This window comes from Gallinula chloropus (assembly GCF_964237585.1).
Source record: "Gallinula chloropus genome assembly, chromosome: 19".
Taxonomy (NCBI): Eukaryota; Metazoa; Chordata; class Aves; order Gruiformes; family Rallidae; genus Gallinula; species Gallinula chloropus.
In genome coordinates this window covers 9,519,620-9,586,934 of record NC_140104.1, presented here as the reverse complement: position 1 = coordinate 9,586,934, position 67,315 = coordinate 9,519,620, and the positions used below count along the sequence as shown (strand labels likewise).

Below are 67,315 nucleotides of genomic sequence, written 5' to 3'. Positions count from 1 at the left end.
TGATTTCTACCACTTTGCTCAGGGCAGAAACAAAATTTGTGATGCTGGAACTCCTTAGAGGGGTGACTGAGCCTTCCAGGAACAGGCTCCCTGTGCCATCTCCGTTCCATTGGGCAGTGACAGCCCTCAGCCCACTGTCAGCAGCTCTGAAACGTGCTGCTGGAGTTTGCTGAGGGCTCTGGGTGATGTCTGCTGGTCCTGGAGGTCTGGAGGCATCAGATGGGTGAGACCTGTGACTTCTTTGCACTGACTCCTCAATCCTAATTCCTGCCCCCAACCCCGCAGGGGTTCAGAGGTGGAACCCTCCCTGCACCACCCTTCCCGTGGTGCAGCAGCAGCGGTGGCACAGCAGGGTCCCCGGAGCCAGCACCATGGTGTATGTGTGCTGAGCTCTGCCATCGGCATCCCTGGTGCACCAGAACCCACAGATGCTCTGGCAGGCTTTTCACTGCTGCTTTAAGGCTTTGATACCAGCTTTTGTCTTCCTCAGACTGCTGGGTACGTGATTTTTGACCTGCCTCCTGTGGTTTCACACTCCATCTGCTGAAATTCATAAAACTTGCTTTTTCCTTGTTCTCTGAGGTGATTTAAACCTCCTGCACAGCATCCAACAGTCTCCTCCACTCTTTTTGGTGTCCTTGCTGGCTCTTTTGACCCTCTCAGTATCCAGCTGTGGTTAAGCTGATCACATTTATTCCAGACCCTCTCCACAGTGCCTGTAAATGCCCTCCCTACATTTTAACCTTCTGTCTACTCCTTTTAACGTCCTTTCAACAAGCTCTTAGGGGATGTTTACCGCTTTTCTACCCATACAGTGTCTCTGGTGTCCCTGAACTTGACATGTCCAGGCCCCCAGTGGTGCTGCTTGGTTGATAACAAAGCTGTGAGGAAGCCTTTCTCCTGGTAGCGATTTCTCCTGCAGTTCTAGGTTGTTGGGGTTTTTTAAGATTTTGTGTTTTTAGGATGCTTCAAAGGTCCATCCCCTTTTTGAGGGCCTTTGCTGTGAGCTGTATGCTCCTCTGCATCTCTTGAACACCTTCCCAGCTCTGAGTCCAACCCATTTCCATCCATCACCACTGTGACTGTGTGCCAGTGTCCCGGTTCTGTCTGGGTCAGATGCAGAACTCTGCTTGTGCAGGTCCCACCAGCTCCCAGCTTCTTTAGATACTAATAAATCCACCCTCTTTGTCCCAACACTGCTCCCCTCCCAGACACCGAGGCTGTTTGTCCCTGCCTCTGAGCATGGCACTGGGGTAATTTTGGAAGAGTGCTCTGGGAACTCTGCCCTCCACCCTCCCATGTGACAGCGCACACTTTGGGACACTTCTGGGACATCGCTCTTGCAGTGTGCTGAGGACCACAGCTCCCTCCCACACTCTCTCCGCGACTGTTGCAGCTGTTGTGCTGTGGCTGTACCTGGCATCTCACACTTCAGGATCCAAACAGCCAGTTACAAAGCCCCTCAGCGCTGCAGCCGGCCTGTTTCTGTGGGGTTCCCTGTGTGGGACCACTCTCTGCTGGGGAAGGTTCCTCCGCAGGAGCTGTCGGGTTGCCCTTCACCCAGGAGATTTCCTTCCTCTGCAACACAAGTGCTTCTGGAGGGGGACAAGGGAGTTGTAATGCACCTAAAAGCCTAAGTGAGGTATTTCTTGGCTTCCCTCAGATACACATTGTCCCAGAGGACTATGGTCTGCCTGCAGCCGGTGAACAGATGGCAAATGATCCTGGGCAAAAACCTGTGAAGTGAGCGCTCCCAGAATGCCTGCAAACACCTCATGTCTTTGTTTCTCCTCTGGCTTGCCCAGTTCTTAGTTTCCTGGGACACCCACATGCCCCTTACCGCTTTGAAACGTCCCCACGCGGCCCTTTTAAAATTACCTCCTGTCAGCATCTTCACAGGCAGCTGGGGACAGGCTGACAGAGTTGTGATGGATCGTGGAGGGGTATGAGACCCCTACAGAGCAAATGCAAATCCAGATGAAAAACCTCCAAATGTTTCCTAAGGGAGGTTTGCACCGATCCATGCCAAACTACCCAAGGCAGCCACTCGTGCATATTCTTACCCCGGCTCTGAAGAGCGCCCAGGACAGCTGCTCCCTCCTCAGGGGCACCAGCAGGACTGCCCTGCGTGGTACAGAGCATGCAAGAAGGATTAAACCTTGGGTGCCTGCAGCCATCTATGTTAGCTTTATCTCCTCATCCCACGTCCTCATCAGAGGTGCCCAAAAGCTGTGCCTGGGCACTCTCCAGGTGCATGCACTAGTAATGGGTTGTGAACTTGGGGAAGAAGCTGCCCAAAAACAGACAGAAAAAAGTTATTTAAGCTTGAGATTATATCCACTTGGACCTGAGGTGGCTCTGGCCAGTGAGGAGATGCTTGTGACTCAGGTCTGGCTGGCATGGCACATGCAAAGCCCTGGCAAGAGCTCTCATCCCACCAAGATGAGCTGGTGCAGAGCAGGGGAGGGGGCTGGCACAGGGAGCCATGCCTGCCTGCAGCTCTCAGGGCAATTCAGAGTTGGAGGTTACCCACCCTAAGGTCTGCACAACAACAGCAAGGTGTGTGAATGCCACGGAACCCGAGCTTGCCATCATCCTCTCCTGCATGCGACGTCTCTCTGGATGGCTCAGAAGCCTCGGAGCCAGCTTTTTCCTGGGTTGTTTCTCCACCTGGCACCCAGCTCAGAGCCTCAGCACGCTTTCTGCTGAGCTGGGTGCCCGTTGCTATAATTTTACCTGTTTGTGTCCCTTAATCTGTATTTGTTCCCTTGGAAGTGCGGGGAGACACATGAGGGCAGAGGCACTAGGTAAATACCGCTCGCTGCTCTCCCAGCAGCCATTAACCCGGGTAAACAGAGCCGACTGCCAGCGACCGCGGCCACTGGCGAGGCAGTGACAGGGACCCGCAGCCATTCCTCCCCGCGCTCCTGGGGGAAGAAAGCCCAGGGAGCTGGAGGAGCAGGACGGCAGCACAGGCCCGGAGCTGCCACGGCAGGTGGCGGGTGACGGGTGGCACGGTGGTGCCGTAGTCCCGGCCCTGCTGACGGTGTGCCATGGGCGGGATCAGTCACCGCCACTATAAATAGGGCTGGCGGCAAGCTGCCCCAGCAAACCGAAAGCTGAACCCCGGAGCGAGGAGAAGACGGCGTGGCCCGGGGTGGAGCAAGCAGTGCCGAGGAGGAGGTGTGGTGTGGGTGGCCTGTGCTGGAGAGCCCAGCAGCATGTGCTTGAAGCTAAAGCAGCACCTGTAGGGCTCCAGCGTAACTGGGACGTGGGCCACGGTGCTGGATCGGGCCAATAAGTGCTCCTGAGTCGGCGCTGGACGATGGCCGGAGCTCAGGTGGGGCTCCCGGGACCTTTCCCGGAGCCCCGGGTTGGGCCATGCCCTGTCTCAGACTCGGACTCGGACTTTGAGGATGCAGCCACGAGCAGCGCAGGACCCGGTGCTGGGGCGCAGAACCCTTCCCAGGTCATCCACAGCGGCCACTTCATGGTGTCGTCCCCGCACAGTGACTCGCTGCCACGCCGGCGTCACCACCACACTGAGCCCAAGCCGGCTGATCCCCGGAGCATCGACCCGACCCTCACCCGACTCTTTGAGTGCATGAGCCTGGAGTACAGGTGAGTCCCAGATCCCTCTTGCTGGCACGCGTCTCATGGGGCCCCGCAGCTCTTTGAAGGCATGAGGCCTGTTGAGGCATGCTGTCCCTGCGGGACACTGCTGCTAATGGCCAAAATGACGTCATCTTCTTGTCTGTTGGGTTGTGATGTACAACGTGCTCAGAAAATGCTACCCTGTGAGGTTTCGGGGAGAACCAGCTAGGTGTGAGTTACTGGCCTTGGAGCTGGACTGACGCTCTTCCTCTCTTCATATGTAGCGTGACGTCCTCCACCTCCCCATGAGCTCTGGAGTCACTGCCCAGGCCCTGCACACTGCAGAGCAGCACCAACCCCATGGGCAGCCAGCACTCAGGCCTTGGCAATCCATCCCAGAGCAGGAGTCCTGCCTTCCCGGCCTTGATTCTGTCTGCATGTCCATAGGTTATTCCAGGACATGGAGCAGCACTCAGGGCTGGATAGCTGCACGGGGCTTTGTCCAGGGCCTCCCGAAAGCTTCTCCCCTTCCCTCCTGCAAAATCAGGTGGGTGACTGTGCTGTTCCCTAACCACACAGAGCACCCATGCCCTGGATGCCAGGGCCCTGCTGTCCCACACCCCCTTGGTGCCCACAAGACAGCCTGCACTGTGTCTCTCAGCGCCCCAGTCCACATTCTCAGTGGCAGGTCCTCTCTTTTGCCAAGGCCCCAAGGCTTTGAGGTCTCTCAGTGGGGTGCCTTCCTCTACTGGCATTGGTGCAGATCTGCTCGCATAGTTTTCCCAAAAGGTGAAAACCTGGAATGGCGATGTCCTACTGATGCTGCATAAGCCCCAAACCTCAGCAGAACACCCTTGAAGAGCTGCCCATTGCCTGGTTCCACGCGGGGTCTCATTCAGCTGCTGACCTCTCAGGTGCACCTCAAGGGCTCAACATGATGGAACATGTGGTTGCTGCCGGAGCAGCCCCAGTGACACCCAGCACTGGGACAGCTCCCCAAGGGTACAGTGTCCACACAGCTGCTGCACATCTGGCCCATGGCCACATCCCACATTGCAAGATTTGCAGAGTGTGGCACAGCTCTCCTCTGAGATGCTGGTGGCACCAGCATCCTGTGGGACCACGGTGAGCTTCAGTGGGGAGTGATCAGCTGAGGGTGATGCTTCCTGATCAAGGCAAGTCATCCCTGAGTGCCAGGCATGGGGAACACTGAGGCACTGGTGGCCTTGCTCTCCTTTGCTCTCCCAGCCACATGCTTGCCTTGCTCTGAGCCTTGCAACTTGGGGCTGGAGCAGCAGACCTTGTTCCACCCTCCGTGTGCCCCCAAATTCTGATACTGCCCAGGCTGAGGGGAAAGGGGCAGTATGCAAGTGTGATGGAGCATCCCACAGCAGCTGCATGCCGTCAGCACAGGCCATCATGCTGCAGACAGAGCTCTATCTCTTCAGTGCCTTTAGCTCCTGGACCCTTTCAGTGCCTTTCTTCCCTCCTGCACTGAGCACACACCAGCTGCAAGCCTGACACCATGGCACACCATAAATGCAGCTGGCAGTAGCCCTCAGTGAGGAGGATCCACTTCAAGATCCACATCCAAAGCATCACAGCCACCACTGATGGCCACCCTAGAGTCCAGAACACTAGAGATGTCTCCTGGCTACCTTGGTGCAAGATTAGGTCTTGCTCAGCACCTGTGGGAGCAGTTCTTGGTCTTCTGTGGAGCCAGGGTAGCTGCAGGCCACCGGACCAACCAAAGGAAATGCTGACATTGGCTGTACTGCAAACTCCACGACTAATTCTTCTTTCTTAGAGTTCCTTCCATCCTTAGACACTGTCTACCTCTCTGCTGTCATGCTCTGCAGCTTGTCAACACCCTCAAAACAGGATGACAGGCACTGATCAGAGATCAGGTTGAGGTGAAGCTAGACATGCGACGCAGTGCTGGATGTGCCTCTCCATAGGTGGGACTGGATGCTGGCTGTAGAGCTGACCGTTCTGCTGGCAGGCTGCTGGTCAGGCACTTCTCCTTTTGGAAACCCATGGCAGCTTTTTCTAATACATCTTTAACAGACTTGTGAACAGTGGCTGGAGAAAGGTATCAGAGGAGGAAAAGGGAATTTAAAGACCCCTGATGCACCCCCACTTTTCATTTCACCTGATTTGATGCTTCTCTGCATCCTCTGCGTTTCACACCTTCCCTCCCAGTGGTGCTGGTACAGCACAGCTCCAGGTGGAGTGGCCAGTCAAATGTCCTCCAGTCCTGAGTCCTCCACACTTGGGCTGTTTGCTAACTCCCTAACAAAGAAACCATGGAAAAGTGGCAGCTGGGAGGCACCTCTGGAGTCCTCAGTCCAGCCCTGGGCAGGGCAGGGCTAACTCCAGACTGATCAGGTTGCTCAGGGTCATCGCTGATGGACAAAGACCAAAGATGGTGAGCCCACCCCCTCTCCCCCCTGTTCCAGGGTTGCACCACTGTCACAGGGAAGGATGCTGTTCATGGCTCTATTTGGAGTTCCCCTTGTTCCATAGCTCTAAGCAGTACAATTTTTCAATGGCTGTAGTTGAGCAGCCGTTTGGGTAGCTGCAGTCCCTCCCCTTTCAGCACCATGGGGTGCATCTCCCCTTAACAATTCTCCTCCCTGCAGCACGCTTGACTGTGCCACATCCCCCAAAAAGCTGGGCATGTGGACCTGAACTCCTCGGGGAACATTCACACATTGGCCTCAGCACAGCCTCCTCAGCTGAGCAAGTTCTTCGTCGCTGCTGCAGCATCCCTCCCTGGTGTCCTGCCCAGCAGAGCTGCTCTCCCAGGCTCACACCTCCCTGTGACCTACTGCAGGGAAGGATGGGGGGACTGACCCCGGGAGCCACTCTCCTGAAAGGAGATGAACTGGGTGCTGATGTGGGCTGCAGGCTGCATCGCGGGCTTATCTTGCACATGCATTCCCGCTCTCCTGTAGCTGTGTCTAGAGTCTTCTGCCCTGCAGGTAGTCAGGGGGAGACTCAGCTGGGGGGACACCAGGCTGGTAAGGACATGGAGTGTTAGCTCAGCCCCTCTTGTGACGTACAGTAAGTCCAGCTTTGATTACACCGCTGCATGCCGACTCCCTCCGAACACATCCCCTCCACCAGCTGGCAGCAGGCTCCGAGGCCTTCCTGGAAGAAGGGGGATCACTGCTATAGCTTTGCCACGCTCCTTAATTGATTCTGTAATTCACAGCACCTTAAACACCCGCACACAGGGGCATAAAGCACCCAGGCAGTGACCGATGCAGACGCTGGGCTGCCCTCCCCCCGTTTCCTTCTCTGGGGACCAGGCCGCGCTGCGCTTTGCCCTCTTTGGAGAATTGCTCAGCACGGGTCGTCGTCACTGCCCGCAGCCCCACACTCGCTCAGGCCAGCCAGAAAGGCCTTGCAGTGATGTGTGGCCACATCCTGCTGCTGCCCAGTCCTCCCCCACCGCCTGATGAGGCTTTGGGCTCATCCAGACCTGAGACCAGCTGGAAGCGGGCAGGGAAGTGGAACAGACGCAACCTTGGCTCGGCAGATCCCTTTTGGATGTTGCGGTGGGTCAGGCAGCTTCTGCTGTGAATTACCCGCTCAATGGGCAGGTCTGGTGAGGGGGGAAGGCTGGTGCTGGGCTGAACCCACCCACGCTGCGGTGTGGTTGTGCTGTTGGGAGCGGCAGGGAGCTGGTGTGCCTCTTCTGTCACTACCCGAGTGTCTGGGTCTGACCCTGTCCAGGCTGGGTGCAGAACAGCTGGGCTGGTGTCCCCGTGCTGATGCATATGGTGTCATACCTCCAGGGATCACCAAAATAACTGGCTCACAGCTCTCCAGCTTCCCAGACAGCTTTGCAAGAGGATTTAAATGATTTCCCTTCCCATCTGGGGCACCTCGTGCTCATGTTGCACGGAGGTAAATGGAGGCAGAGGCAGTCCTGCTGGGAGCACGCAGAGCAGGGCGCTATCTAATCCTATTAACACCTTTTCACAACACTGTCCTGGAATCACCCCAGACGCACCCAGTGTGGCCACAGCACCGATGGGCAGAGCTCCCTGCCCCCAAGGCAGCCACGGAGCTGGAGCAGTGACCTTTCCATCCGCACGACCAACCGAAGGAGAAAGCAGCAGAGATGTGCGGTCGGTTTGAATGGGGTTGGGTTTGCTTGGAGTCCTTTACAAGAAACATTTAACATCCTTTCCCAGCCTCTGGATTTTAAAACATAAAAATTCAAGGGAAAAAACCACTTTGGCAACAGTTTGTTGCAGAAATCAAGGCCCCGGGTCGGAAAGGAGACTCTGACATGCTCCTGGGAAAGCCAGGCAGGCTGGTCCCTGATGGAGGACCCTCAGCTCAGCCGTTCCCATCCTGCGGCTGCCTGCTCTTCGAGCAGCCCTGCATGCCAACAGCTGCTCCTCCTCTCCTGCTCTCCCTGCCGATGGAGAACACAACGCACATGTTTGCCATGACAGCCAGGGATGCAACCCTGTAAGCTTCTGGACAGGGTAAATCAATCGTGGAGCAAACCAGGTGCCACAGGGCAGAATGTAGTGGGCACTGAGCTGCACCAGGCGCGGTCCCAGGCTGAGCCCTGCTCCCCTCACTCCACCCACAAAGGCCCCTCTGCCAATCATGAGATCGGTGGGGCTCCCCTGGCAGCGGGGCAGCTGCAGGACCCCCGGCCTGTTTGGGGCATCCCAAACCTTTCTCACCACTCAGCGTGGGGTTTGCATCCATCTCCCTGGAGAGATAATTTCAGGAAAGGGTGGGGCCGTTTTCAAGGCAAACCAGGGAGCAAAGATCATCCTGATAAGCCCCAAAACTGAAAAGATCGTTAATGGAGAAAAGAGGCAGTTAGTGGCAAAGCCCGAAGGCACCTCCCTTCTGCCTCCCAGTCCCACGGCAGCGCCGTGGCCCTGGCTCCGCCAGCCCAGTGCCTGTCTAAGTCGCCTGGCTGCAGCCGTGGGGCTGTGGTCCACAGGCTCGGGCTGCTCCTTTAAGCTGGCTTTCGGGGCGGGTGGCACCAGAGAGGAGCACGGCTGGGTAGCCTTGACCGGCGCCATCTGGCCATGTGCCCAGGAAAGCCGTCCCTTCCATTGGCTCCTCTGCTTGGCACCACCGCGCTGTTTGCTTTGTGCCAGTGGGGAAAGTTCAAACTCCTGGTGATAGTGGAGTGGCCAGTGCACAGCCCGGTCCTTAACTCTCTGGGGGCTGGAGTCCCAGGACACAGGTCCCACCCTACCCCTGGGCTGGGGCTCCCTGGGACTGTCCCCAGAAACATCCCTGTATCCGGCTCTGGTGCCAGAGAGGTCCCAGGTCCCTGTTCCCCATGCTGAAACAGGACGGCAGCACCCTCTGCCCAGGCACACTCTCTCCAGCTCAGAGCTGTGCGGCACCAGCACAAGGGTGGTGGTGACTGTTTGGGCTGCCTGGCTGTAACACAGGGGAAAGCACCCTGGACCTGCTGCTGCTCTGCACCCGGCTCTGAGCTGAGCCCCTCGCCTAGCCTGCACAGTTGCTGGCAGAGGGAGGCCCACTTGCCATACTGTGCCATGCCATGCCATGCTATGCTGTGCCAAGCCATGCCGTGCCGTGCCATGCCATGCCATGCCATGCCATGCTGTGCCAAGCCGTGCTGAGCCATGCCGTGCTGTGCCATGCCGTGCCATGCCATGCTGTGCCGTGCAGGGGAGGCAGATTTCAAAGCAGGTGAATGCAGAATCAGCCAGTCTTTGAGGGTGCTCAAAAGCTTCAGAAGCTATGAAGGAGTGTGTGGCTTCTCAAAGCACAGGCCAGGTACTGCTCTCATGCTCAGCATCTCCCTGGGGACAGGGCTTGGTGGCACCTTGGGATGTGCCTGAGGAGATGCTGGCAGTGGGGGCGGGACGGACACACACACAGACACACACACACACACACACATACACACACACACCAGCGCTCCTACACCCAGCCCAGGCTTAACTTTTCCTCCTCCCTGCACGTGCTGAGGATAAGTGGGACCTAAAGTAGTACCAACATCTTTAAGGAACAAACCCCTGGCTGGTGAGGGATTTGTGCTTCCCAGGGAGGAGAAATGAGGCCACCTGTGCTGCACTGGGGACATCACTGTCCCTGTTGGGAGCATCACTGCCATCATGACAAGCTGCAGAGCACAGCTGCCTCCTGGAGCCAGGAAATGGGAAGGAGTGAGCCCAACTTGGATGGGGGTCCAGCGTGGTGGGCACAGGTTTTCAGGGACGGGTGTGGAGAAAAGCCCAGTGCAACACTAGGCTGAGGTCAGGGCTGGTTCTGCTCTCTGCCCATCTTGGGGCACAGGTAAGCATCCCTTAATGTCCTTACCATTCCCACATTGCTGTCCTGCCTTCCCAGACCCATGCAGATGGCTGCCCCTGCCTGCCCTGCTGCCTGCCCCCAGTGAAGGACACCCTTCCAAGCCTCGCCTGGTGCTAAAAGGAGAGTCAGAGATATCTGCCCAAACACTGTGACGATGCAATAGCTACAGCAACACACATCCCCTGGCATCTTGCCTGGACAGGAGACTTCCTTTCCCATCTCCTGGGGCTGGGATGCATCAGCCCTGGTCAGAGCAGCAGGGTCCCTCCTGGAAGCCAAGGTTCAAGCCCTGATGAATCAGTTCCTCTACATCCTGCACTTTAGTCCCAGGGGCTCAAAAAGGCTCTAGCAGGTCTGTGAAGGTCACAGTTTAGGTCTGTGCTGCTCAGATTGAACAGGAGCTTGGGGTGCTTCAGCAGGTGCTCCCATGGGTGATCCCACAGGTCCCTGGCCAGCAGCCTGCAGGCTGCACCTGCCTCAGGCTTGGCACCCGTCCGGTGGCCCCAGGCTTCTCTTGGGCGCAAGAGCTGGGAGGGCTCTGGGATGCTGCCCCTCAGCCTCTCCTTTGCTTGGTGTTCCAGCGGGAAGTTGGTGTCTCCAAAGTGGAAGAATTTCAAGGGGCTGCGGCTGCTCTGCCGGGAGAAAATTCGTCTCAACAATGCGATTTGGAGAGCGTGGTACATCCAGTGTGAGTACAGGGCCAGGGCCTGCTCTGCCCGCCCCGTGCTGGGTGGGATGGAGCTGGCACTGCGGCACCGATGCACAAGAGCATCCAGGGACAGAGGCACCGGTAAATCCAGCTGTGTTTACCCCTGTGCAGATGTGGAGCGGAGGAAGAACCCTGTGTGCGGCTTCATCACCCCGCTGGAAGGGTCGGAGGCTGATGAGCACCGAAAACCAGAGGTGGGGCATGGTCCCTCAGGCCCAGGCAGCACAGGGGAGCTGGGGACACACAGGGGCAGAGCTTGTTTGATTTCAGAGAGTTGCTGGCAAAGGGGTTCCTGAGCTGGCACAGGGGGTGCGGGGCTGGGCTGTGACACCCTGTCCTGCCCCCCCAGGCTGTTGTGCTGGAGGGCAACTACTGGAAACGCCGCATCGAGGTAGTGATGAGGGAGTACCACAAGTGGAGGATCTACTACAAGAAGCGGGTGAGTGGCTCTGTCTGTGCTGCTCCTTGTCCCCTGGCACAGCCAGCGGTGACACGGGCACGTCAGCGCACCCAGCATGGAGCCATGGCTGACCAGGCTGGTGGGCTCTTGCCAGCATGGGAGGGATGCTAGCTGCTCCAGCGGTGCTGGGGGAAGGGAGGTCAGGGGAACCCCGTCCCCAGCTGCTCCCAGCGCTGGGCTCCGGCACACTGCCCTGCCTGGAGCGCAATCTGGCGCCGAGTTTGGCAGCGCACCCGTGGCATGCGTGCTGGGCTGGGTCAAACAGGTACATGGCTCACCCACAGCGCTCTGGCGGGGCTGGGGTTTGCTGGCATGCCGCTGGCAGCCTCCTCTCACCCCAGCAGCACGTGCTGCCAAGCTCTGCATCACTCGGGGTGCCCACACTCAGGCACGCTGGCACCACGACCTTGGCCGCCTGCCACACGGGGTGGAGCGTGGCCCAGCCTCCTCCCCACAGCTCACCCGGAGCGATAAAGACCGGGGCTGCGGTGGGCAAGCAAGGTGCTGGCAGCCTCACACTGCCACACACTGCTGGTCCCACTGTGGCGGCAGCTGCCCAGCCCAGAGCCTGTAGAGTAAAGGCAGATGAATTGTGGTGGCCACGCTGAGCTCCCCTGGGAACACCGTCCTGAGCATTGCCCTCCTCTGCCCTGCCCCTGGCTCTGCCCCACACCGTGCCCATCCTGGCTGGGGAGTGATACGAGCTGTCTTCTCCTTCCAGCTCCGAAAGTCCACACGTGAGGGAGAGCTCTCCAGCCCAAAGCAGGTGAGTCCGCTGGGGAAAGGTGGGGAGGGGGGCGGGAAATACGGGTGCAATGCAGCCCCCTGCACTGGGCAGCTTGGGAGAAGGGTGGATGAAAGCCCCAGGGAGCCCAATAGGATGGCATGCCAAGCGTTTGGGATGCCAGATTCACCCTTCTGGAGGCACCATCGTGTCAGGTGTGACAAACACTGCGGGGAACATGGGACTTGCCAGGGCGAGGGGCCAGAGAGCAATGCATGGACTCAACCCAAGAGAGGCACCTACCTGGCTCCTTTACTCCATCTCATGCAGGATGAGGATGTCTGGAGGCCAACAGAGAAATGGTGCAACCAGCTCTTCTGCAATGTGGTGCCCATGCTGCTTGGGGATGAGGAAGAGGAGCCGGGCAGTAGGCAGCACTTCGACTTGGACACCTTCCTCTCAGACATCTCTGACACGCTCTTCACCATGACACAGACCCCCAGCACCCCCCAGGAGCTCCCCGAGGATGGTAGGTGACCCAGACCATGCTCTCACTGGCTGTGAGGAGGAGGTCCAGGCGGGCAGCGTGCCCTGTAGCACCTGAGAGCTGCCACCTATGTTCTCTGGGCACACAGGATCCTCTGGCACCCTCCCGCCCTGCCCAAAGACAGCAAGGAGCCATTGGAGGAAGGGATGCTCCCACCTGCCCAAACAGCGTGACAGTTCTGTTCAGGGAGGGCAGGAGCATCCTCACCTCTGGCGGCTCCCGACGGACCAGCTGCCCCAGGTGGGATGTGCCGAGCTGCCCAGTGAAGGATCTTGCAGCAGGCCCCAGGGCAGGGCTGCCAGCCCTGGGTAAGCAGTAGGCAGGTCCTGTCTCCCATGGCCACTCTTTGGTGTCCCTGCCTGGCCAGGTCGCTGGAGTTCCTGCAGCACCAGGCTGGCCCTGCACCATGGATCAGCCTTTTCCTGGGATTCTTGGGCACTGGATCAGGTCCCAGAGGTGCTGCTGGGCAGGGCACTGGGGACAGGACAACCCTGGGTCTCTATGGGTTGGGTGCCCATGTCTTGCCCATCACTGCTGCGGCACAGGGTGCAGCGATGTGGGGTGACGCTGGGGTGCCATGGAGGGGTGGCAGCCAGGCAGGTGTGAGGACAGCAGGGGGAGCAGCCCTGAGGGAAGGTCTCGGGGGTGCAGTGTTGACTGCTCTGCCCTCTTCCAGCCTATGTTGGGAATGCTGACATGATACACCCGGACTTGGCCCCGCTGCAGCCCAGCCTGGATGATATGGAGATCTCAGGTAGGAGCCAGCCTGGATCCATGGTTCACCTCCATGTGTGCATGTGGGAGGGTTTGAGAGGGTGGCAGGGAGCAGCAGGAGCTGCTGGAGCAGACAGAAAGCACCAGATGTCCACTGGCATGGAAAGAGCAGCATGCATGGGTCAGGGTGCTGCAGTAAGCTGCAGGGCAGGGGCATGGCATCCCTCCCCACTCATCAGGCAGAGCCATGATGGCTGGTCAGGAGGGGCCTGTCCAGGAGCTGTGGGAGGGGATTTCCACAGAGAATCTTTCCAGAGATCCCAAACCAGCTAGTTTTGGCTGTGTAGAAAGGAAGGACAATTGTCCCCCCACAGGAAAGAGGAAACCTCCAGGGAGCAGGGGCTGTGCTGGTGCGTGTCCCTTCTCACTCCACACACCCAGGTCAGCCCCAGGACTGGCCCAGAGCAGGGACCCCATGCTGGATTGGGCTGTGTCTTCTGGGACTGGTTACCATTCTGGCCAAGCCAGCCCAGAGACCAACCTGGCACTGGTGTCAGAGGGGGAAGGAGGCTGCAGCAGGGGACACTGGGAAGCAGCTGTGGCAGCTTCCTCCCACGGGGGGACCATGAGGCCATGGAGGGAGCTGGGTCCTGCCCTGCCACCAGCCGTGCTGTGCAGTGTCCTCATGTACCAGGGCAAGGCACCACGGGGACATGCCAGAGCTGGTGGCCTGGGCACACTGTGCAGGGTGGGAGCTGAGGTGGGCTGGTAGCCAAAGCCCTCCCAGCTACCACTGGTGGTCTCAGGCAGCAGCATCATCTCAAGACCCCTCTGTGGATCTGTGAGCAGCCTGTGGGCTCCACGGCTGGGCTCCACTTCCTCCGGTGGGAGGAAAGGAGGATACTTGCACCATACAGCCGTGGGGTGATGCAAGACCAGATGCTAGTGGGGAGCAGGCAGTCTGCCAGGGCAGATGCTGGGATGCCCAGGGAAAGAATGGGCTGGGAGGGTTCCTGCCAGCTTCCCCTGGGCTCATTCCCTCCAGAGGTCCCATCAGGGCTAGCTGTGCTGGGAAGAAGGTCCGTTCCTGCTGCTGGCCCTTTGCCTGCTGTCCCCAGGTGCCTCATGCACATCAGTCCCTGGGTGGTAGGACAGCCCCAAGAGGGACACACTGACACTTGACAAGGATCCCTCATCCCTAGAGCTCCTGCGTGGTGCTGGAAAGATGCACCAACCCCCTTCCAGCAGCATTTGCAGCAGCCCCTCTCCGTGGGCCCAGCTGATGTTGCGGCGCTGGCACGGCACAGCCATGTGCTCAGCGGGGACAGCAAGGGAATGGCAGCGCCCACCTGAACTGCTGTGTCCCCCTGAGCAGCAAAGGCTGCTGTTTTCCTGGGGAAAAGGCCTGTGTTTGCTGCCTGGGAATGGGATGGGTCTCAGCACCCTGTCCTGCTCTGCCTGTGCCCAGCAGCTCTGCCTGGGGGCACTTCTGGGGCTGCGGGGGGTCCCAAACCCAGCCGGGGCCAGGGGTGGGATCCCAGGTGTGCTGAGATTGGCCCGTGTGTCCTGGGGCAGGGCAGCTCCTTGGGGTGCTCCTAGGCTTGCAGGCAGGGCTTCCATCCCCGACGTGGCATTTCCCAGGACTCTGCCGCTCACCCCAGCGCTGAGCCCGGTGGGAGCATCGTGTGCTGGTGTGACGGGGTGCACGTTGGGCTGTGGGGGGGGGGGGCACAGCGGGGCGGGGGGGGGCAGCAAGGGGTGTGCTCGCCATGCAATGGGCAGTGCCAGGGCTATGGGGATGGGAGATGGGGGGGTGAGTGCTGGCTGATGGGTGCCAGAACTGGAGATGCCAGCTGACCCAGTCATGTCCTGAAGGGTGTGTGACCAGGGAGTGGGGATCCTGGGCAGCCCTGTGCAGAGCACCACAGCACAAACAGGCACCAGGATGGCTGGCACGGGGCTCCGGCAGGGTCACATGGCTGTCACCATGTCTGGTGGCCGTGGCCAAGCTCAGCGCCTGTCACTCAGCACATATAAGCCAATCCTGAAATGAGGAAGCACCTTGTGTCTGCAGCGGGTGTGGGAGTGTGGTGTGGGGCAGATGATAAAGTCCCGATGGCAGAGGCGAGGGGGCAGCCTGGCTCTGTGCCCTGCTGGCACCATGCTCCAGGTAGGACCCGCACCGGGCACTGGGGCGCTGGGGTCTGGGATGGCCATCGTGTGGGCTGGCGTCTCCCCGCAGCACTGCAGGGCTCTCCCAGAGCCCAGGGCCAGTGCTGGTTTGGGAACGGGATCTGGAGCCCCAACTCCTTCAGACAGCAGCCCAGGTTTGAATAGGATGCCCAAGGCGTGGTGTGCCACCCACATGGGCTCTTCTCCCCCAAGCCCTGGACAGGCTGCTCAGCCTGGGAGCACATCGGGGAGATGCAACAGTGGTGAGGAGAATGGGCAAGAGCTGTGGGGCGGGAAGGGGGAGGGAGGAAGGACAGGCAGAGTGCCTGGGGGCTGCCAGCTGCTGTATGGGGCAGCATCCACCATTCACCCCTGAAGCACAGCAAGAAGCGCAACAGGAATTGAATCTGCAGAGCTGGGCATCAGAAATGCCTATAAATACCCACAGAGCTGCAGTGCTGGTGGCCAGGAACAGCCTGGTGTGGGACTGGGGAGTGGTGGGCAGCGTGGAGCTTGGTGCCGTGCGCTGGGGAGGCTGAGGGCCTGCCTGGCAGCACTGTGCCATGCCAGGTGCTGGGCCATGGAGGCACGGGGCTGGCTCTGCCATCCTCCTGGCAGGGTAAGGTAAGGGCAGACTGCAGGCTGAGCGGGCAGCTCGGCGCTGGCACTTCCCCATATCACGCTGGCGTTACCCTCAGCTCAGCACATGGCACTGCTGGAATTGTCTCTGCGCTCTGCCCCAGGGCTGGCACCACAGCTCCTCTGAGGCAGGTTCCAAAGGGCCTCGGACCTTTGTGGGTCCCAGCCTAGGCACACCGGGCAGTGGGGCCTGTGCCACAGCCTGGACGGGGAGCCGAGTCCATGCAGCCCAGTATGGGCACAGAGGCTGGACAGGCCAAGCCAGCCACTGAGCTCAGCCAGGCCCTGTGGCAGCAGCATGTGCCAGAAGGCAAAGATGCTCATGCCAGTCGGGTTGGGAGAACAAGCATATCCAGAGGGGTTTCGAGCGCCTGCGTTCTGGGGCTGCTCCCCAGCACAGAGCCTGTGCCAGGGGCTGTTGGGCAGCTGCCTGCAAGCCTGACTGGCTCCACGCTCCGGGAGACATCCAGCAGCCCCAGCTCCACCACACAGCCATCATCTCCAGGGACAGGCCTCCCAGGAGCAGTGCCAGAGCTGGCACTGGTACAGGCAGTGGCAGCACTAGCAGCAAGCTGGGCATGAGCAGGGCTGATGTGCCCAGGAAGCAGGAAAACACCTGCCCAAAGTGTCAGGCCAGCGCTTTGCACCACGGCGTCTGGGGCTGTGGGAGGAGGAGGGTTGTGGAAAGGGGAGAGGAAGGGAGAGGGAGTCACGGCTGGGTCATGGGGCTCGGCTTCGGGAAGGCTATGGGATGTGGTTAGCCACAGGCTGCACGCATGGCGGTACCGGGTCAGAGAGATAAGCACTCACCATAACCCATGGGGACCGTCCCCTGTGGCTTGGGGATGCTGTGACACACTCCCCTGAGCCTTCCTGACATGGCTGTCCTGCAGTCCGGGTGTTGTGGTCCCTGCCATAGCCCAGGGCTGGTTCAGAAGGAGTGGAATGGCCATGCAACACCTCCCCAAAGTGAGCAGTCCTGGCACCGGAGCATGTGGCGCCCAGCTGGGTGTCGGGTACAGGGTCCCCACCCTTGGGTGGCACCCCAGACGGGTCTTCCTGTCCCCATAAGTGTGGCAAGGCTGGCCCGGGGCGCGTGAGCTGCCTCTTCCCTCCACACTCCAGCATTTCACAACTCAGGCGCCAATCCCACCAGCTGACCCCGGGGGCTGCACCGGCCCAGCAAGGTGACAGCAGGACCGCCAGCGTGACCCAGCGCTGCCACCCCTCACCTCTGCCACTCTGTCCCCACTTGGCCCTGCAGATATCCTCAGCAGCCACCGGCCGCCACCAGCACAGACACAGCCAGGCTACCAGGAGCCACCCTGCTTGGCGCCCATGGCTGAGCCCCTCTTCAGTGGCGGGGGGTCCCTGGTGGGCATGCGGGGGCTGCCCGCCAGCCCTGAGGCCCCGGTCCCACCCGGTACCCTCCTCCAGGTGAGTGGGACCCCGACCCGCGGCCCACGGCTGCCGGTGCCCCAGCCGTTCCCCCTGACGCTCCTGTGTCTCCCACAGCCCAGCGGTGCCTGCCAGCTCAGCCTCCACGGGGCCTTCCTGCCCCCCGAGCCCTCGGCCGCAGCCCCCAGCAGCCTCAGCCCCCAGCTCCGACACAAGCCCCCGCTGCAGTACAGCCTCCCCAGCAAGTGCCTTGGCCTGGAGCCACCAGGATCCCCCTATGCCTCCCCCGGCCCGTCCCCCGGGGCACCGCTGCTGAGCCCAGATCCCCGCTTCTCCCCTGCCTCAGCCCCCCGCTCCAAGTTCCCCTACACTGGCTCGGCTGACGCCTCGCTCCTCGCCCACCCCACCTCACCCCTCTCAGTGCCCTGCTTCACCCCTCACGTGCCAGGGCTGGGCTACGCCGTGGGCATGGTGCCACCGGGGTACCCCGGCCCCGCTGCCCCCCAGCTACTGCCACCCGCCCTCCTGGGAGACCCCAGGTTTGCCCTTGCCAAGGGGCCACCCCAGGGTGGGGGTGGGCAGCCCAAGGTGAAGCCCAGCAGCACCAAGGTGAAGAGCTTGCCTGGACCCCCCGTGCCGCCCCACCTGGCTGTGCCCAACCCCTGCCTGAGCCAGCTGCTGACCACAGGTAACAGGGCCGGGGGCTGTGGAAGACGTGGGGGTGGGCAGTGGCAGAGGGAGATGCTGTGGGGAGGATTAGGGGAGGCCCCATGTTCTCCCTGGGTTAGGACACTAGATGCTGGGCAAAGCCCCACAGCCGGGCAGAGACAGACCCAGGGTGAAGCTGTGCCTGAGGGGACTCCCCGGCTTTGGCAGCCCCCGGAGACAGACACAGCGCTCGGCCAGGGCTTGGCCACCAACAAAGTGCCCCGTCCCCAGCCTGGGCTCCATGGGATGGGCTGGAAGGGGACCAGTGTCCTGCTGCCCGTGGGTGCGACTGGACAGGTCCCAGCAGGGCTGTCATGTCCAGCCTGGTGTCCCAAGGACATCCCTGCTGCCAGGGCTCCCTCACCCTTCTCTGGGGCGGATGGGCAGGGAAGGGGCTGCAGCAACGATGGTGAGGGGGTTGGTGGTCCTATGGGGCAGGAAAGACCACCCCAGCCCCAACACCCTCTCACAGCAGTTCCCTTCTGCTCCCTGCCTTCTCGTAGCCAAGCAGGAGCCGGCCCTGGATGCCCCACATCTGATGGGCACAGGACTCATGCCTGCGGCCCCTCTGTCCCCGGTAAGCACTTCCCCCCGTGCTGGGAGCTGTCGTCCCCCCCGGGCTGTGCCCCTTCCTGCTTTCCGGGGCAGGGGTACGGCCACCTTTCAGCAGGTGGGGAGACTTTGGGGCTTTGTGGGGTCTACTGCTGCAGTGTGGGGCAGGACGGGCACAGGGGCCTCAGGGTGTCACCTCAGTGCTTCCTCCTGCAGCAGCAGCAGCAGCAGGGCAGGGTGGGGAATTCCCTGCGGGCCCCTTTCCTGGCAGTGCTGGGACGGGGGCTGGGACTGCCCCTGCAGCCGGTGCCATGCCGTGTGGACAGGGCCACACGGTCCCCTCACCATCCCCTCGCCAGTGTTCAGCTGTCACTGCCCAGGCACCCACCGAGCAAAGCGCAAGGCTCCCCGGTGCGCGGGGGGCACTGGCCTCTCCACTACCCTCTGCCTTCTCCCAGCAGCGGAGCGCTGTGTCCGACGTCCCTGCTGCCTTCCTCTCCAGAGTGGCCCAGCTGAGCCCAGGGCTGGCTCCTGGCTCCAGCCCTTCCCAAGCAGTGCCGGTGCCACATGCAGGCACCCATCCGGGTCCACTGCTGGTCCCCAAGGCAGAGCGGCTGTCCCCCACCTCGGCTTGCGGTGAGTCTCTCCAAGGAGCTCCACGGGACATCCCCATTCCTGCAGGGACCAAACACTGTGGGAACAATTCATTTCCACCCCAGTCCCAGCTGGGCTGGAGTAAATCTACACTCACCCAGCTGAGCATGGACGATTTCTTTCCGTGGGATAGGGCGCAGCTCCTTCACCTGCCTCCTGCTCCTGGGGCAAAAGCAGGAAAAGGCAAAAAAAAAAGGGCAGAAGGTCAGACTGGGGTTTTGCAAAGCTGGAGCTCGGTTTCTGAGGAGGAACCTTCCACCTGTGGGAACCAGAGCAGTGGCTGGAAACCAGGCTCTGGTGCCGTTCCCAGCTTCAGTTGGGTGCTGCACACCGTGGCCTTGCTGTGCTCAGGGCTGGTGGCTTCAGCCTTAAGAAATGCTGGGAATTTAAAATGTCACATCCCAAATGTGGGGATGTGGGATAAGAAATGTAGCTGAACATCCATGTTTGCTGAGCCCCAGGGTGGCTGCCCTGGGGGTGGCTCTGCGGGCTGCTCCACTCTGCCTGCCTCCAGCACAGGACCTCAGTGTCAGCCTGTCACACGGGAGTGCGGCTGCCCTGTGCCCAGAGCATCCCCTTCCCTTCTCCAGGCAGCGACTGGCCTAAACCTGGCCAGGCTTCCCCAGGACCCACAGGAGGGCCAGGCACTGGCGTCTCCCTGCACCACCCTGCATCCCGACGGAGCAGACCTGAATCCAGCAAGGTACAGCAGGAGCGAGCGCTGCCTTCACTGTGGGGACACCATCTCCCCCCAGACTGCCCCCGTGCAGCATGGTTTGGGCCACCCCATCCCCAGTGGGGCAGGCAGCCCAGAGCCATCCCCAGTGCCAGGAGCTTCCTGACAGCACTCACCCACAGATGGAGAGTCGCCGCATCACGCACATCTCTGCCGAGCAGAAGAGACGCTTCAACATCAAGCTGGGCTTTGACACACTGCACAGCCTCGTGAGCACGCTGAGCGCCCAGCCCAGCATCAAGGTGAGCTCCTGGGGTGGCAGGGACCCTCCCTGGGCACATGGGGACACACTGTGTCACTGGGGATGTGCTTGCCCTGTGCGTGGGGCTTCTTCCCTGCACCCCAGCTCGTGGGACAGGAGGCTGCAAGCCCACAGCATGTGGAGACACATGAAGAGCAGCCGTGCCGGGGTGGGCTGGGCTCTGGAGCCCATGGCAGGAGCTGCCAAGGCTCAGCAGCGGGGAACACCTCACCCTGTGCTGCCACCCCGCTGGGTGAAGTGCTGGGTGCTCTGTGCCCTGCCCGCCCCAGGGCCTCCCTTTGCCATCTCTCCCTGTGCCCCTGCGCAGGTCAGCAAGGCCACCACCTTGCAGAAGACGGCCGAGTACATCTGCAAGCTGCAGCAGGAGCGGGCAGCGCTGCAGGATGAGGCACAGCGGCTGCGGGAGCAGATCGAGGAGCTAAACGGCTCCATCAAGTAAGAGGGGTGTGGTGAGGGGGGCAGGAGAGAGCCTCTGCCTGCAGCACAGTGGCCAAGCAGGGCAAGTGGCAGTGTCGGCATGGCCACAGGACTCAGCAGGTCTCCTGAGTACCACCCAGGACCTGGGGTTGACGCTGTCTCACTTCAAACCCTGTTCCTGGGGGTAGGGGATGCTCAAGACACAGCGCTGTGCGGGACCAGAGCGTGGGGCTGGGCCACACAGCCGCTCGGGGAGAAGGACACATCCTGCCCACCCCTGCTGAGAGCTGAGGTCCTGCCAGAGCCACTCTGCACCGGGCAGGCCTGGGGGCTCCCAGGCTCCTGAGCACAGACCTGCGTGTTGCTTGTGCCCCACAGCATGTGCCAGGAGCAGCTGCCAGCCACGGGTGTGCCCATCACACACCAGCGCTTCGACCAGATGCGCAGCATGTTCAACGAGTACGTCCGCTCCTCCACGCTGCAGAACTGGAAGTTCTGGATCGTATCCTTTGGGGGCTGCTGCTTGCTCTGAGCCTTCCACCAAACATGGGATCCTCTGCTTAACCCACTCCTTCCAGGTCTGTGGGGTGCCCCTAACTCAAAAAGCTTGGGGGGCCACGGGGAGATGTTTCCAGCCAAAGGCACATGGTGGGAACATGCTGAGATGCTGTGGTTAGGAGGAAGCTTCTGTTACAAGGATGCAGTAAAGGCCAGTACTTGCAGGGAAGGGAAGTTGTCATCAGAGCTGCACTGGTGCAGAAGAGCTCCTGGTGACATGGGACTGGCTCTGAGCTGCAGCAGTCGCCAACTAGGGATTAGGCACAAGGCTGGGGACATGATGGCTTGGTCTTGGGAGCCCACACCCTGGACACAAGTCTGGGCTCCAAACAGTATGGAGCATGGAGGAGACCAAGGGCCAGGGAACAGGTGGTCAGAGGACTAGACCTCCTTCTCCGTAGGCAGGGCTGAGATGGGATGGGACCATTAAGCCAGCAGAGACTGTGAGTGAGGTCTGCAAAACCCCAGAGGGACAGGCAGGCCTTGCTGCTCACCACCCAGCCCGGCGCCCACAGTCCAGGCAAGGCAGAGGTTGGCTCCTGCCATGGAGTTTGGAAGTGCTGTGGAGCTCCTTCCACAGGACACTGGGGAGGCTAAAGCAGATGTGGGCTCCAGGATATAGTCACGGTGGAGGTGTCTGCAGCAGATTGTGACATGCACAAAATCACCAGTTCCCAGGGTGGTCCCTGCATGCTGGAAGCACGGGGAGAGCACACCGGACACACTGCTGCTGTGTCCTGCTCGTGGGCTCTCCAGCAGATACTGTGTCAGCTGGCTCCTTGGTCTGCTCCAAAGGGTTGATTTGTGTCTAACCAACCATCTCTGGCAGCCCTGGTCGTGCCAGGGGTTCTGGAGCTCTCCCACTACCTGCCCTGGGTGACACTCAGGTCCCCATCACCCCAGCAGCACAGGCCAGTGCTGAGGGAAGGCACCATCTGCCCCATGGCCAGGCAGGGAGCTTGTCCTGCTGCTTGTAGGAGGGTGCTGCCCACACTGCACTGCGTGGGTGGGGGACTGCGGCCTGGGCAAAGCTGGTCCTTAACTCCTCTGCTCCCAACAGTTCAGCATCATCATCCGGCCGCTCTTCGAGTCTTTCAATGGCATGGTCTCCACGGCCAGCATGGAAAGCCTCACCCAGACGTCTCTTGCCTGGCTGGACCAACACTGCTCCCTCCCAGCGCTTCGGCCGAGTAGGTGGCCCTGCTCCTGTCCATGGCACCCTGAGCAAGCCGGGTTGTCTCCCCAGCACAGATGAGGGGGAAAAAGCAGGGGTGTCCTTGGGGGTAGTGAGGCTACACCACCCTTCTGTGGGAGGGAAGGACCCACAGGATGCCCCGGGCTGCGTGTGCAGTGCTGGGTCCCCCTCCTCTCACACCCACACGGCCCCAGGGCTGGCAAGTGCCCTTAGGCAAGAGCCCCCCACCCCTCCCCAGAGCCCCCAGGGGTGGGTTTCCCTTTGCTTCCTGCTGGGAATGCAGCCGGGGGAGGGGCTGCTGTGCTAGTCCAGGGGCTGGAGGGGGCCCGGGTGACCCATTCCGGGGAAGACGACTCTTCCTGTGCCCCCGGAATGGGTCACCCGGGCCCCCTCCAGCACCCGAGGCTTGGTGGGAGGGTGGCAGCTGACACGTCCCCATCTCCCCGCAGCCGTCCTGAGCTCCCTCCGGCAGCTGAGCATTTCCACCTCCATCCTGAGCGACCCGGCCTGCGTCCCGGAGCAGGCGACGCGGGCGGTGGCGGGGGCGGCGGGGCGGGGCCGCGGCGGCTGCTCTTAACTGCCCCCCTCCCCCACCCCCGCTCCGGGGGCTGCCCCAGCCCCGCAACGGCCCCACGCAGGGAAGGAGCCTCCGGCGGGGACACCGCGGACAGGCGCCGCCCGGTCCCTCTCCCGCGGGAACGGGCTGGGGGGTGGCACTGCGGGCCCCGGGAGCCCGAGCAGGCGGCAACGCGCGGGGCCCAGCGAGCGCCCCGATAAAGGACCCGCTCTGCCCACCCGCACAGCCTGGTTCTTCCGGCCCGCCTGGCGGGGGCGGGCGGGGCAGTGCGGGCAGGGGGGGCGGGAGGTGCGGGCAGTGCAGGGCAGTGCGGGCAGGGGGTGCGGGGCGGGGTAGTGCGGGCAGGGGTGCGGGCAGGGGATGCGGGAGGTGCGGGCACTGTGGGCAGTGCGGGCAGGGGGTGCGGGGCGGGGTAGTGCGGGCAGGGGTGCGGGCAGGGGATGCGGGAGGTGCGGGCACTGTGGGCAGTCCGGGCAGGGGGTGCGGGAGGTGCGGGCAGTGTGGGGCAGTGCGGGCAGGGGGTGCGGGAAGGGGGTGCGGGCATGGGGGGCAGGCTGTGCGGATCGTGTGGGCGGGGCAGCCCGTCCGTCCCGCCGTCGGGCAGGCAGGCAGGCAGGCAGCCCGTCTGTCCGTAAGCCGTCCGTCGGTCAGTCCGTCGGTCAGTCCGCCCGCCCCGCGGCAGGGCGACCTCCCGGCCGCCAGGAGCCGCCCCGCGCGAAGCCTGCGGAGCGGAGAGGCGTAGAGCCGTGCGCAGTCCCTAGGCAACGCCCCGCCCGCCGCGGCGCGGCGCATGCGCACTGCCCCGCCCGCCGGTGGCGCCGCGCTGGCGCCGGGGAACATGGCGGCGGTTGAGGCGCTGGGCGGGTGGGCGCTGCCGGGTGCCTTGGGGCTGCTGCTGGGGCTGCTCCTGCTGCTGGCGGCCGCGCTGCGCCGCGCCCCGCCGCGGGGACCGCCCTGCGCCCCGCCGGACGGTGAGTACCGCGGTACGGCGGGGGAGCGCCGCTGCCCGCTGCCCCCCGCCCGGCTCGACCCCCGACCCTCCCCTCCCCGCAGGCCCCGCGGCCAACGGCTCCGCCGGCACCGAGGAGCGCAGGAAGGCGAAGCAGCCGGCGCGGACGCGGAGGAACAGGCCGCAGCAGCACAACTTCACCCACCGGCTGTTGGCCGCCTCCCTCAAGGTACCGTGAGCGTCCCGGTACCGGTGCTCGCCGGTCCCCCCTCCGCGCTGTGACCCCCCTCCCCGCTCTCTCCGTAGGGCCACGGCAGCTCCGTCTCCTGCCTGGACTTCAGCAGCAACGGCAAGTACCTGGCGTCCTGCGGCAGCGACCGCACGGTCCGGCTGTGGAGCGCCCGGGACTTGGCGGCGCGGGAGCACCGCTGTCTGCGCGCCAACGTGGGGCTGGACCACGCCGAGCTGGTCCGCCTCAGCCCCGACTCACGGTAGGGCCAGGCTGCCCCGCGCCTCGCCCGGGGTCATCCCCCGGCCCGGGGATCGCTCGGGGTGCCCGGGAGGTGCCGGGCCGCACGGCCCCGCGTCCCTCGAGGGCTCTGGGGACCGGTCCCAGCCTCCGGCTTGCTGCCTGTGTGGAAGGTGCTCTTTACAGCCCTCACCCCTGGGCCCTGCTGCGGGGCTGAGGGAGAGCTCTGGCTGGGAGGGAAGGCATGGCGTGGCGCTTTGTGGAGTGGCCCCTTTCAGAGAGGGGGGTGGAATGTAACTTCCAGATGTGGGATAATAAAGTCCACTCCTTCCCATTCAGTGCAGCAGCTGAGCTAACACAAGGAGGGGACCTGGTGGCCTCCAGTAAAGGGCTGGTTACTTTACCTGCTGCAGCTTCTTAATGGTTGTGTCTGTCCTTCCACAGGGCATTCATTGTCTGGCTGGCAAATGGCGAGACTGTTCGTGTCTATAAAATGACTAAGAAGGATGATGGCAACTTCACCTTCACTGCGACTTCTGGGGACTTCCCAAAGAAGCACAAGGCTCCCATCATTAACATTGGAATTGCAGAGACAGGTAGCAAAACGAGCTCATTTTGGAGCTCATGGACCCAGCTTGGCTTTAATTTCTTTGTAAAGCAAGAGGTGCTGGGCCAAAAGTTGTGGTTTGACCCTGGCTGGAGGCCAGGCACCCACAAAAAGCCACTCTGACACTCCCCTTTTCAGCTGGACAGGGGAGAAAAGAGATCTTGAGAGGCTCAGGAGTCGGGATAAGGGCAGGGAGAGATCATTCCACAATCAGTGTCATAGGCAGAACAGACTCAACGCAGAATAAAGGACAGAAAACTCTGATTTATGACACTGCCCTGCACCCCCAGTGACACCAGAGTCGGGGGATGAGAAGTGTGACCAGATCTTAAAGCAGCTCCCCCCACCCCTCCCTTCTCAGCAGACTGCACTTCAGCCAGGGTTTCGCTCCTTTTCCCCCCCCACCCCCATTGTGGCACAGGGAGGGACAGTGACTGGGGGAATGGGGGTTTGGGTCAGTTCATCACGAGATGTTCTCCCCCTTAGTTGGGGAGTGTTCATTGCTCACCCCCTTCCCCAGCTGTCCCAGTGTGGGTCACTGCTACGGGGTGCAGTTACAAATCACAGAATGTCTCAGTCTCTCAGGCCCAGCCTGCTCCAGCCTGGTCCTGAAGGAGTCAGAAGTACCCCCAGGAAACCTGCTCTGTCGTGGGTCTCTCTCTCTCTCCTTCCCTCTCTTTCTCTTTCCCCACAGGCTGCAGGTCCTGCCAGGAGCTTGCTCCAACGTGGGTCACAGCATCTTCCATATGTCTCCTCCCGCTCTGGCGTGGGGCTGCTCCATGGGAGTCTCTCTCTCTGGTCCCTGCAGTGCCTCCTCCCCTCCTTCCCTGGCCTTGGTGTCTGCAGAGTTTCTTACGTCCTCTCACTCCCCTCTTTGGGGGCAAAAAGCAGCTGCTTGCGTTTTTTCTCTCCTCAGTGTGATTCCAGAGGTGCTGTGACCGTCGCTGATGGGCTCGGCCTTGGTCAGCAGCGACTCTGGCCTGGAGCCGGCTGGTGTTTGCTCTGGGGGGGCCTGCAGAGAGCTTCTGGCTGCTTCCTGCAGCAGCCCCCCTGCAGCTCCCCAGATCCTTGCTACATAAAATCACAAATTGGGAGTTTCTGGCAGCCTCCAGGCCAGTTTTTGCAGCAGTATGTGATTCTTTGGCCTTGCAGGCGCTGCTGTTGAGCCGCAGTTTGCTACCGAGTGAACTGACAGGTGCTGCCCTTTGCTGTGCTGCTGTTAGGTGGGATCAGCTCCCCAGGGTGCACAGGCTCCATGGACATCTGCAGGGGTGCTGATGGGAAGAGGTCTGGTCTCAGTATCGAGAGGATCACGGTTCTCTGGCCTACTGAGAGCTCTTTAACCAGCCAAAATCTCTCTCCTTCGAGTTCATATGGTTTGTCTGAGACCTCTGGGATATTCCAGAGGGGAGAGCTTATGTGTTGGTGCTGAGGGCTGGACGCAGTACTGCTTCAGATACATGACCCTGAGCAGTTGGCTGTGGGTGGATGCGAGTTCACCTCTAGCAGGAGCACAGAGAAAATGTTAAAGTGAAACCTTTGTTCAGCTGTGAAAGTGGAAACTTGAACCTGCAGCAGGAGCTGAAGGGTAAATGGGCTGCTGTGGAAACGGGCAAAGCATTCCAGCTGGGAACAGGCAGGACTCCCAAGAGCTGACATGGGCAAGAGAGTGGTTTGTCATCAGCCACTGCGACTTGAAAGCTACAGACACCTCGTGCTGTGTTTCAGCTCTCTGGGGAAGATGGAGTCTGCTGCAGCCGTGCTGCATGTGGGACGGTGCCAAGCTGAGGGATCCAAGGGGTGCTGGCAGGAGACGCCCGTGCAGCCTCGGTGCCCGCTGCTGCTCAGGGGTGCACAGTGGCAGTGCCAGGAGCTGAGTCTTCTGTCCTGGGGGAGCAATGCTCCTCAGCTCTTGGTGCTGCTTTTGGTCTGAACTGCCAAGGTGCAGGGAGCTGCCACCTTGCTGAGGGACTGTCCCAGCCCACTGAGCATTCTGTGGCGCTGGGTCGGGGAGCTGTCCTGATCTTTACCTGTTTCCCCCAGGAAAGTTTATAATGACAGCGTCCAGCGACACCACCATCCTGATCTGGAGCACAAAGGGTGAAGTCCTGGCCAGCATTAACAGTAACCAGATGAACAATGCCTACGCCACGGTGTCTCCCTGTGGAAGGTGAGGGCTGGGAGGGGATCCTGGCTGCCCCTGCTGTGGAGCGGGAGGTTGCTGTGGAGCGACCAGGAACCACACTCCTTCCCAGAGGACGCCCTCTGTTCACACCACTGGATGTTAGCTGTTACTTGGATGCCATTTTCTGAGGGTTTAACATTTTAAAAAGGGATTCTTCCCCTGGGAGCAGCCCCTCCAGGAGTGCTGACCCCCCCCCGCGTGGTCTTCAGCAGTCAGTGGGCTGCTGCTGTACCTCAGTGCTGCTGTTCTGTTACCCATCTGCTGAAGAGCTGCAGAGCAGTGGCCTCCACAGCGGTGGGACAAAGCAAACGGCACCTCAAACTTAGTTATAACCTTAGAAAGGTTAATTATAAAATTACTGGGAGGTTTGTTTATCAGGAAAATCCTGTTCTCTGCTCTGACATGCTGCTGCAGGGAGACTTGCTGTGCTCCAAGCTCAGTGAGTCCGGATGTCAGAAAGCATTTAGGTTTTCTCCTTTGCCTATGGTTTCCCACTCCAAAGCTACCCTGGTGCTTTCCATAGCACCCCTTTGCCAGCCTGGTTTCACTGAAAGCTTTGGCTGACCAGAACAAAGACCTGAACATAGGAGTCCAGATAGGTTTGTCCTCGCAGAGCCCTGTCTTACACACCCCTCCCCGCAGGAGTACTGCCCCTGGCCCTGCTCAGGAGGCTGGAGGAGAGCTCTGTAGGGCTTGGCCCCTTGGCCCAGTGTCCTGTCCCTGGCCAGGTCAGAGCTCCCCTCCCCAGGCAGTCAGCACAGGGGGGCTGAGTCAGTCCAGGCTGTTCGCACACTCCCTGACATCAGTCCCCCATCAAAGGGGCTGGCAGGGGAGGGTCTCTCCTACTCAGCTCAGCGAGTTTGAGTACTCAGTGAGTGCAGCTGGCCAGCTGCATGTCATGCCCAGCTCCAGGGGGCTCTGCCTGTTTCTCTTCTGGGAGTGAGCGAGCGGTGCCAAAGACTCACCCCTGGCCAGACTGGGTGCCCTGTAACAGACACCCTGTGTCTCTCTGCCTGTTTGTTCACCCAGGTTTGTGGCGTCCTGTGGCTTTACCCCTGATGTGAAGGTGTGGGAGGTGTGTTTTGGCAAGAACGGAGATTTCCGGGAGGTGGCCAGGGCTTTCGAGCTGAAAGGCCACACTGCTGGCATCTACTCCTTCTCCTTCTCCAACGACTCACGGAGGTAAGTGTGTCTGACTGTCAGGACGGGAGCTCACCCCTCTGGTGTGAAGGAATACTGCCCTGGGTGCTCTCCTGGGAGTCCAGGGCAGCAAAACCCTCACTGGCTCACGCCACCCCCACACATCTGGGGCTGCCTGTTCTCCCTGCTCTGGAAAGAGAACGAGGCACAGACTTGCACTTCCCAAAAGAGCTCTCTGGCCACAGAGGAGTGGCAGGGGAAGAGCTGCCATCCCATCTCCTCAGGCTCATCCATGCTCTGTCCCCCGGCTGTAGGATGGCGACTCTTTCCAAGGATGGGACATGGAGGTTCTGGGACACGGATGTGGAGTATAAGAAGCAACAGGACCCGTACCTGCTTCTGACGGTGAAGTGCGAGGTGGTGGAGCCCTGTCGCATCGCCCTGTCCCCTGATGCTCGCGTCGTCGCCATCTCCAGCGGCACAGACATTGTCCTGTACAACACGAGGAGAGGAGAGGAGGAGGAGCGGCTCCGGGGCGTGCACACACAGTGCGTAACAGACTTGGCTTTCGACACCAGCGGCCGGTACCTGGCGTCGGCCGGGGACCAGGCCATCCGCATCTTCCACAACGCCGCCGGGCACCGGGCAGTGGTGGAGGAGATGGAGGCCGCGCTGCGGAAAGCGACGAGCCGGGCCACGCGCGAGCGGCTGGAGCAGCAGATCAGCAGCGCCCGCAAGGCGCTGGCGGCCCTGGGCGGCAAGAGGCGCTGAGGCCCCGGGCTGCCCGCCGGGGCCCCTCTGCGCGCCGGCTCCAATAAAACGAGCGCGGGATGGATGGATGGATGGACCCGCGGCCTTGTGTCCCGCTGCGGCTCTGCGCGGGGGCGGGCCCGGGCCTGACGCTGAGCGGGGGGCGGGACGCGCAGGCCGGGGGCGGGGTGAGTTCGGGGGGGCGGGCGCTGGGCCCGGGCCGTGCAGGCGGCGGGCGGGCGTGAGGCGAGAGCGCGCAGGGCGGTGCTTCCCGCCTCGGCGCGGGCGGGGCGCTCCGCGCAGGCGCAGTGCGGGCGGCTGCACCGCCCCCTCCCCGTTCCCTTCCTCCGGGCGTGACGCGGCGCCGTGACGCGGCGCGCTGAAGGCGTAGGCGGGGCGGGCGCATGCGCGGGGAGAGGCGGCGGGTGCTGCGGAGCCGGGGCTGCCGGGGCTGCGGGCGCCATGTCGGGCCGCTCGGTGCGCGCCGAGACCCGCAGCCGCGCCAAGGATGACATCAAAAAAGTGATGGCGGCCATCGAGCGAGTCCGCAGATGGTGAGAGGCGGGGCCGCGGGGGGGAGGGGCGGGACCTGCCCGGCGCGTAGCCAATCGCCGCACCACACGGGTGCCGGCGGCGGCGCTCCGGCGACGGGCATCCAATCGGCGCGCCGCGTGGGGCAGCGGGCAGGGACAGCGAGGCGGCAGCCAATGAGCTCGTCCCCTCTACCCCGGAGCGCGGGGGGGGGGGAGGGCCGGAAGCGCCCGTGATCGGCGGGCGGCGCGACCAATCGCGGCGAGAGACGCGGGGCGGGGGGGCGGGGCCGCGGTGGTGCTGTGGATTGGCGTTGCCGCTGTCCAATCGGCGCGCGGGTCTCGTTGCCGGCGCCGTCACCGTCCGTCCGCGCAGGGAGAAGAAGTGGGTGACGGTGGGCGACACGTCCCTGCGCATCTTCAAGTGGGTGCCCGTGGCCGACAGCAAGGAGGTGGGTACCGCGCGGGCGGGTCTCCCCAGCAGCCCCATCCCGGGCCGTGTCACCGCGCCCCTTCCCCCCGGCCCGGCCCCGCCCCGCCCCAGCCGGCGTCCTGCCCCAGAGGGGCCGGGCTGCGGCGGGCATCCCCCCGGCGCAGGGGGGGAAGGGAGCCGCCCCCGTCCCCCCGTCCCCCCCCCCGCTGACCCCCCGCTCCCGTCTCTCTCTCCTTCCTCAAGAAAGAGAAATCCAAGTCGAGCGGCAGCGCGGCCCGAGAGCCCAACGGCTTCCCAGCCGACACCTCCGCCAACTCCTCGCTCCTCCTAGAGTTCCAGGGTGAGTCTGGCCGGGCCCTCCCGCCGGGGAAAGGCTCTGGGAAGGCGCTGCCCGTGGGTGTTCTGGGAAGAGCAGCCTGTGGCTCCGGTGCGGGGCTGTGCTGGGGCTGTTATATTTTGGCGTCGGCAAGAACTGTAACTGCCTCTGGGGTCTTCTTGTGGGGAGCTTCCCAGCCAGCTGGAGGAGTGGGGGTTCCTGCTCCCAGTCTGCAGTCCCAGCTGGGAAGAGGCCGGTAGCTGCCCACAGCAGACCCCCCGCCCCCGTTTCAGCAGTGCCTTAGGATGAAAGAGCAGAGGTTCTGCTTAACATTGCTCATGATCCCAGAGAAACAGCCAGGAGCAGGATGGGCTTTGTGGTAGAGCCCAGCAAGGCTCAGGCAGTGTATGGACTTGCCACTGGAGTAGAGCACGTGCCTGTTCCTCACTTCTCTGCTTGGCTTTCAGTGTGGCCAAGGAACACTGGGGAACGTGCTGGCATTTCCAGTAGATGCAGTGAGAGGGTTAGCGTGGGTCTGCAGTTTGGGACCGCCTTACCTGGGAAAGGCACGCACCAGGGTTGCATCCCCATCCCAGAGGCCTGTGCTGCGTGTTGCTCTGCGGTCAGATCACTGCCTGTGAACAGAAGAGGTACAAAACCCTGGTACGCAGGCAGGTCTCCGGCCCTCGAATGCCCACCCACCCACCTGGGGTCCTCACAAGCTGTGGCAAGGAGGTTTGGCAGCACAGAGCTTCGTGTGGCCCAGGCACCTTCTGCTCAGCCTTTCTGAAAAGCCAGGGTGGCTCTCGACCTGCTCAGGATCAGTCCCCAGGCGGAAGCATGGCCTCCCCCCTGGGTCAGCTGTGTCCCAGCAGGGAGTCCGGTGCCCAGCAGCACTTAGGGTGATTGCTGACGGTGAATCCTCTGTACTCAACCTTCTCTGTGCTCTTCCTTTTCCCTAAGGCCCTGGCTCTTGCTGCCGCCCTTGGCTGCTGGTGCCCCTGGGTCAAGGTGCTCTTCTTCACTAGGTGCTGTTTCTGCAGATGAGAACAGCAACCAGAGCTCCCTGTCGGATGTCTACCAGCTCAAGGTGGACAGCAGCCCCAACTCCAGCCCCAGTCCCCAGCAGAGCGAGTCCATGAGTCCTGCCCACACATCTGACTTCCGCACGGATGACTCGCAGCCACCCACGCTGGGGCAGGAGACACTGGAAGGTGGGCGCTGGGGTGCTGGGCTGGGAGAGGGAGGGGTTGGATGGACAGGCCTGGGGAAGGCTCTGCCAGAGCTGTTGTTCATCTGGTGAGGGACTGAGGCACTGCTGGTTATGGATGGGGCAGCAGGGACCTGTGTCTTCTGCTGAAGTTGTCCTCTCTTGGCTCAGCACTGAGCTGGGTACTGCTGTGCTCCGGGGTCATCAGATTCATTAACCTTGGTGTTCTCCTCAGAGCCTTCCCTGCCTTCCTCGGAAGTTGCAGACGAGCCTCCCACTCTCACAAAGGAAGAGCCGGTCCCCCTTGAGACTCAGGTAAGGGAAGAGGGATAGAAACCATATCTAAACACGTGTGGTCCCAGCTTGGCCCTTTCACCCTCGTTGCTGCCTCCTGTAGCAGGAACTCTCAATAGAGGGACTTGCTCTGCAGGTCCAGAGTGCCCTCCAGGAGATCCCCAACCTTCTGGCTTCCCAAAACTGTCCCCTCGTTTAGTTTGGGTGTTGAAGTGTCTAGAAAGGGTGTGGAAGTGGAGTAAACCCATGATTTTAGCTGACTCCAGGACCCAAGTGGGTTTCTGCTCCTGCTGCCCCGAGGCTTCCTCACAGAGGGAAGGCTGGGGGTGTCCCCACAACGGGTCTAGGTCTGTGTGGCTTGGTGGCCGTGCCGAGTTCCTGTCACTGCCTGTGACTTCTGCTTCTGGCTTTTGCAGGTAACTGAAGAGGAGGAGGATTCCAGTGCGCCGCCTCTGAAGAGATTTTGTGCCGATCAGAACTCTGTGTGCCACACGGCCTCGGAGAGCTAGCCTGCCCGTCCCGGGGAGCGCGCCTTCGCCAGCCCCTCGCAGAGCCGCCCACCCGCCCCTGGGGCCGGGCGCTTCCCTCCAGCCTGCCCCTTCCCCAGGGGACCGGCGCTCCCTCCGCGCTCCCTCCGCTCGCGATCCAGCCTGCCCTGCCCTGCCCTGGGGCAGGAGCCTCCCGCTCACCCCGGCGGAGGCAGCCTGCGTTCCCTGCCTTCCCGGGCGGCCGGGGCTGCCGCCAGTACCTGCAACTTCGCCTCTATTTATTGGCTCCCTCTCCCTGCCCCCGGAGCGCGGGGGCCTCCTGCATGTGCGGGGGCCGCTCTCCGCGGGGCTCCCCGCGGCCCCGGGCGCTGGCAGATGCTGTCTGCCTGCTTGTGGCTCCCCAGCCCCGGGCGCCGGGTCCCGGAGAGCCGCCTTCCCGCCGCCCGGAGCGTTGCGGGCCCTGTCGGGGGGGGCCGAGGCGCTGTGCAATACGCTGCTTGTTGAAGCCATGACTGTCGGGACGGGCGGAGGGCAGGTGCCGACCGGCCTCTGCTCTGCGCCGGGTGCTGGCGCAGCCCCCCCCCCCCCGGGGCAGGTTCCCCTCGACCCCTCTCCGCGGCTGCCCACCCCACCCCACCCCCTTTCTCCCCCAGCTCCCTCCCCCGACAGCCGGCGGGGTCCCTTCCCCGGTCTGCGAACCCGCGTTCCCGGGGCGGGAAGGACGCGCAGCAGGGCGCCGGGAAGCCCGCCCTCCCCGGCCTCTGCCCCCCGCCGCGCACCCTGCCCGCCCCCGCCGCCCCTGCATGTCCCGCCGCCCCTGTGATCGAGCCTGGCGAAGCCGAAGGCGCGGCCGCGCGTGAAGTGGAAAGTTATTTTAGCACTGAATAGAATATTTTTAAAATTAAACTATTTGAAATACAGCGCTGGGTGTGTGCGGGGCGGGGCCGCGCCGGCGGCGGGAGCTGCGCGGCGGAGGGAGCGCCGGGGCCAGCCCGGTGCCCGCACGGCAGCAGGTAAGGCCGGGTCCCCGCCAGCATTGCGCGCGTTCCGAGCCAGCTCGGAGCCCTCCGGCCGCCACCTCGGCCGGTGCCCGGGAGCGCGGAAGGAGGCGGGAATGGGCGGGAGGCGGGTGGAGACGAAGCGCGGGAGCGGGAGGAGGCGGAGTGCGGCGGCCGCCCTGAGCCGGGCATCCCCGAGCCGGATTTCCTTGATCCCGGCCGCCCCGTCCCGCTCCGCTGCCCGCTCCCGGCTCGGCGGCGAGCAGAAGGTGCCCGCGGTTCCCGGGGCGGCGGCGGGAGGGTTCTGCGAGCGGCCGGCCCCTGCCGTGGACTAATAAGGAACCCGCCGCGGCGGGTCTCTGCTGCGCTTCCCGCCGCCGGTACCGGCGTTTCGGTGCCGGTTCGTTAACTCCCGCGTGTAAGCCCGAGCCGGCGGCGTGCGGGGGTTGATGGTTTTCTCGTTCCAGGGCCGGGATGGCCGGGCGCGATCCGCAGCTGGTGCTGAGCCCGGACACGGACTATCCCGACATGGTGATAGATATCGGGAGGATGGCTTTGGGAGCCAGGTCCAGGAAGAAGAGCTCCAGCGACAAGAAGAAGCAGCGGGCGAAGCTTTCCGCAGCGGTCTGCGCCTTGCTGAATTCGGGCGGGGGGGTGGTGAGGATGGAGAGCGAGGACAGGGGCTACAGCTTCCAGGAGCACGGCATCGGCCTGGACGTGGAGCAGAGCTTGCGGGAGTGCGTGAACGGCACCGAGACGGGGGAACACTTCACCTGGGTGCAGCAGCAGAGCCACCTGCTGCTCTTCGTTAAGACGTGGAGCTGCGGGGCCGCCGCGCAGGAGAGCGCGGCCCCCAAGCCACGCGTGTGCAGCCTGAGCACCGGCCTGGCCTGCCGCTCTCTGACCTCCGTCATCTCCATGAGCCCCAGCGAAGCCGCCACGTTCCTGAGGAGGCGGGAAAGCCGTGCCAGGTGCCCCGAGGAGAGCGGGCCGAGGGCTAAGAAAGCCCTGCTGACTTCCCACGGGGCAGCGGGCCCGCGGAACACCGAGGAGCACAGCATCCAAGGCGCCGCTGCCAGGCTTTTAACGAGAGACGAGCTGCTGGCCGGGGAGGTTCTGGATTTCACAGAGACCACACATATTGAATTCAAGAACTTCTCCACAGAGAACGTCTTGGAATACATCAGAAGAATCCTTCCAAGTTACGCCTCTGCCTTCGCAAACACCGAGGGGGGTTATTTGTTCTTTGGTGTGGATGATAACAGCCGGGTTGTTGGAAGCCACAAGACAGTGCAGAGAGAAGCTTTAGAGAAAACAGTAGAGGATACCATGGGATCGATGCAGGTCCATCACTTCTGCACCTCTCAGGCTGGTGTGCAGTTTAAGACTCACATCCTGAGTGTTTACGACAGCACCGGCGGCTTTCAGGGCTACGTGTGCGCCGTGCGAGTGGAGCCGTTCTGCTGCGCTGTTTTCCATGACAACCCCCAATCGTGGATGGTGATGGACAACAGGATCCAGAGGCTGAGTGTCGAGAGATGGATGGAGCTCATGACAGCTGCAGACCCAGGTATAATCTGCATTCACAGCGGGCCTGACTTCCCTTCAGCCTTGGCTGGTAACGACCTGGCGGCTTCCGTTCCGTTGTCTCACTGAGGCGCCTTGGCCCACGGCCCTGGGGGTGACAGTACCTTATCCAGCCTCTGCAGCAAACCATTCTGTGGGGCATGACCTGGCTCAGCTGGACTCTCTGAAGCACTCCCAGTGGGAATAAACCTTCCCAGGGATTCCACATGCCTCTAAATGAAGTGGAAGGATTCAAAGTCTCCCAGGAGCGGAAGCTTAATGGGAGATTACTCTTAATGAGAATTGCAGAAAGCTTTCGAAGCTGTCTTTGGTCAGATGCTTAGGAGGGAGTGATGTCCTGGGGGAAATCTGACCCCTTTAGGTGCCTGAAAGGGGGTGATTTAGAAAAATAGGAAAGTCCTCACTGCTGCTGATCCCCATGGAGTGACATCCCCAGAGCCTGATGCTCTTGCCCCAGAGAACGGGTTAATCTCCATGACTGATCTTTGTAGGTCCAGCATCTTGGCACAAGTTGCGTGCCAGTGCTAAAGTAAAATAATCATTTCGGCTGTAATGGTGGTGTCCCACTGACCAGCCATCTTTCCTCTCCTCCTTACCTAGTCCTAATCATACCTGTAACGAAGTCAGCGAGACAACAGTAGCTACTGGGACCTGCTCACTTGTCTCGCCAGAGATCAGCCTGAGGTTGAGGAAAGTCCTTCCAGGTCTGCAGCTCCGCAGATCTCCTGCCCCAGGGGAGGCCTGGCCTCATGTCACGTCTCTCCCATGGCCTGTGTGTGGAGCTGGCAGGTCTGGTCCCCTCAGACAGGGTGGTCACACAAAGGAGAGGGGACTGTCAAGAGGAGCAGAGCAAAGCAGTGAGGTCTTCTGGAGAGGTGCCAAAGAGACCCATGCCACACAGAGGTGGTTCCGGTAGGATGCTGGGGCGCCCAATGGGCACATCAGGCATCGCCCCCATGTGCTGGGGTCTCTACACACCCACCCCACGTGGGGTCTGGATCCTGCCTTTGTGCTTTAAGCCAGGCATGCTCCAGCCCTGCCTTCTCTGCAGCAGATGAAGGTCCCGTTGGTCTGACAGGATGGTTAATCACATAGGCAGGGGGTTGAAATTAATCATGTTAGTTACCCTTTAGTGCTGGGGCTTAGAATTTCATATGGAAGAATTTAGATTAATATAATGTGTCTTTTCTCCCTCTAAGACCTTTCCAATCTGGCTGATAAATTTACGAACGAGCTCAGTTTGCTGAGTGGTCCCCCTCTCGTCAGGCCGGTGTATTCACAGGCTGGTCTTCAGTGTGCAGCTCAGCTCCAGCAGTGCCTCTACCCCGGTAAGCTGTTCATTCTGGGTGTTTTCAGTTTCTTCTTTAATTTAGAAGACAGAACTTCTAGGAATGTAACATGATAGGAGACAACCCCTTTTCCTGTTTTCCTGTGGGTGATGCAAGTGGTTGCTTTATACTGCTCCAGGACCTGCTTGGGGTCACTTGCTGTAGGTTTGCTAATGTGGCTTTTACACCTTGTTCTTTATTCACTGTTGTGGGGGTTTGGCCCTGTTAGGTATCTAGAAGATGCAGCTACTCCAAGAAAGTTCAGTTCCCTGACTTTTCAGGTGCTTTGATCTCCTCACCCATTTTTGCCACTAAGTGTAATCCCTGCTGCAGGCAATTGCTGAGCCTCCTGCCCCAGGGGTTTCACCTCCCTCTGCTGCATACCTCCCACCTTGGGGGGTTTCACCTCTCTTGTCCCCGTTATGCTCAAAATTGTTTTTCTGGACAAAAAAAGAGAATAATTCATACCTAGTGTAACTGGTATCTGAGTAACCTAATAACAAATATTAGTGGTCCAGGTCTCATAATTGCAGGTAAAGAAAGAAAAAGACAATACATTAATACCACTGTGAAAAAAGTGGTGTTAGTAATAGTAATAGGAGTAGTAGTAAGCTGCACATTTCCTGGTGCTCAGCCCTGTTCCCTGTGTCACTCAGCCTTTCGCTGCCACTCTGGGTTCTGTCTGCTGGGGCAAGTTCTCAGCACTCCCTTTTCCTGTTTTCCCGGGGGTGATGCAAGTGGTTTCTTTATACTGCTCCAGGAAATGCTTGGGGTCACTTGCTGTAGGTTTGCTAATGTGGCTTTCACACCTTGTTCTTTATTCACTGTTGTGGGGGTTTGGCCCTGGCTGGAGGCCCAGACGCTCACAGAAGCTGCTGTGTCACTCCCCTTCTTAGACAGGGGAGAAAATGGATATTGAGAGCGGAGACAAGGGCAGGGAGAGATCATTCCGCAATCAGTGTTACTGCAGAACAGACTCAGCTAGGAAAGAATTAGTCTAGAAAGCAAGAGCAAATTTCCAAACAGGTCAACGAATACTGAAATGAAATGACCATATGAGCCCCTGGCCCGAGGCCTTGCACACTTGGGACGCTCCCCAGGGCTGGCTGCAGCGATGTGGTGTGGTGTGGCTGGTCTGCAGGGCTCAGCACCAGGGATCTGGGTTCATTTGATTTAGGGGAAGACTTGGATTATTTCAGAAATGCTCCAGCCGTAGAAGCAGCAATGGCTGCTGAGCAACAAACAGCTCCTCATCCCAAGCCCTGAGAAACACGGGGAAAGGAGTGGCCAGAGGTACTATAAATCCTATGACGTTCCTGCAGAGCAGGGCTGTGGCCTGGCTCAGGCTCTGACACAATTCCAGGCCCTCATCCAGCATCACAGCCGCTCTGGCCAGCGGATACCTGCTCCCTAGTGCAGCCCATGGAGTCTTTCTTCCAGATTCTCCCCTAGGGGTGTATGTTACTTGCTAATTTTCATAATTCCCTGTGTCGTTGTGCTCTCGTTTCACGCCTGCCTTCAGGAGACAGGGTGTGCAGCCGGTGAGTGTCGCGGTTCCAGCGCGCGGTCGCTGGCTGTGGCGGCAGCCTGCGTGGCGTGGAGCAGAGGGATCTGCCCGTGTGTTCGGACCCTGCGCAGTTGGAATTCTGCCCTGTGCATTTAAGATGGGGTTTGTGTTAGTATTTTTGAAGCTTATTTGGTATTTTGGAGGAGCTCTGAGTTCAGTGCTGCGATGAGGTACCACTGTGTTTGACAGGAACACGTGTCTGCACGTGCTGCTGCTGCTGCTGAGGTTTTGCTTGCCCTGCACATTGCAGTTTAGCTCTTGGCATGTAGGAGATGCCATATGTGGGATCTTCCATCTGCTTTGGCCACCAGTCTCTCTGTGGCAGCGATGCATCCTTCAGAGAAACACCTAAATCATGAGAAGGCAGGCAGAGAGGAAGCAGGTCCCTTCAAAGAGACTTCTTAGGCCACTTAGAAGTTGGGCATGCCTGAAGCACGCAGTTGCACCTCCTTAATGTATAGAAATTCATGGAGTTACACCTCAGTGCATAGAAAAAACCCTTACAGATCTGCCACCGAGAATCGTGGGAATGCTGGGTGTTTTACTCACACTAAATCAGTTACTTTGACAACCTCCTGGTAGAATATATTCATTCAGTAACTGGTGTGTTGAGTAAATTATTTGCTGTATTTTGTTGTTCTAATGGTTGATTATTTTTTTTCCTAGTGGGTTCCAATGAAATCAAACTGGAGCCAAAAGCCATCCGCTCCGACTTGTACTCTGAGTATCCTGGATTAGAGGATTTAATGAAAAAACAAATCCAGCACCTTGAGAAGGGCATACTGATCTTTTCAAGGAGTTGGGCTGTTGATATTGGGTTGCCAAAAAAAGGGGATGCTGTGTGTGATGTTCTCCTGGTAGCCGAAAACACGTACCCAGTGCTGTACACTGTCACCACGGGGGCCTCTTCCGACGAGGCTGAAAACTGCCGCGCAACGGCTTACGCGCTGAAGCAGAAACTGGTCAATGATGGGGGATACACTAACAGAGTGTGCGTGATTCCCCGAGTACTGCACCTGGATGGCACAAAGGGCCAGAGGGATTCTGCAGGGGATGACGTTCCCCAGCAGCTACCCCAGGAAAACCCAAGTGATTACTCCCGCTTGTACCCAGAGAATTACATCCTCACCCCCAAGGCCATCCCCGCCTTCCTGCGAGCGCTTGTGATTGTTGTGCTGCGCTTTAAGTCGTACCTCAGTGACCACCTTGGCTGTGAGATTTTCAACCTCCTCACTTCCCAGCAGTACACTATCCTCTCCCAAAACCTGCACAAAACCAAAGAGCAGTTTGTCCTTGGGCTTCCTGGCACAGGGAAAACAATCATGGCTGTGAAGATCATCGAGAGAATACGGAATGATTTTCACTGCTCTGTGGAAGAGGTTCTCTACATTTGTGAAAACCAGCCCTTGAAGAAATTTGTGGAGTAAGCAGTCACATGCTTTTCCTCTTTTGTCTGTCTGTCTTTCCCTGCTTTGTGCATACAGCACAAACCCTGCTGAGCTGGCATCTCTTTCCCAAATATAGACCTTTCCCTGGGGCAGGCACACAACAGCCGTCTCAAGAACGGCATTCCTTCTGAAAGCGCTGCTGAGCTGAGCACTGGCCCAGGTCCCATGTTCGCTGCCTGCGCAGCATCCCACTCTCAGTGCTTGCTGGATGGTGTTGGACCTCCAGACAGCAATGGTCTCAGCTGGATGGTGCTGGTGCAGCTGTGCTGAGAACCGGGCCTTGGACCTGGGCCATCGAGATAGGGAGAATGGGAAGGAATGCCCCTTTGGTAGCAGATTGCAGGCAGAGCAGTGCCCCCATCCTGTTCTCACTGTGTTTTCATGGTTGTGGTGAGGTCATCAGGCCACCTCGGTGGTCCTTGCACCAGGGGTGGCAGCCTGGCCCAAGCAGCAGGGCCCCTGGCAGACAGCCTGGCAGAAGCACTGCCCATCCCTGCTCACCCTGGGCAGAAAAGAGAGCGCTGGCAGGGAGGCACCCTGCAGAGCCTTGCCATGGAGGAAGGGTGGGCCTGTGCCCCCTCTGAGGCTAGATCCAGAGTCGGTGGGGGCTGGGAGTGACGTTTCCATGGGGGAATGATGCAACACACCACAACTGAGATGGGAAGCGTTGCAGCTTTAGGCAGTAAGCAGCAGCAGCCCTCCGAGGAGGAACCTGCTGGGAAATGGAGGCAGTGAGTTGGGATTCGTCTGCTCACATCTTGATTTAGTCACAATACTTCTGGCAGTAACTTGTGGTTTGGATTTTGTTTGGTTTTGTTTTCAGAAATAAGATCTGCCGGTCTGTGACACGTGTGGCCTTCTTGAGCAAGAGCTTCCCAGAAGTGAAACACATCGTGGTTGATGAAGCTCAGAATTTTCGTCCTGAGGAAAACTGGTTCCTCTCTGCACGGGAGCTAGTCAAGAGGAACAACGGCGTCCTCTGGGTCTTCCTGGATTTCTTCCAGTCCACTCACCCGTACGGCTGTGGCCTTAAGTTTTCAGACCTGTATCCTCAGGAGCGGTTAACTAAGGTGGTCCGTAACGCCAAGGAAATATGCAACGTCATGTTTGAGCTAATGGAGGGCATCCTCCAAGAACGTAAAACCTATCTGCCCAATAAGGTGCTGGAAGAGTTGTTTAAAACCGCTGGATGTGCCCATTCACTGTCAGGTGACTTTGTAAAGAAAATAAACATGGAAACACGTGAAATGGTAGAGTACGTGACCAGGCAGTGCAGCAGCTACATCCAGCAAGGCTATCCCCCCAGAGATATCGCCATCCTGTGCAGCACGCAGCACGCAGCCCAGGAGTTTGGTGGCAGACTGGAACCTGAGCTAGAAAGACAATTAAGGAAACGTGGGGTGAGGGTGGTCTTTGGGACAGCGGAGAATGTTTTAGACAATGTCATTGTTGTTGACAGCATCCGACGCTTCTCAGGCCTAGAAAGGAGGATTGTGTTTGGCATCCACCCTGTCCCCGCACAAGAGGAGGTGTCTCTCAGTCTTTTGCTGTGCTTGGCATCCAGAGCCAACACCAAACTCCACCTGCTGTATCACAGAGACACTGTGTCGTTAGGTGGCCCCCATTTTTTTGAATCAGATTAAATCATAGAACCATAGAAGGGTTTGGGTTGGAAGGAATCTCAGAATTCCCGCCTCAGTGCCCCCCCTGCCATGGGCAGGGACACCCCACCAGCCCAGAGTGGTCAAAGCCCCATCCAACCTGGCCTTGAATCCTGCCAGGAATCCAGGGGCAGCTCCAGCTTCTCTGGGCACCCTGTGCCAGGGCCTCCCCCTTCCCTGGGAAGGATTTCTGCCTTCCAGCCGCTCTCAGAATCACAAGGTTGGAAAAGACCTTTAAGTCCATCAAGTCCAACCGTTCCTGGTCTCCTCTCAGCCTCCTCTTCTCCAGGCTGAACACCCCTCAGCTGCTTCTCAGAGGATTTGCCCTCCAGCCCCTTCCCCAGCCTGGTTGCCCTTCTCTAGACTTGCTCCAGGACCTCAATGTCCTTCTGATGGTGAGGAGCCCAGAACTGGACCCAGCACTCGAGGTGCAGCCTCACCAGTGCCCAGTACAGGGGCACAATCCCCTCCCCAGACCTACTGGTCACACTATTTTTGATACAGGATGCCATTGCCCTTTCTGTCCATCTGGGCACACTGCTGGCTCATGGTCAGTTGCAGTCACCCAACACTCCCAGGTCCCTCTCTGCCTGACAGCTCTCCAGCCAGTCTCCACCAGGTCCTTGTTAGAATGGAGAAATCTTGGTGACCCATTGGCAGCAGTGAGGTCAACAAGCTGTTGCCATGTATGTGCCCAGCCCATTTCTTACTGTCATGCCAAGTTTGCTGGGAGCAGTCTGGTTCCGCAAATGCTGATGGTGCAAAAACCTGTTGATAATCTACCATGTAATTCTATCTCCTCTTTCTGCTGCAGATGCCAGCTCTTGCCAGAGCTTTGCTTTGTTCTCTAGTAACACAGCTACTGTCACGGCTTACGCTTGGGTGTTAAAAAGCTGAATAGTGATGTGATTATATATTACACCAAGACTCTTGTGAAACGGTCTCAGGTTTCTACTTCTCTGTAATAAATGTCTTTTTCTGACTTTGGGATCTTTCTATTTGTGGTGGCCAGACTTGAAAATGTGAGCGCCGTGCAGTACCTGCACTTGCCCCTGTGGAATTCCATTTCCACCCAACTCTCCAGCCTGTCTGGACCTTGTGGAACAGCAGCACAGCCTTCTGTGTGCCAGCCAGTCCTCCCAGTTTGGTATCGACAGCAACCTTGCTGAGAATAGACTCTGTCTCCTCATCAAGATCACTGCTGAATGTGTTGAGCGCAGCCCCAGCACTGACCCTCGGGCACACCACTGGCTCCAACTGGACTCTACACCGCTTACCACAACCCACAGGGCCCTGCCATTCAGCCAGTTAACTCACCTCACTGCCCCCTCACCCAACCCACACTGCCCAAGCCCGCTTAGGCAGAGGTTATGAGATACCCTGTCAAAAGTCTTGCTTAAGTCAAGGTAGCCAACATCCACAGCTCTCCATCCACCCAGACAGTCACGCCATCATACAAGGCTATCAGATTGGCCAGGCTTGCTTCCCCTGGGCAAATCCATGTTGACCGCTCCCGATAACCTTCTCCACAGGCTTATTGCCATGTTGTTGTGGGATGGAGTCCTGTTCCAGGGATGGCTCCGGGGAAGGAGGCAGGGTAGCCAGGATGCCCGAGGAAGAAGGGCACAGGGAGCAGAGGATGTGTCATACGGTGTTTGTGGATCTCTGGAATGTTTTTATGAGACCCTCACTGGAGGAGGCGTGGGAGGAAGGGGACAGGGCAGGCAGCAGAACTGGTGGCACCCAGCAGCTGGCAGCCCCTGAGCTGGCAGGGTCGGGGTGAGGGGGGACAGGGCTGCACTCTGCCTGCCCCTGGGTGCACAGACCCCTCTCCAGTCACCAGCAGGGCCTGGCTCGAGGGAGGCAGTGATCTCCATGACGCCCTTTTCTTTGCAGCACAACAGCCAGATGCCAGGAACGGCCAGGGAAGGAGCATGGGACAAACCAGGCCCCGGGGAAGGGCAGGGCTGGGCGCAGGGTGCGGGGGAGCACCGCAGCGCGTCTGCCCCTCAGGGCTGTTGGGACGGGGGCGACCTTGCCCTGGGGGCTTCGCGCGTGGAGGCGGGGTCGGCCCTGCCACGGGAGCCGTGCGGACCCTCCCGCCGAGGCCGGGGGATCCTCCCGTGGATGGGGGGGGGGGGCCTTGAGAGAGCTGCTCAGGCGGAAGACGCCGGGGCGCGGAGCTTGTGCGCGGCCGGCAAAGCGCCGGGCCGGGCCCCGCCCCGGCTGGGAGGCGGCCCCGCTGTGCATCCCGCGTCCCGTCTCCGCGGTGAGGGTGGCGGGACGCGGCCATGGCCGAGCCGCTGCGCAGCGCTGGCGGCGCCGTCTACCGCTCCCGCGACCCCGTGCGCAACCTGCGCCTCCGGTGAGCGGACGCCCCAGGCCCCCGGCCCGGCCCCGGCCCCCGGCCCGCCGTGACGCTCCCTCCCTCCTTCCCTCCGTGCAGGGTCCGCATCCGGCGGGTCGCCTCGGGCGGGCCCCTCCTGCCGCAGGCCCCGCCGCCGCTGGCCGGCCCGCGCGGCCCCGAGCTCCTGGGCCTGGCCGACCGCACCGCGACCGGTACGTGGGGGCGGCCGTGGTGGGGAGCGGGGCCGGGGCCGGCGGCGCCGGAGGTGACCGGGGCCTCTCCCGTAGGTGTCGCGGAGGAAGAGGAGGAGGAGGAGGAGGTGGAGGTGGCGTGGCAGGAGAAGCTGTTCAGCCAGGTGGAGGGGCAGGGGCAGGCCGGGAGGAGACGGGGGCGGGGGGCAGCGCGTTCCCGCGGGGTCTCCGGCCGCGGGACAGTCTGAGCCCCGGGCAGGGCACTGGAGGTGCTGGGGCAGCTGGTGGGGTTCCCGAGGCACCGTTTCTCTCCCCGTGGTGGCTTTGGAAGCCCGCTGAGAGGTCGGGGCGGGGCGGTGAAAGGCTTTGCACTTCACGTGTGTGCCCAGTCTGAGGCCGACCTGTACCGGAGCGAGTCGGGCTGCCAGACGGCCCTGGACCGGCAGTACCACCAGGAGATCCTCAGGCTGGACAAGGCCGGTGGCCGCAAGAACCGTCGCATCTTCACCTACGTTGATCATGACCGATTCACCAACCTGGAGGAGGTACTGGCTCTGAGTTACACTGAGGCCTGGAGTGTGTCTGGAGATGGGCAACTGGGCTGGGGAAGGGGCTGGAAGGCAAATCCTGTGAGGAGCAGCTGAGGGAGCTGGGGGTGTTCAGCCTGGAGAAGAGGAGGCTGAGGGGAGACCTTCTCACCACCTCCCCTGCCCTGCCAAGAGGGTGCAGAGAGGTGGGTGATGGTGTCTTCAGCCAGGGGACAGGAGATGGGACAAGGGGCAATGGGCTCAAGCTGTGCCAGGGCAGGGTCAGAGCAGATGTGAGGGAAAAGTTCTTCCCTGAAAGAGTTGTGGGGATGTGGAACAGGCTGCCCAGGGAGGGGGCTGAGTCCCTGCCCATGCGTGTGTTTCACAGACAGGTAGATGAGGTGCTCAGGGATATGGTTGAGCATAGGATGGGAACAGTTGGACTCAATGATCTTAAAGGTCATTTCCAACCCAGTGATTCTGTGATACTCACAGTCTGTACAGCAGAGTGGCAGAACCATTGGCCTACTGGCGAGGGGGGAACATCTGTCAATTCTCGGCCGTGCAGAAGCAAGACACGTACCCTGTATGCAGGAGAGCGAGATGCTTCTGCAGAGCAGCTTCCTCTGGTGCCTCAGAACCAGGATGAGATGTCTCTGTTTCAGAATGTCCATCAGGGGCAACCTGGAGGGACTTTGCAGCGTTGCTCTGTAGCTAATGCTGGGTAGTGTTTAATTGTACTTTGCCACAAGAACAGTGAATGAAATCTACAGCTTTTTAGCTGCTTGTCGTGGCCCCTGTGTGTGTACATACCTGTTCTGTCCTCCAAAACTGGAGCTGTGTTTGGGAGAGGTGTCCTGTCCCTTTCTTGTGTTTGGGAAAGATGTCCTGTTATTATGTCCTTATAAAATTAAACTAGTTCCCACCTGTTTCTCTTGCAGCACTGCCAGAAGGTAACGGACTCAGACCATGAGGTGCCATCATATCTGTCAGAGAGGATGGCCAATGTGAGGAGGAGAAGACAAGACCGTAGGCCAATGTGAGTGCAGCCTGGGACTGGGAGCTTGGTGATGCTCATTTCCTGGTCCCTGTGCCCCAGCCACGCAGCAGCCTGGCCTGTGGAAGTTGGTGGATTGAGCTGTGTCACACTTGGGATCTGGCAGTTTGAGTCCTCATCTTCAGGGCTCGGTGCTGCCTGGGCTGGACTGCTTGGGGTGAGCTGTGGTGCTGCTCTGTTGTTGGCAGAGAAACAAGTTCACTGAAGTCAAAAATCATCACCTGGGAACCCTCAGAAGAGTTTATAAAGAACAACCATGTGATTAACACTCCTGTCCAGACCATGTACATCATGGGGGACCTGGGACCTTACGGGAAGTAAGTAAAATTAAGTGACCTTAGCTTCTCAGAAGGAAACCCACCTTCCCTCCTTACTCAAATCTCCTGTTTCATTCGTTAGTTAAGGAGAGAGAATTCTAATTGCTCAGTAACTTGAGCCGCTTTCTTGCTCCTTCCCTCAGTTGGGAGGTAACCAAGTCTGTTCCTCCAAAAGGCTCTTAAGCTAATGTGGGGAAGTAGGGGTGGGTTTGTTCCCTTTTGTACCCCCATGTGCCTTTACCAGCTCTGCTGCTCCAGAGCAACACAGTGTCCGGGTTCCCTGTACAGACTGTGCTTCTTCTGAGGCCCCAGCTGGAGTCCTGTGTCCAGAGCTGGGGCCCACAATACAAGAAAGATGTAGAACCATTGGAGAGGGTTCAGAGGAGCCACAAAGATGCTCAGAGGGCTGGAGCAGCTCCCCTACGAAGAGAGGCTGAGGGGGCTGGGCTGGTTCAGCCTGGAGAAGAGAAGGCTGCGGGGGGACCTCATTGCAGCCTTCCAGTCCCTGAAGGGAGCAGAGAAACAGGAGGGGAATCAGCTTGTTCAAAGGGTAGAGACTGGCAGGACAAGGGGGATGGAGTGAAGCTGAAGGAAGGAAGGATGAAATTGGATATTAGTGGGAAGTTCTTTCCAGAGAGAGTGGTGAGGGGCTGGAACAGGCTGCCCAGAGAGGGGGTGGATGCCCTGTCCCTGGGGGTGTTCAAGGCCAGGTTGGCTGGGGCCCTGAACAACCTTGTGTAGCTCCAGGCCTGGAGGTTGGTGGCCCTGCCTGTGGCAGGGGGTTGGAACCCTCTGATCCTTGGGGTCCCTTCCAACCCAGACCAGTCTGTGATTCTATGATTCTCAATGTCTTCCCTTAGGCTTGGTCTCAGGGAGTACGAGCATGTTCTTTGCACAGTCAAGGTAGACGGCAATGGGGTGATCACAGTGAAGCCCGACTTCACAGGCAGCGGCGGCGCCTACCGGTGAGTGGGACGGGGCTGGTGGGGCTGATACGGGGCACTGACAGGGCTTCTCCAGACCTCCCCTCAGGCAGCGGATCAGCGCTTGAATCGAGGGATGTTGGTTAGTTTTATTCCAGAGATTTCTAAGGTGAGGTTACTGGGTAGCTTGTGCATGTGTGATGGGTGGGGCTTTGCTGCCACTCTGTAGGGTCACGAGTCTCCTGTTTTGGGTCATTTGGCAGCACTTGGGAGTGAGGAGAGGGCCATTAGTGCCCCTGTGTGGCTGCAGAGGCCTGGTGGAGAGGGGGCTGCTGTGTCAGGAGGGCACAGCTGATGCTGTTGCTGCCCGTGCCCGTTCTCTGCATAACGGGGGAGCTTTGCTGGTGTGTTTTGGGGCTCTGCAGGATCGAGCTGGATGGAGAGAAGCGGGAGGTGTGGAAATACACCATTGAGAATGCATCTGCCCAGGTGCAACCAGAGGAGGAAGAACGGGAGCAGCGAGTGTTGAGAGACGTAAGGACCAGCCTCTGCTGCCTGCACTGCCTGTGCTGCTGACTTGACAGGGGGAGCTCACCCCTTGTGTAGGGTAATCCTTAGTGCTATGCACACCTCAGGCAGACAGAATGACTGTGACTGTCCTTGAGTCCCACGGTGCCCAGCAGCTTGAGAGCTCCTACTTCTGACCGCTTCGCTCCTTACTGGCCTTGTCCAGAATTGGTTCTCCTGGGCTCTGGCTGCAGTGATCTGTGTGGTGTAACTGCTCCATGCCTTTCCAGGGTCACCTGCCAGTGGTTTTCCTTCCCTTCTGAGCAGTGGAAGACCCTTTCTTTGTTCTTCCTCTGGCTGCCTGTGTACCTAGTGAATGATTTCCTGTTCCCCATCATGTCCTGGGATATTGGGGTCTCACTTTATCTCGTGATGTTTCTGAGTTGCCTTTGTGGCTCTGGCAGTTTGTAAAGTTTTAGGTTTTCATTTGTGTGCTTCTGTATTGGTTTTGTGGTGAATAAGGGGGTAATGATTTCTCCACACTGATCTCCCATCTCTTGGCTTCACTGGAATAGTTTATGCCTGTTTCTAACATGTCATTTAAGACCTGCTGGTTCTTCAGGGCTTCTTTTCTCCTTAGACTGGCCTTGGATGAAGTCCCCTCTGCAGCTGACATTCCACGCACCGCTAACAGTTACACATCTTGGTTCTGTTAGATTCTTACAGCCTCTGTATCTGCTGTAACAATTAACCCCATGTGCTGAGCTTGTCAGCAGTTTGAATGGGTTTTAAGTTAACACCCGTTGCAATTGTTGCGATAAGTGATAACATTATAATAAATCAGTAAGTGACAATCATTTATAATCCTTAGGGATATGGTTTAGCATAGGACAGGAACAGTTGGAATCAATGATCTTAGTGGTCTTTTCCAACCTTGAGATTCTGTGATTCTGTGAAAAAGACCCTTTTCCTAACCAGCTTGTTGTGTGTTTCCAGCTGTACAGCCGGCACAAGGAATACCTCAGCGACCTCGTGGGCTCGGAGTTCGAAATGGTGAGTACCAGCAGAGCTTGGCAGGACCTGGGGCACTGCAGATTGTACCAAAGACTCTTTCATTCTGGGACCATCCTGGCAGCTTTTACCCTGTGGCTTCTGACTGAAACCTGGGTCAGAAGGGACAGGCTGGAGTTGATGTGAGCAGTGCAGAGGTCCGCCGGCATCTGTCGGACCAGCAGCAGAGCACGCTGAATGCTGTGAACCTGACAGCCTTTGGCTATAAGACTTTAAGAAGAAATGAGGGGTTTTCACTTTTAAGATAGTGATTGCTGTTAACTTCTGGAATGGTAAACACATCTGTGCAACAGTGTTTTTCTGCTTGTCCTTGCAGACTCTTCCTGGTACGCTGCGGCTCTTTGTGAATGGAGAAATAGGTGAGTCCTTATAAACAGTCACCGTAGGGCTAATCCGGGTCTGCTGGGATGACTGAGGCTACAAAGGGCCAAGGATTCATGGATCACAAGCCAGTCCAGAGTAGATGATTCTCTCCTTAGAGTCCTTGAATTCCTCCTTCACTTCCTGTTTTTGCAGACAAACCCCTTGAGTGGCATTTCCAGATGGGAGGTTACGGATACTGCTGCTGGTTTGTCAAGGCACACAGCTCTGAGAAACAGCAGACTGGGCAGTCAGCAAAGAAAGACTTAAATGTGTGACCCCTGTAATCTGTTTCGTGATATGAAGGGAGCACACAAACAGGAGAGGAATAGACTTTTTCAAAGGGCAGACACTGGCAGGACAAGGGGGGTGGAGTGAAGCTGAAGGAGGAAAGGGTTAGATGAGATATTAGGGGGAAGTTCTTTCCAGAGGGAGTGGTGAGGGGCTGGAATGGGCTGCCCAGAGAGGTGATGGGTGCCCCATCTCTGGTGGTGTTCAAGGCCAGGCTGGATGGGGCCCTGAACAACCTTGTGTAGCTCCAGGCCTGGAGGTTGGTGTCCCTGCCTGTGGCAGGGGTTTGGAACTCTGTGATCCTTGGGGTCCCTCCCAACCCAGACCAGTCTGGGATTCTGTGATACAGGGAAGCAGCTAGCCTAGGGAAGGAATCTTCCATATTCCCGTTACTCTTGAAGACCCTGTCTTTTCCCAGCTTCCAGCAGTACCTTGTTGTCCCTGAAGCTATTGGTGACTGCAGGAGTTTGTGTGGAAGTGAGCAGCCTAAATTCATTCTCTTTTCTCAGTTTCAGCTCAAGGCTACGAGTATGACAACCTCTATGTTCATTTCTTCCTGGAGCTGCCTGACCGTAAGCATTCCCGTTCCCAGCCGCGTCACAGCAGCCGGAGCAGCTTTCCCCTCAGTCAGTACCAGTTAACACAGGGACCAGGGTCTGATCAGGGGTTTTCAGGACTAAAATCCCAGGACTTGATTGTTTGAACTAAACTCATGTTTCAGAGTAAGTAGCATCTTCCCCTCTTGTCTCTTCCAAATCAGGCTGGGACAGGGATGTCCACTGGCTCCTCAGCCAGTGGTGATGGTGTCTGTAGTGTACCCAGAGTCTGTTCCCCTCACCGTGGGGAACAGCCTTCCTGTCTGCTCCTCCATGACAGTGACTGTGTCTGATCCCAGGGCTCACTGTCAGTTCTGTGCTGACACTGATGTTATGTTTTGACTGATCAATAAGGTCCCCAGCACTCACCCTGCACAGCCTGCTGCAGGTTTTGATGCCCTGGAAGCTCTGGCTCTGGCTCCTCTCTCACGCTGTATCCTGGTGTTTGTCTGAAGAGGCACCACTCTTGTATATTTAGGGAAGGTTCTGCTTTTCCCTGAAGATGGAGTTGGTGCTTTCCATGGAGTTCAGCGTGTTGTGGAGAGCAGCCATTGTCTGGAACAAGACAGTGGGACGCACCTGGGGAAATTTGGTGATGGTGATATGATCTGTTACCCTGGTCACTGGGACTGATGGTCCCCTTAGAGCTGCTCTGGCTTGTGCATCTTCCATCCCACCCAAAGCACTCACCCCTGCGCTCGTGTTCTCCTCCTCTCCCAGAGTGGTCCAGCCCTGCGTACCAGCAGCTATCAGGAGTGACACAGACCTGTGCCACCAAGACACTGGGACGGGTAAGGATGCTTCTAAACGGGCAGAGCAGAGTTGCACCAGGCATGCTCTGCAACAGGATGTGTGTGGCAAGCTGTGGGTATTTTCAGCAGAGATGGGACCTTGAGAGCTCCTTCCAGGGGCAGAGTATGTTGGGGATTCTCTGCCTTCTGGTTAGAGCTGCAGTTTTCCCAGGCTGCTACTGTGTCAAAAGAAAACTCTTCGAAGCAGTTCCTGGAATCTCACTTTTTGCTTCCTTTTGGATGGTTGATTGCCTTTGGAGCTTTGATTTTTGTGTCCTCAGAGTTAAGGAAGCATTGTCCTGGCTTGCCTGGGTCAGGAGTGCACACAGCCTCTGAACTGATTTCTCAGAATTAGCCCTGACTCCTGTCTGGGAAGTTGGTTCCATTGCTGTCTCCAGCTCCTCTCCTAGAAAACGTTAATTCTGTAAACTTTTTGATGTCTTTTATGTGAGCTAATTTGCATATTAACTCATTAGCATACCACATCTCAGTCATACCACTTTTGCTTGTCTCTTGTACGGCTTGTGGTGGTGTAATAGTTACACAGTGGCTGAATTACCACCTGTGGTGTGTTTCTCTTTCCCCTGTTTCATTATTTGTAAGGGTCTGTCCCAGTAACGTGGCGCTTGGGAGCGTGTGGGGGTCTGTCACGCGACAAGCGCTTCGTTAGTGAGATGTGATTGATTACTTTGGGCTTCATTACCCCTTCTCCACTGCCACCTCCCTGCTTTCCTCCCTGCTCTCTGTGCCCCCTGCAATGCAAGCCATGAATTTTCTTGTCCAGGAATCCGATCTCTGTCCTGTTCCCGTTCCAGGATAACGTGGCATACTTCTGCTACCCCTTCACGCTGGAGATGTTTCTCACTCAAGGAGATGAATCAGAAGGTATCTGGCAGGTTTTTGGCCCCTCACCAAGATGAAAGGACACATTTAAAGGAAGGGAGGTGTTGCTTGTTCAGCAGATACTGACCCTGTCAACCCCCAGCCTCAGAACACTCTATTTGCCCTGCCCAGCAATGCCAGTAGCATCTGTGGATTCACTGACACTGCCTTGCTTCCAGGCTAGTCAGCTTTAGCCACTTGCAAGCTCCTTGCTTGTCTGTCTCAGAATGCCCAGCACGCTCTGTGTTGCCATGCCCAGTGTGCTGCAGAGCCCTGGGATGCTGCAGCAGAAGAAACAGGCAGCTCTGTCGTACCCAGATAAAGCTCTGCACTGAGCCTCATGTTTGTAGACACGCTCAGTGACCTGTATAATCCTTATATAGTTCCTGTCACTTTCAAACTTCCAGCTCTTTTAAGCTGGGCTCTGCTGCACCCACCCCGCTGCTCCTCGGGCTGTGATTGCTGGGGGCAGCTCTGTGCTGTGCCGCTGAACCCAGTGCACAACACCGGGTTTGAGTAGTCAGCCAGCACAGATGGATTTTTCAGCCTAGAACAAACACTGTGAGTTTGTTTCACTGTGGAAGGAAGAAATACTCTGAGACCTGGCAGAGAGTCTTGGATTGATAATCCCCCAATAATGGTGGGAAAGGTCAGAGGGAAAAGGTTCCCCTGCTTGTCATCAGGTCACAAAAGATTGTCATGTCTGCCCAGGCAGCATTGGAGAACTGGTTTGGGTTTGCTCTCAAAACACAGTTTTCCCAGATTTTTAACATAATGTCAGGAATTCTGTTTTCATCCCCAAATCTGAGGTTTTGGCTTTTACAGAGGAAAATGATCACCCATGCTTGTGGGTGTGTCTCTGTAGGAGTACGAAGGGACTTCCTACCAGTGGAAGGTGACAGTGATTTCTCTGTGATAGTCATCCCCACGAAGCTGTGACCTTCTCCCCTTCCTTTACAGACACTCTCCCTGAGTGGCCTGTTCTCTACTTCGAGGTCCTGTCCCTGGACTTCTGGCAGAGGTACCGCGTTGAAGGGTACGGTTCGTTGGTGCTGCCAGCATCTCCAGGTAAAACATCCCTGGGACATGATGTTGATTGTCTGGGACAGGGATTCTCTTGGGAATGGATCCAGCTGGTGGGGAGGCTTTGCCTTTGCATGCTGCAGGGGAAGGGTGTTTTTGGGGCAGTGAAGGGTTTGATGCACCCTGCACACTTCTGCCTCGTTGAGAAGCATCACGTGCTGCTGTCCTTGCTCCTCCGGTGGTTCTGTCACACAGCCTTGGGTGGCAGAGCTCTGGGCTGACTCTGTGTGTCCATCTGTACCACAGCAGCAGCCTTCCCTGTCCCCCACATGGAATCTGAGGTTCTCACACCGTGTGTAGTCAGGAGATGCTCCTTGCAGGCAGTGGGGGGGTCCTTTCAGTGCTGGCTCTGTGGCTGTATGGGGTGGACTCCTTGGGAAGGTGTCAGGGAGATGCTGTGCAGCATTCCCATTTCCAGCTGTGGTTTGGGTCAGCAGCTCTCCATCTGCTGTGCTGTCCTCTGTGACTCTGAGTGGATTGTTTGTCACAGCTCCTAAGCCATCCTGTTGTCCTGGCCAGGTCTCCACCAGCTCACCATCCCTACCTGGCGCCCGGTGGAGCTGGGGACCGTTGCTGAGCTGAGGAGGTTTTTCATCGGTGGATCTCCTGAGCTGGAGGACATAACCTATGTCAGGATACCATCAACCTTCAAGGTGGGCTTGGCTGTGAGGCATCACTCGTGCTGGGAGATGGGAGGTTATACTCTCAGCTTTAGATGTCTTTGGACAGCCTGGAACAGACTTGAGCAGGGCTGAGCTTGTGGTCCTGTCTCTCTGTCTCAAGTGTCACCTGTGAGTGTGGGCAGAGGAACAGGCAGGTGCTGAGGCAGAGCTCTCTGCCTCCTGAGGTGTGTGCAGCTCAGAGAAGTGGGTTAAAGTGGGCCCAGGCCTCAGCTTACCCCTGCCTGTGCTGGCCCTGTCTGGGAAGCATCTGTCCCTGCCTGCAGCCTGCGTGCTGCTGGTGGCCGTGGTGCTGCCGCAGCGGTTTGCTGCCTGTGGGTTCCCTGATGGTTGGGTCCCCTCTCTGTGCAGGGAGAGCGTCTGAGCCGCTTTGGTTTTCGCACGGAGACAACGGGAAGCGTGGTGTTCCGGCTGTGCTGCCTGCAGCAGTCCAGGTAAGCACAGCAAGGAGCACAGCTCCATCCTGCCTGCTGGGTTGCAGCAGCTCTGACCTCCTCCTGTCCTGCTCAGGTCCTTCCTGGAGACCAGTGCCCGGAGGCAGCGCCTGCAGACCCTGCGTGGGGGCTCCAGCCACCAGAGCTCTGTCTGCAACGTTTTGGGTAAGGCTCAGGGTGTCATTCTCCCTGGTGAGCCTTTGGCTCATTTCTGCACCGATTTTGCAGTGAGGGCAGGATATTTGAGGAGAACCCATTACTGTGGAGGGTAATTACTTGCCCCCACCCCCTGCCCTGGGCTCTCCGCATCCATAGCAGAGGCTGGATGTTCCGATCTGCTCTGTAAACACCCAGAGGCATCAGCTCCCACCAGACAGGAGGAATAACTGTGCCCTGAGGCCAAGGCCTAGGCCAGGCTGCCCAGTCCTGCTGAGCACTGAGTGCAGCTCGTGACGCTGATGCGCAGCAAGGGCCGGGTGCTTTGCTGGCAGAACTCAGTAACAGGAAGTGAGGTGCCTGGCCCAGGAGGGATGATGCTCCCTGGACAGACTTGTCCCTCCCTTCCCTGGTGTGTTGGGACTCGCTGCCACCTGCTGTGTTGCAGAGGCCTTTCAGAGGGCCCGGCGACGGATGCAGGAAGCCTGTGGGACCCTTCCTCAGGACCTCGGCACCGCTGCCTCCGCGCTGCAGCAGCCCCAGGAGCCATGAGTGACCCCTGCACAGCCTGGGAGCGTGCAGCATCTCCCAGCACGAGCTCCCCTTGTTCAGCTGGTACCTGGAAGCTTGTGAGGCCTTTCCTTTGTCATCTTCCCTGCATGGGGGAGGAGTCTGTAACACATCCAGACCCACGTTTTCTTCACCTGTGGAAGGAGCCCCATTTTTTCAGGGCATTTTGTTACCAGCCCTAACTACAGCCAGGGGTCCACAGTTCTGCTGGAAAGACTGAAACATTGACATGGGACCTGTGAACCCTTCAACACCTTCTCAGGAATCAACTGAATAGTAACTGATTAGAAAATTTGAAGTCCACGTGACTTTAAATGTAGTTTTCTTCTTGAAGAAGAGGGTGATGCTGAAGATCAAGGCTCAAATGCAGTTTGAGGCATAATAAAATTAGTAGATAACTTCCTGAGAAGTGCTGATAATTGTTTGCATTTGTAGATACAGAATCCCAGACTGGTTTGGGTGGGAAGGGACTTCAAAGATCATCTAGATCCAAGCCCCTGCCATGTTCAGGGACACCCTCCCTAGCCCAGGGTGCCCCAAGCCCCATCCAACCTGGCCTTGAGCCCTGCCAGAGATCCTAGGGCAGCCCCAGCATCTCTGGGCACCCTGCAAGGGCACCTCACCCCCCCCTCCCACCAGTCCTTCCCATTGCAAACTTACATTGTGTGTTCCTGGTCCCCTCCCCTTGTGTGGGGAGCTGACGGTGGCTGTGGGCTGTGAGTCTGCTGCAGACCAGCACCTGGCACCAGCCATCCAACTCCTCCTGGTGTCACGCAGCCGCCTCACCCCCTTCTGCAGCTCAGCCGCTGCTGCAGGAGATCCAGGTGTCCTGCCCTGTCCTTGCCCCTGGGGGAGAAAGGTCTGGGCAGTTCCTGCAGCCCCAGCTCTGTCCTGCCATCTCCCGCAGCAGCAGCTCCTTCCAGGGGGAGGCATCAGTGGAAGGGATGGTGCAGACCCCAGCTGGAGCTGCAGCCTTGGCTCTCAGATGAGCTCCCATCATTCTGGCTTGAGGATCAGAGGTGGGATGGGTGCCCTCACTTGTGCAGATGGTTACAGAACTTCTGTGTGGAGCGGCTGATTCTTTCTTTGAGGATACAGCTGAAAACGTGCGATCCCCATAGGTCACTGCAGGGCTTTGGCTGGGACAGCCGATGGGAGCACAGTGTTGCACAGGAGCTGAACTTTGAACTGCTCAAGCTGTTCACCAGAGCTGGTTAATCGTTCCATCCCTGACTGCGTACACTGCATCGCTTCCTGGGGAGACAGTTTCTTTCTCCTGCTTTTCCCTCCCTGTTCCTGCCCCTGTCTCAAGGTGACAGGCCAGGGGCTGCCTGCAGCCTGCCAGCGCTGTGTCGCTGTGCGCAGGCACAGCTCCGTGTATCCTCCTCCACACAAGGCTGTGGGAGGAAAGGTCTCAGGCTGAGGCCACACAGGTCTGGATATGGCTGTGAAGTCAAAATTCACGGGCAAGATGTGCAGCAGGAATTGGCCTTTCTCCTACTTGGCATATCCCCTCCCCCTGGACCTCGGAACTCATGGCTGCAGCTGTGCCCTGGAACCTCCCATCCCCTTGCCCTGGTGCCCTGGTCTTCCTCACTCCCTTCATGCCATGTTGACTTGTCCCAGCCTTTGCTGGGAAAACCAGACTCGTGGACTCGCTCCTCTCTGGCCTTTGTGCAGTTCCAAACCCCACAGCATTCATTTCAGCCCCTGTCCCACAATCTTTACTCGAGCTCTGAGATTTCAGCTCCAGGCCCAAATAATTTCAGCTCCTTTCTGAATCCCACAGCCTTTATTCCAGCCCCATGGTCTTTATTTCAGCCCCAGGTTTGGTGATTTGGCTCCAGCTGCAGCCAATCTTCAGCTCCAGCCCCGCAGCTGTGATTTCAGCTCCTTTCCCACACCAACGGCCTTTATTCCAGCTCTGCAGCTTTCATTTCCAGCCCCACAGTCTTTATTCCTGCCTGGAGTGATTCCGGCTCCTTCCTGAGCCCCACACTCCTCCTTCCCCCCTTTCTTCCAGCCCATCGCCCCCAACCCCCCGTTTATTCCAGCCCTGCTGACTTTATTGGGGCTCCAGCTCTCCATCTTGCCTCCGCCTTCGCCTGGCAGCACCAGGCGCTGTTGCTGAGGCCGTAAATCGATCCCTGTCATCGGTCACAGCCCCCTGCCGCGGCTCCCCGCAGTGTCTGTGCCCAGCCTCAGCTGCCGCTGCAGGCCCGTGTCCTGCGCTTTGGTGACCGCCTGCGAGGAGGGTCCCACGGCCCTGACACCCCCCCAGCCCCTGACACCAGCAGCAGTTGGGGAGGGGGAACAGCCGCCGGGCCTCCAGTTCCCCCTCCCCAAAGGCTGGTGCTGAGTCTCAGCAGCACCCCCACCGCCCGGGTTCAGGCAGACACGCAGCACTTGTGTCTTTGGGGGGGTTGGAGGCACCCCCGGGGCTGCTGCTCCGGCTCTTGGAGGAACGGGCGAGAGGGGCACCCAGCCGAGGACCTGGGGGCACCTCCCGCTGGGCGGAGCCAGCCCCGGGACAGACTTTATTTCCCTTCACAGCTCTCGGTGTCTTCGAACCGTCGGGGCACGTGGTGGGTTTCACAGTTAATGAGCTTCACGAGTTAATTGGCGGCACCAGTCGGTATTTAAGGCTCTGAGCTCCCGCACGCACAACGCCCGCAGCTCGCCGAGCCGCGGCCCTCGACCCGCCCTGGGGCTGCGGCCCCTCGCGTCCCGCCACAGGAGCGGCCGGTGCCCCTCCAGCCGGTGGCCGCGGCTCAGCGACAGGAGCGGGAAGCGGCCCCCAGGTAAGGGCAGGACTGGACCCCGTTGCCGCGCCCCGGGAACGGCCCCGCAGCCCCCCGCGGTACACAGCCCGCCCGGGCCGGGTCACGCTCCCCGTCCCGGTCCCACCCCACTTCGCGAGTCCCTCGGCGGGAGCAGGGCGGCGCTGACCGGCCGCGGGCCCCGTGTGCCTGGGCAGGTCGGAGCCTCTTTAGGCGCGGGTGTTGGGTCGGTTGGGCTGCTGGTGCGTTCCGGGGCCGGCGCAGGGGCGGCGGTCCGGCAGTGCCCGGCGGGAGGCGGGTGGGCAGAGCCGTCCCGAGGCGGGTTCGGGCAGCCGGTCCAGTCCCTTGGGCCGAGCGGAGCCGAGCCCCGTCCCGCCGGCTTCTCCCCGCTGGGGTCGGGCGGTGCCAGCGTGTGCTGCCCGGGGGGTGGGGGCGGTTCGGTGCCCGAGTGGTGCTGGGGGGTCCCGGTCCCGGCTCCCGGGTGGGCTGGGAGGGGGGAAATGGTGGGTAAGTAAAGAGAGCACAGCGAATGCTGCTGACCCCGTTATTGTTTCATTGTGCTGCTGTAATCGAAGGTCCAAGGCGAGCTGTGGCGTTATGAAGTGCAATCGAGTGCCATTAAGCCTTCTCCGGGTGGGGGGCTGTTGCCTCAGGCGCCCCCCCAGTTCCCAAGCACTCCTGGGCTGCTGCCTTCGGCTGGGGGTGGGTGGGCTCCCTCCCCCTTTCCCTTCACACAGCTGTCTGGAGCAGCAGCCCTGGGTGTGTCTCCAGCTCCCCAAGGTGGGGACTGAGGGCTGCAAATGGGGCTGTAAAGCTCAGCTCAGTCTTGGGATTTGGCAGCTTGAGACCCTCCTTGAGACTAAGAGCTGCGTTTTCAGAGCAGAGTTCTGTGTGTCTGGGTCTGAAACCAGCTGGGGGGCGGTGGGGGAATGGGTGTCAGCACCAGCCTGTGGGGAGGGGGAACTGGAAGCCCAACAGCTGTTCTCCCTCCCCAAATGCTGCTGCTGCTGGCAGGGGCTCTTTTCGGAGTTATTCCTTCCATTTAGCGTTTTGCAAGGTGGACACTTGTAGAGCAGGAAGCGGCGGGGGGCTCAGGTTTGGGTTGTTGAGCTGTGAGGTGTGTCTTCTCTTTCTGCAGCGCTGCCTCCTTCGCATTGCGCTCCAGGAGGTTGACTGTGGATGCAGAGGGCAGCCCTGTATCACAGGTAGGACTGTGCATCGCTACCGAAGGTGTACATCAGCTCTGCGCTGCGAAGCTCAAGGAGGACGAGCCAGAAGAACGCAGCCCGTTTCTTCCCGTTGCTGACACCGGGCGGTGACTGAGGGAGGGTCCCTGCCCTCAGGAAAGGCAGGCGGAGCTGCAGGGCTGTCTGCAAGCCCAGGGGGCTTTGGCTTTGGCTTTGCCTACGAGCGTGTGAGCAGCGATCCGTACGGGGACGTTTTTCAAACCGCTGGAGAATCCGGTACCCAACATTCAACCGTGAGACTGTGTCCACATCGACTCCTGGAATGAAGAATCCTTTTCTCCTCCTGAGTTGGTTATGTGGAAGGAATCAGCTGGTCCCTGTAGGGAGGATCCTCCTAAAGTCAGAAGAATGGTGGGAATGAGAATTAAAACACAAAGTCCAGATTGGGATGATAGACAAGTAATTTGGGAGACCCTTATGGATCCCCCAGAAAAACAGATGGTTTTGAGAACTGCAAGGATGCCAGCAGAGGAGGGTGTCTGTACTCGGACAGTAGGTGGTACACTATGCCTGTGAAAGTTTCTTTTTAATCTGGAAGCCCCTGTAACACAGAAACATTAAATTTAGACCCAAGTTTCATTTAAATAGAGAAGCTGAGTGAAGCTTATTAACAACATCATGTCCTCTGCACTTGCTTTCTATGTTGTGGTGGTGACTGCTTTTCCCTTTGTGCTCTGGAAGCTCTGCCTGCTCTAGTGAACTTCTGTCCTGTGAAAGCAGCCTGTGTATCCTCAGTCACTGCATCTCCTTGCTGTGTAACTTTTGGGAGTGAGAACTTTGGCCTTGGCAAGTGTGAGCTCAGTTACACTCTTTTAAACTATCTCAGGCAGCTCTGTGGTTTCTTGTGTGTCATTCAAGTAAAGTAACTTCTGAGTTAGTTAGGTTTTGAGTTCCTGGGCCTTGGTATAGAGGGGAGGTATAGCCTGGCCACTGGGTGGAAAAACCTATTTGTGATACTAGAGCTCAAGTTTTAAACCTCCATATTTAATTTAAATGTCTGTTATGTACTGAACCAGGTGTTAATCAAACCTGCACCTCTCACCTCTGCTTTAAGGGGATGGCCTGCCAGGTGATACCGTGACAGAAAAGGGGAAGAAGACTTTGTTGAATACACAGGAGCTAATGTAAGGATCTCCAGTTGGATGTTAGTGCAGAATGATGTTGGGGGGGATCTTAAGTAAGTATAAAACTGTCTTGACTGTTTTTGTGAGCCCTTCTTAATTTTCCCCATTAAAATTGGGACCCAGTGCTAGAGTTTACTATTTATAGAGAGGAGCCCTACAGGTATAAATATAAAGGATTCCCCTTTCTGAAAAAGAATTGTTTGTAGTATGGGCATCCAGATAACTCCTACTTCTCGTACTTTGAAGCTACTGTGGCTCTTGTGTTTTATTCTTACACTTGGATAAGATCATCCCACTTGATAAGTTTCTCTGCTATTCAGTCAGCCTGCCTGGCTCCTGCACAGCCTGTGTGAGACTACCTGGAAAAGGAAGTAACTCCCCTCTCTGCAGAACAACCCCATAGGCATTATTTGCCTGTAGCTGCACCCAGCCAGCTCTCCACTGAGGAATGGTGCATGAACTTTGCTGACTGCACAGTCAGACTGGGGCTCAAATAACCCTAAATTGTATCCAATGAGGTTATTGGCTATGGCCTTCTGTCTTTGCAGAAGGTGCTCATTAATACTTTGCCTCAACAGACATCTGTATTCAAGCATGTTAAAACACTAACAACTGCATACATGTATTTTTTGAATTAGAAGATATTAGTCTCTTAGGTCTGTAATGAATAGTTGTTTGTAATGAAAAGAACTTGGCATTCAAATGCAAATGCTTTTGCATTCAAAAGTTGTCAGAAAAACTTTTAAGACATTTATTTGACAAGTGCTCCCTAGCAGTTGTGTCCCTGCTTATACTGGAAACAGCATGAGTTCAAACCATGCATAAGCAATAGGTAAAATGAACCTGAAGTGGATGAAATTGCAATAGTAGCATTTTTTGCATCTCCCTGTTGGAAGGATTTGCCTTTAGGTAACTGATCTATTTAACAAGATTTGCTTTCTCCATATGTAGATGTCCATTGTGGCAAAACCACCCTGGAGAACTGTGTCTTGCAGTGTGAAACTACAGGCATGAACATCAGCTCAGCTGTCAATGAAGGATTCTGGTCTCTATGGTCCCAAGGTACAAATTCTTAGCTCTTGCTTATTTCCTAAATGAATGATTTCTGCTTGGGAATAATGCAGTCAGCAGCGGGGTGGCTTCTGTCACTCTGGAGAGAGCCTTTTCAAGTTTGTTTTGGACAGCTACATGTTCCTGTGGGAGATTTGTCTCAGGGGTCTTAGAGCCTCCAGTAGTATCTAGTGATGTGCCTCCTACTGATTGGTGTGGGATGGTATGAAAATGATGTAGTGACATGGGATGTCTGTGAAATTACAGTTGCTGCTTTGCTGGGCTGATTAATTCCCTACAGTACTTGTGATTTTTGTTTTCTGTGTCCATGAATGATTTTCTCACTAAAGCTGGCAGTTGTTCTGCAAATAAAATGTGCTTTTTGGACACCTTGCCCTCTGATTCTTACAGTGGGATGATAAACATAGAATGGAACTCTGACAAGGGCATTTTTGAATGATGGGGCTTTGTATCTAAGAGTTGCATAACTAAGATTATTTCCTTTAAATAGGAACAGTTTTGAACTCTGTTGTGAGAGGAGGTAGAAAGTATTGCCCCTGAAAGGGTGAATCTGTGTTTCTCTTCACAGCTGGCTAGCTGTAGGACTGTGACCTTTAAGCTTTGTTGTCCATTAGGGAGGTATAATCAATACCAGGAAAGCAGTTATTGCAGCTCTCTGTGACTGAGTGGTGCTGGAGGATTACTGCTGTGCAGAATGTCTCTCCCTTGAAAGATCTTGCATTGAACTCTAGGAGTACACTGGGCTAAGTTTGACACTCAGTAGCATTCATGCAGTCTTTCTCTATGCAACAGTGTTGGAGTTTTGGGGTTGTTTTTTGCTTTTATATCATATAACACTTATTTCTGTTAGCTGAGCCACAAATTGTCTCTAGAGGAGATTTCTAGAGGAGTGTATGTGTGCAGGAAGGAGCTGGGGCACAGCAGAACATTGAGGAGTAAAAGAATTACAATGATAACAAAGGCTTTAATTAGACTGAGTTGCTCATCAGCCAAGACAGAGCAAACATGCACCATCAGAATCCATCCTATAAACATGTTTGAATTCATTAATAAGTACTCAGGTTTTTTGAATTCATTAAAATTTTAATTAAGAATATGGATTCACTTGGCAGCAGCATGCTTTGGTTTCCTTTCTTTTTGCCTGATAAAATATTTGTGGAAAGAAGATTTAAGGCTTTTCAGAATTCAACTGCTAATTAAAAAAAGACTCAAATTTTGAAAGGAAATATGCTGTTTAACCTAGGACAGGGTATGATTTTTTTGAAGATAACTTGAGTAAGTTTTAGAATTGTGTCTAATATGTCTGTATGGGGGATATAAAGTTTATATCTGTGCAAGGAAGATTTAATAAGGAAGCTGTGTTTAATAACATGGTTGCATAATTAAATAAAACCAGGCAGGAATTAAAGAAACAAACCTAAGATGGTGGGGATTTTATATTCTCTATATTTGGTCCAGATAATATTTTATTGCTTTATACATTTATGTTCATTTATATGTAGTTTATTAATTAATTATGGTATTATAGGTTGTGTTAAGCTTACAATTAATTTGGAGACATTCAAGGTCAGGCTTGATGAAGCTCTCAGCAACCTGATCCAGTTAAATGTGTCCCTGCTTACAGCAAGGGGGTTGGACTAGATGCCCTTTAAAGGGCTTTTCCAACCTAATCCTTAGTATGATTTTGTAATATAGGAAAACAAAATATCTTCTTGAGGAATGTCTACTAGTGAAGTAGCTTAAGTTTCTGTTAGCTGGAAAAAAGTCTAGGCACAACCAACTGTATTTCCTGACACTGCAGGGATGGCTGAAGATGTGGCTCTACACCTTTGTTGTTTGTGCTAAGACTCTCAGTAAGCATACTACTTAGTAGTAAAGGTAGTAATTTCTTAGATCATTTTAAAGCTTATGATTGTAGGAAGTGCTTCAGTTTGGGAAGTGCAGGTGTATCCTTTCTTACATCAATGACAAATATGCTGTTCTAAGATGTGTGAGTGTTGTCTTTTATTTTGGGGTTTTTTTTTTTGCTTTGGTATGGGTGGGGTGGTTGGTTTTAAATATTCCATGAAGCAAAAGAGTACAAGCTCAACCAGGAAAACCAGCAGCTGTCTGCAACTGGAAGAAAAGCTCATAAACTCATGGCTTTGCCTAGAAAAATGAAGAAATCTGGATTTCATTTGTCTTCCTCACTCCAGCCCTGGCAGTCCTCCTTTATTTAGCACAGATTTTGTTCAACACATCACAGAGCTGCTTAACTTTCAAGATGTGACTCAGACAAACCCTTCAGGAAGTGAGATATTTGCTAGAATTAGTGGTTTACAGTCTACATCCCAAAATACTTGTGAATAATAATAAGCTTGTGTGTATTTCTGTGTGCCTGCAGAGACATTCCCCTTCAGCCTAGTGAAAGCCTGGAGGATCTATATGCAGAATGCTCAGCTTAATTTATTTCTCCAAGTTACAACAGCAGAATATATGATATGTTTTCTTCCATTTGTACAGGTTGTTGCTTGTGAGTTGAAACATTGGACAAACTGGGATTTCATCATATCTAATTAACTCAGTAACAGCAATATAGCCTTGGTTAATGTCAATGCCATTTTCAGGCACTTTGGTACTTGAACAATGAAGAAGTCTGTCATGTAAGCTGTGTACTATCTTCTCAGATTCATTGCACTCTGGCTTTGCATTTACACAGTAAGAACACACACTGTGCACGTTTCACAAATGTACTTTTCATTCTATTAGGTTCTTGGGGCAGAATGATGATTTAATAGCAGAACTAAAACTGCTGTGTCTGAAGACAGCCTTATGTGGGGAACCAAATGCTGTCTGCAAAGGTATTTTCCTCTGTTTCAGTGGAAGCCAAATCCCTGCAGCTGTGCAATGCTGATTCACACCCTAACAGTTTAAATTTGTTAGCCAACCCATGCAATACCTGTTAAAAGATTTCTTTTTTCTCTCTGGAGTACTGATCTCTTGCAGATTGTAGCATCCCCTTACATGGTTGGTGAGTCTTACATGGCATAAATCCAATTGTGATGATGAATATGATGCACAAAGGACAATCAGTGTTAGGTTGACTTAAGGGTTGTTACTCCCAAAGGAATCTTTCTTCAGCTGACTGGGTGAGAGTTGTTCATTAAGCTGAACTGTTATATGTCATTTTCTGCCACTATTTAATGAGAAGCTGTGCATGCCTTCAGAGGCCAATGAGAAAACTAGAGTGTATAGACACAGACTCCCCCTTGATGAATTCATGGTGTCTCTCAGCATCTCCCTAGAGTGGAAAACGCTCTTGTCTTTATATATAAATTAAAAAACTTCTCATTTTCTGGTTGCCTCAATCTATTTAGTTGTCTAGGGAAGAATAACTGAATTACCAATCCATGTTCTTGATCAACACATGATTTTTAACCAGTGTTACTGCTGGAGAATGAGACCATTTCCCAAAGAGCAAAGCTTATTATTTGACATTACTTGGAACTCATTGTGAGAAGATCAGAGATAATACTGTAACTAGATACTGTCTAATACTAAACAACAAAAAAATCCCTTAAAATGCTATTGTTTCCCATTTGTTTCAATGATTATTTTCACTCTACTTAAAAATGAAGAGGTGTTCTTTCCCTCAAAGCTTGACCTTGTAAGATGAAGCTATGACCTTATTAGCTGATCTATTGTTCCCAAGACTGAAAATGTTATATGTCAAAAAATGGTATCAGCTTCAGGTTTTTTTGTTACTAGCCCCAAGGTGAAATGTTTTTCAAGTGAAACACAGGATCAGGAAGGTGTGGAATGCCTCCTCTCATTACTTTAACACCTACCTGTAGATCAAGTGTGTGCTGTTTTCCTGCTTTTCAGCAAAATGAAAGGGTCAATGTAAAGAGATTTATCACTAACACAGAACTCTTAAGTATGTGTGATCATGAAAATGGAAGAAAATATGACCATAACATTTTTGAATATTAAAACTGTATTCTGGTTTGAGCCTTAAGCACAGAATAGAAGTTTCTGATGGAAGCAGGATGAATTCAAGCACATTCTGCCTATGTCTGAACATTTAATATTCCATTGTTCTGCTACACTATTTACATGCCTTTTGATAGATTAGTGCCTGACCTTAAAGTCCAATATTGCCCAAACCACACACATCCTTTCTGTAACAAACCACCAGGGAAGTTGTCTGCAGTGTGGTTAATCCCAGGTTTGGAATGCACTAATACATTCCTGAGGTTGGGTTTTATCTCAGTTCCACAGAGGCCACAGATAACACACAGGAGTGGAACGTGCCACTTCATCTCTCAGTGACCATAACCAAACAGTGAGGAATTTTCCAACTGTGCATCTGACAAAGCAAATGGTTTCAGTAGTTTATCAATTGGGTCTTTCAAAGAAATAAGCCTCTTGCTTAGGTCAGGGCACAAGTGTATTGGCAGCTAGAGAGAGGTGACTTTTATGGAAAGCCTTGCTTTAAACCAGCTGAGATGCACAGTATTTCACTAACATTAACTGTGCTCCATTACTGAAAATGTTACTTACTCTTCTTCACACACTGCTTCCAAAATGTAACTTGTCCCTCTGCAGGTAAACTCTTTTGGATGGTCCATTAGTTACAATATAAAGCCTCTGTCCCCCAGGCAAGAAGCACATATACTCTTGTTTTGCTGTGCTGGAACAAGCAAATAGGGAATAAATACAAGATAATTTGCCCTTTTGCCTTTTTAAACTCCTACACTGACAGCAAAATGTTGCTGAAGAAAACAGACATAAAGATTTAACTTGGCCATAAGCTTACAGTTCATTAGTTTTCTGTTAATAGAACAGTGACTAGTCTCATTAAACATGTACTGCATTGTCCCATGAGCAAAGAGCCATCACTATTTTAACATATCACACAGATACTGCAGCTCTGGACGACTCACACAGCAGCACAGAGCAGAACACTGGGCCTCAGCCCCAGGAACAGCAGTTGTTAAAGGTTACAGTGATACCTGGAGCAAAGCAATCCTGGCTCAGCTGAATGTGACAGCCCTGCTCTTCTCTGTGGCTCCCACAGGCTGGCCTGAAGCAGGGCAGCTTCTCCACAGAAGAGACTTCAACAAGGTTTCTACCCCCAGCTGCGTTCTCTGGTCACGCCTTTTATTACAAGTAGGATCATTACACAACAGAGTAATGCATATTGAAAAATACATCTTTACAATGACTCCAGACAAACATTGAAGATGCCATTGTTCTAAGACTTCCTTTTCTATTTCACAGAGGGTAGTAGACTGTCCAGTTATTTGTTACTCATACAAGCTTTGATTTCTGAGGAGTTTGCTGCAGTACCCAAACCTGCTGGTTACAGGAAAAGAGAGGACTTGCCTATTAACAGTTGATCTACAAAACCAAAATCCAGCCTTGACCTCCCATTGTTACATGTTAATTTATAAGCACTATGTAAAGTTGTACAAGCTCTTGACAGCCAGCACAGAAGTCTTTAAGGCATCTGCCAGCTTGTAGCCAGCACCTTGCTCAGCTCTGTTTGTTAGTACCTTCAACACCAACATCCTCACTCCATTCAGTGGTGTGAAACAGTGACTACACATTTCTCACAGACAGATTAAAACTGAAGCCAGACCACATTTTGTGCTTGTGTAAGACTGCTGGATGACAGCAACTGAAAGGTATCCAGCCTCAGAACAAAAAGCCATAGTACAAACCACCACAAACTTCCCATGCAGCCCTGCTGAAGTGCCTGAAGCCTGGTTTGTCAGTACCACTTCCCAGGGACAGAAGTAAGTTTGTAAGTTTTTCTGTACACCCTTTTGTTCAATGCCTGGCAGATTTGAGTATCAAATTAATAGGTACCACCTAACAGCTGGGCTAAGAGTGGACAGGGTTTTGGTCAAAACTAGTATGCTACAAAAAAAAAAAAAGGAAGAGCAGTTGTTTATGGAGTTGGAAATGTGTTGACCACTACTACATTACTACATTACCACATTCCTACCCTGCTGTGCAGCATTGCCAGCTAAACTCCCCCCAAACATCTGACAGGCCCAAGAGGTCAGATGAAAATACAGAGTGCACAAAGGATTGAGCTCCACCAGCTAGCTGGTGGAGTCAGTCTCTTGAGGAGCCAGAAGAGAACGTGGGTTTTGGTTCAAGCCATGAGCTTTTCCCCTTTTAACTCTAGCAGAAAGATTTGGAGTTGGCTGGGAGGAAACTCTCTCAAAGGCACTTAATCAAATTTGCTGAATTCAGTTACTTTAAATTTCATGAACACTTCAGGCTGCACACTGGTTTATCAGAAACCTTTAACCTTCCTTTCAGACTTCAGTGAGACCTGGTTCAGCTCCAAGAAGCCAACTAGGAGACTTACATATGGTTTCGCAGATTTTTCCCAGAGTTTCAGGCAGTTACAATTAACACTATGTTTTAAAATAAAAAAAAAACCAACCTAACCAGCCTTACACTTCCCATTCAGTTAATCTGAATTTTCACATGATCTACATAATCCATCATTTAAAACATCATTTACTCTGCTAGATCTGAGCTCCCTGTCCCCCTTGCCCCTTCCATCAGGGAAGTCACTGTTTAAATGCTTTAGCAGTTACTTGGAAAACTGTGCAACATGTAATCTGAAGTCCATGCAGCCTCTACCATCACCTTCCAGTATCCTGCAGCTCCAAACCAACAAGGAATTCAACATGACCATGGGATATGCTGCAGTCAAGATGCTGTTAGTCAAGGCTTCATTCACCAAGTGCCCTCACACCATTCTTTCACAGCCAGTAATATTCTGAAACATGAGAAAGCAACAGTCTAGAAGTACAATGTTTTCCATCATCTATTTCACTCAAAATAAACCCCTCCAACCCCAGCTTGCAGTTCAGTGCTTCAGACACCCCTATTTTCCACCTTCTTCACCTAAAACTTTATGCCAGGGATGCACCATTTGTATTAGTAACTGTTCCAGAGACCAGTGGTGTAACTCAGGGCATTCTGTTGGAACATGACAGCAGCAGACATTAAACATTGGAGGCAAGTTTGTATTATCATCCATTATTCTTCTCCTCTAGTGTTACAAGGGTAAGATTCCAGTTACAATATATGCATATTGGAAGATCAAAGTGCAGATCAAGTGAGACCTGATGTGAAATTCATTGTGCAAATGTCAATTACACCTTCTCCCACCCATTTTCTCATACAAATTTGAGAACAGCCTCAAGCCAGTCTCCTGTAAAAGCAACAGTCTGGTTTCCTCTCTCATCCTACTGCAAGACTGAGAAGTCACTGTGCCAAACTGGGCAGTGTCACCATCTTGTCCACACTGTACACTGGAGATAAGTCATTAAATCAGTGCACACCAGTTTGTGGAGATAAGGAATGCCAAGCTGACTCTAAACTAGGTTC

At 56.8% G+C, this 67,315-nt stretch overlaps 5 protein-coding genes across 9 annotated transcripts; all 5 read left to right on the top strand.

Annotated features, from left to right (window-relative positions):
• Positions 1–7,995: 7,995 nt before the first annotated feature.
• Positions 7,996–23,169, top strand: MLXIPL (MLX interacting protein like). Of its 3 annotated transcripts, XM_084273331.1 has the most exons (17): positions 7,996–8,082; positions 10,512–10,618; positions 10,751–10,833; positions 10,989–11,078; positions 11,821–11,865; positions 12,154–12,352; positions 13,047–13,124; positions 17,160–17,332; positions 17,411–17,981; positions 18,505–18,578; positions 19,012–19,189; positions 19,798–19,910; positions 20,066–20,185; positions 20,513–20,640; positions 21,001–21,124; positions 22,241–22,370; positions 22,825–23,169. In XM_084273331.1, exons 1-17 carry the CDS (start codon positions 8,033–8,035, stop codon positions 22,950–22,952), a joined length of 2,391 nt encoding a protein of 796 aa, XP_084129457.1. In that variant the 5' UTR covers positions 7,996–8,032; the 3' UTR covers positions 22,953–23,169. The 3 variants fall into 3 exon arrangements, with proteins under 3 accessions (XP_084129457.1, XP_084129456.1, XP_084129458.1); XM_084273330.1 differs by having other exon boundaries at positions 17,160–17,981; positions 19,015–19,189; XM_084273332.1 differs by lacking the exon at positions 22,825–23,169 and having other exon boundaries at positions 17,160–17,981; positions 19,015–19,189; positions 21,001–21,200; positions 22,241–22,367.
• A 393-nt stretch (positions 23,170–23,562) lies between these two features.
• Positions 23,563–29,148, top strand: TBL2 (transducin beta like 2). The gene is given in 7 exon segments (XM_084273186.1): positions 23,563–23,940; positions 23,942–24,130; positions 24,208–24,392; positions 24,815–24,966; positions 27,021–27,147; positions 28,192–28,344; positions 28,617–29,148. Coding segments are annotated over 7 exon segments (1,461 nt in total). The 5' UTR covers positions 23,563–23,742; the 3' UTR covers positions 29,074–29,148.
• A 307-nt stretch (positions 29,149–29,455) lies between these two features.
• BCL7B (BAF chromatin remodeling complex subunit BCL7B) lies at positions 29,456–33,243 on the top strand. Of its 3 annotated transcripts, none has more exons than XM_084272894.1 (6): positions 29,456–29,606; positions 29,959–30,034; positions 30,259–30,355; positions 31,375–31,545; positions 31,777–31,856; positions 32,252–33,243. In XM_084272894.1, the coding sequence occupies exons 1-6, from the start codon at positions 29,515–29,517 to the stop codon at positions 32,342–32,344; spliced, it is 609 nt and encodes a 202-aa protein (XP_084129020.1). In that variant the 5' UTR covers positions 29,456–29,514; the 3' UTR covers positions 32,345–33,243. The 3 variants fall into 3 exon arrangements, with proteins under 3 accessions (XP_084129020.1, XP_084129019.1, XP_084129021.1); XM_084272893.1 differs by having other exon boundaries at positions 31,360–31,545; XM_084272895.1 differs by having other exon boundaries at positions 29,468–29,606; positions 30,263–30,355; positions 31,360–31,545.
• Positions 33,244–33,795: 552 nt separating this feature from the next.
• On the top strand, positions 33,796–40,894 carry LOC311199039 (schlafen family member 11-like; the record flags this gene model as incomplete). The annotated part of the gene is made up of 4 exons (XM_084273084.1): positions 33,796–34,891; positions 36,108–36,236; positions 38,470–39,226; positions 40,075–40,894. 4 exons carry the CDS (start codon positions 33,796–33,798, stop codon positions 40,892–40,894), a joined length of 2,802 nt encoding a protein of 933 aa, XP_084129210.1.
• Positions 40,895–43,203: 2,309 nt separating this feature from the next.
• Positions 43,204–53,683, top strand: MKS1 (MKS transition zone complex subunit 1; the record flags this gene model as incomplete). The annotated part of the gene is made up of 17 exons (XM_084272896.1): positions 43,204–43,277; positions 43,359–43,614; positions 43,840–43,995; positions 44,919–45,016; positions 45,223–45,351; positions 46,212–46,316; positions 46,700–46,808; positions 47,778–47,834; positions 48,169–48,211; positions 49,013–49,075; positions 49,820–49,890; positions 50,706–50,775; positions 51,733–51,840; positions 52,375–52,508; positions 52,887–52,969; positions 53,046–53,134; positions 53,574–53,683. The coding sequence occupies 17 exons, from the start codon at positions 43,204–43,206 to the stop codon at positions 53,675–53,677; spliced, it is 1,749 nt and encodes a 582-aa protein (XP_084129022.1). The 3' UTR covers positions 53,678–53,683.
• Between the last annotated feature and the right edge of the window lie 13,632 nt (positions 53,684–67,315).

Bases quoted from the DNA above. Each gene is read 5' to 3' on its own strand.
- MLXIPL (XM_084273330.1), top strand. From the start codon at position 8,033: ATGGAGAACACAACGCACATGTTTGCCATGACAGCCAGGGATGCAACC. The intron at 17,982-18,504 runs GTAACAGGGCCG...GCCTTCTCGTAG, and splicing joins GAGCCAGCTGCTGACCACAG to CCAAGCAGGAGCCGGCCCTG. The intron at 19,911-20,065 runs GTACAGCAGGAG...ACTCACCCACAG, and splicing joins GCAGACCTGAATCCAGCAAG to ATGGAGAGTCGCCGCATCAC.
- BCL7B (XM_084272893.1), top strand. From the start codon at position 29,515: ATGTCGGGCCGCTCGGTGCGCGCCGAGACCCGCAGCCGCGCCAAGGAT. The intron at 30,356-31,359 runs GTGAGTCTGGCC...CTTCTTCACTAG, and splicing joins GCTCCTCCTAGAGTTCCAGG to GTGCTGTTTCTGCAGATGAG. The intron at 31,546-31,776 runs GTGGGCGCTGGG...TGTTCTCCTCAG, and splicing joins GGGGCAGGAGACACTGGAAG to AGCCTTCCCTGCCTTCCTCG.